The sequence below is a fragment of the Eucalyptus grandis genome, chromosome 10 (genome assembly GCF_016545825.1).
Source record: "Eucalyptus grandis isolate ANBG69807.140 chromosome 10, ASM1654582v1, whole genome shotgun sequence".
NCBI classification, from domain to species: domain Eukaryota; kingdom Viridiplantae; phylum Streptophyta; class Magnoliopsida; order Myrtales; family Myrtaceae; genus Eucalyptus; species Eucalyptus grandis.
This window is the reverse complement of record NC_052621.1, coordinates 28,999,443-29,068,254: the sequence shown is the minus strand read 5'-3', so window position 1 is coordinate 29,068,254 and position 68,812 is coordinate 28,999,443. Positions and strand designations below refer to the sequence as shown.

Sequence of the window (68,812 nt, the reverse complement as noted above, 5' to 3'; positions counted from 1 at the left end):
GTGATGCTAGTTGGGATGCGAGATGCCCGGAATGTGGGGAGCCGGATGCCCGGTTATATTTTGAATACATGCCCGGAGGTTCCTCGCGATGCCTGGTTGGATGCGAGCGATAAATTGTGGGATACAAACATTGATCCCTGGAAAGAAAAACTGATGAGATCCTTGTGAAAGATAATAATTGAAAGTGAATCATGTGCATAGGTGTATGCATATGGCATGATGCATGATCGGCTTATGAAAATAAATTGATGCTATTTATTATTAAAAATGCGATCATGAAGGCATGGATGGATCTCATGGCGATGTATGCTTGATAGCATGGATGTATGTGCACATATGGCATGATGGCATATGTGACATGATGATGATGAGTGCATGGATGTATGTGCACCTATGGCATGATGGTATGTGTGTGATGATGATGAGTGATGGATGTATATGCACCTATGGCATGATGGTATGTGTGACATGATGATGGTAAGTGCATGGATGTATGTGCATCTATGGCATGATGGCATATGTGACATGATGATGATGAGTGCATAGATGCATAGTAATGATGATGATACATATGATATGATGATGATATGTGCATGGATGCATGGTAATGATGATGGTACATGTGATATGATGATGATGAGTGCATAGATGCATGGTAATGATGATGGTAAGTGTATGACTGATGGTAATGACTATATGATGATGTATGTACATGAGGTATGATGATATGTGCATGATATCAAGGTAAATTATGCATGGATGCTTAAATGTCATGTGATGTTATGATTGTGATGATTGTGTGGCATGATGCATTGAGTGGTTTATTGGTTCTTTACCTGCTGAGTGGTTGTACTCACCCCTTCGAGGGCCAACATTTTAGATTAGTAGATGGATCAAGTGGTTGGATATGACCGCAAGGAGGAGGATAGCAAAGGAATGAACTTTTGAATGTCGACACTGATCGATGGACTTTAAGTATACGACTATTGGAGGAGATGTCGGTCATCTTTTGAAGTATAGCCAAGTATAGAAAACCATGGCATTTCGATGTACCGACTAAAGATGTCCATCTGTTTTATGTAAATAAAAGTGTTCGGCTTTAACTCATATAAGATGTTTAGTTGGTGTGCATCGTTTTCTGAATATAAGGAAGGGAGTTGTTGGATATGCTTCCGTTACATGAATTGCGCAAGGGACCAATCTAAAAGATGTAAACCCCCGGGTTGTATGGACCAACTGCAAACAAAATGGTATCAGAGTGTCATGTTATTAGGGAAAGTGAAAGGTAAGCGAACCGTGGCAACCCTAACGGATCGGGGGCCGTCGAGGGGGTGCCACAGTTAATCATTGCTTTTAATTACCAACAGCTCAGACGATTTGAGTGTGTTTTGGAGTTTTGTTTGTTGGAGGTCAAAGAAGATGGGGTTTTTTTAGCGGACTTTAGGGACATGCGATTGAAAGCTATAATGCGCAATCGACCAGGTAAATGGAAAAATTTGATTTCGGAGTTGAAGAGTCAGGGCCACTGCTTTTTTATGGGAACTGGATCGACAATATAGTTGGGGAGTGGATCGACAAAATAGATCCTCAACATAGGCCTCTTGAGTCCGCTTATGGATCTGTTAGAACTTTAATCCGCTTTGTTCGAAATTGGTGGCGCCATACGGACAAATTTCAGGTACTATTTTTATGGTATTGTGATGATTTCTGCAGCGGAATGCGTGCATGAACTTATGACTCAACTCTTCTTGTTCCCGCAGGGAACCAACATATTGCGCAATGTGAAATCCTTCTGCAATTACTTAGATTTACCTTTCCCGAGTCTCTTATGGGTGTCGTACAAAGTGGCACGCAAGTTCTGCGGAAGAGAGCCCTAATTCAAGGGAGTACCATTGAAGTGAAACCTTTGCAGGAGTACTTTGGAAGTGATGCGCTTTGACCCTTCAGCCGGCCACTTTCCATGATTCCTTCTTCAATCCAGTCAGTTGGACATTCCACCGCATTTTTGGTTAGTGGTGTGTAAAAGAATCGAGAACTATTCGGATCAGTAGTTCTAAGGCTAAGTGTAACTATGCTGTTTCTTAAGTCGTGAGGCACTTTCTAGTTTTCCTTTATATTTACACTAAACCCTTGTTGAATCATAACAGTGACCATAGGCAAATTTTTGTCTATAGGAGAAAATTTTATCCTCTTTTGTGTCAATTAGATGTCTTGAGGATTCGTATTCATCTCTCAGATGATCAGTTGCAAAACTTTTGTGTACACGTGTTGCTCTTGATTATTTATGTTGTTTATACTAGGCAGATGGTCCTTAACCTGGCCAATCGCACTGCACTTGTTCAGTTGCTTCTCTGATTTGATTTGATTGTGTATATTTACATGGTTGCAGCGTGATGAAGAGGACATGAGTGAACTCGTTAGAAATTGCCCAGCAGAGTTTAAAGAATACTACATCCAAATGCAAGCTGCAAAGAGAAGCCAGGCACCTCTTCCTTCACAGGTAGATGGAGCTTGCTTTTTGTAAGGATTCATTGTGATGATATTACAAGTCAAAGGTTAGATTTGTTGGAATTTTTTGTAAATTGGTGCCAGTGCTATAGCTTGTTCAAACCTTGACTGGATTTCTTCCAGAAAGCATATTGTTGGGTAGAAGTGCACTTGGTGTCTTCTAATGTGACTTTCACGTTTAGTTCTTTACCTTTATACTAATAATATCCTGGTTGATCATCTTCATTTTTGCATTACAACCGTAATGAAGTTATGGAAACTGGTCGAAGGAAAAAGACTTGATGGTTGCTGCTTTAGTGGCTCTTATTTGTAAATGCTTTTTTACTTGAGATTTAATCCTGACTAGCATTACTACACTATTATTTTATTCTTGACCTAGCAATTATGATCAACATGCTTTACTAGAGTTACTTTCCTTGAAATATTCCAAGTGGTACCACATATGTTTCCGGTTTGCTCAAGGACTCGTGGGTTCATCCTTTTAATTTCACATGCATGTTTGCTTCTGAAGGTGAATGATGATCGGATAATTCTTGACAGGACAGTTGCTGATCAAGTGTCTGTGGAAAAGCATCAAAGGGTTCACTGATGCGTTGGTTATGGACCATGTTTGTTCAGGAGAAACGTGTTCTTATCATCAAATTGGCGATGTCTTCATTTGTAGAAGACTGGAAATGTTCATGATAAAATACTTTAATTGCTAACAATGACAAGTCTCTTTAGTATATCCAATTTATATGTGTCGTGCAGGAATGTCTTTCCTAATGAGGTTTCCTTCATCATCGTCTAGCACGGAAAAAGTATCTCGAATGCTTGGTGGCTCCCATTTTCCAAGCAAGGGGTCTTTGAGTGGAGGGAATTCTGTTGTAACACCTGAAGTTCAGCCATTGGAAGGTAAGCCAGATCTGTCCCTAGGAGAGGACCCATGCACCATCAAGCCCGGTTGCCCATCCCTAGGTGGTTCTACGGATGGAACCTCTTCCTCTCAGAAAAATGATGATGAACAGAAGGTAGATGTACCTCCAGCAAAAGCACCTTCAACCAGAAGGTTAGCTTCTTTTTATGTGCACGCTTCATCTCATTCTCAATCGGTGAGTTCAGAACAATATGATGAAGCATCAGAGAAAAATTCTCAATGTTCTGATGGATTCAATAGTCCAGATGGTCATGCTGCTCTTGGAATTGGTGCTAGTAAAGAGAGAGCTAAGAAGAGAAAGCTTGTGCAGAAAAATGACATTCAAAAGAAATGCATGACTGACAATGGAAAGCAAATTATTGCTACTTCTAAGAGCAGGAATGATGATGGCAAGCAAATTATTTCTGCTTCTAACAGCAGGAATGACGATGGCAAGCAAATTATTGCTACTTTTAAGAGACATGGGTCGAAGAAAAAAGCTACATTACCTGAAACAAGTAATTCACAATTAAGAAAGAGAACAATTGTAAACAAGGGTTCACGGTCTGCCATGGAAGAAATGGAACAAAAGAAGGTTCAAATGGTCCAAATAAACAAAAGGTAGATACTTTTACATTGGCCTTTTCATTACTGACATATTATGTATAGACATATATAAGATACTTCCTCACATTCAGTTACATTTAGCAAATCTATAGGACTTACAATTTTTTTTCCTTTGCTTCCTAAGATATGAACCTCTACAATCTATTGAGTGGACACAATTTGGTGTTTGGTCCTCTTGCATGGCGTGTTTGTTTTCTAAAGATATCTAGAAGCCCTGGATTTCTTTTGGTTGCTAGTTCTAAGTTGATGGTTTCCACGTGCAAAGGCACAGGGAAAGTCCTTGTTATTGAAGCTTGATGATATATTAAAAATTGATTTTGTGGTGTAGAAGGTTTCTGGAGAGTTGAAAAGCCCACCAGTAAAGCCAAAGAAAAGAGACTGTCATGTGAATGATACACCAGTGTGCATAAGCGGTACTGCCAGAGTGAATTTCAGCAGGTAAATCTACTTATGACCAACTTTGTTGTTTGATTCTGGTGATTGATCTTAGAATCATATCTATTCATTTGACACTTTTATGCTTTTAAGGTTGATTGCGTTTTGGGCTGTCGTGTTAGAGGTAATGATGCAAGTTCATTGTTTTATGTTTCTGTAAGTATTGTAGACATCCTTAATTCTATTAGTTTACTTGTTCTAGAGAAGCAGGACAGACATCAACATAGTACTTCCGGCAAAATCAACTTAGATGCAGGAGACGAGTGAACTTGCTTATGACAAACAAGCTGATATAAGCATTGACAGTGATATCAAGCTGCACAATCTGAACGTTTTTTAGTGGTTATTCTCTTATCGGCTGGAATTTTAATGGTAAAGCTGGAGGAAGAGTCAAAAACTGTAAAACTTGGTTGACGACATTTCATCTTTCTTCTATTGAGGTTGAAAGATGTGTTTTGAGCAGGTTCGTCAATGTAGACCTGCTGTGTATAAAGATTACTTACCAGGTTTAGCTCAAATGCTTTACTGTTGTTCCTTTTCAAGTGTTGAACATGTTCTTCTATGTTTTTATCCTTTAATTTTGCAGGAGGAGCCCCATATCTATTGCAACAGCTATTATTTACATTATCACTTAGCTCTCTAATGAGAAGAAGTCTCCCAAGGTTTTAGTTTCCCCAATCCTATTCAATTTAAACAACTAAAGACATATTGGTGCATATGTAAATGGCATTTGAGACAGCACGTGCATATAAATAATTGAATGTTTGTGCAGATATATCACTTGCTACTGGAGTCACTGAGGGGATGATTATGAACTCCTCCAAGGATCTGTATCCTCACATTTCGAAGATAAATACCAAGCTAGTATGCCAAGAAAGAGGATCTAAAGAATTTTGTGTAGATATATAAACAAAATCCACATTAGTTAACTTTCAGTTAGTTTTGGAAATCAGAGCAATCTTGAATTTTTAATTATTGTTATAAAGAATATGGTGGTCTTAATTCTCACTCTTTGTATTGTCATAAGATATCTTGAAAACTTTGTTATTTAAACATCGAAATGTTGTGTTCGAGTTCTTTTTGGCCCTAGACTACAGAATACCAGTGTCATACAAAATACACTCCTTCGATTTTGCATGATAATGTGAGCAAGAAGACGCAGCATTGTTCAACTTCGACAGGATGTTGGTTTAATAAGTTATAAGTCCGTTCACTTTGGTCCTTTAAGCTCTCAATTCAGCAGGTTAAATCTCATTAGTAGTCTCCATATCCGTTCCTTTCTTTGATTTGGTCATCATAGTAAAACTCAATTTCACCAGGTATGTTTATGTGCTTGAAGAGATAAAACTCTACACTTTGCAGTCTCATAGTCCCAATTTCGATTAATATGAATCTATAAGAAATTATGCACAAATCAGGTAAACTATATGCGCTTTTCTCCTTTGTCCTTTTGAAAGTTTGGCAGAGTTTTAACAATGGCTTTTCATGGTTGCTAATACTGCTCATTATGCAAAAAATTCATCACACTACAACTAGCAAATGAACCCTTATTGACATAGAAAAATTGTGATATTTTGACGATACAATATATATCATATAAGCTTTTAGTCTCATACAAAAGAACCTTCTAAAAGCTTCTAAAAGCTTGGAGAGATAGAACAAGGCAAGCGAAGAAAAGGAAGGTAAATGCACCAGTTGACTTGATCTAAGGGTGATGTATTGGACAGAGCCACTCAGCAACCTCACTTTGGTTAAATGCCCGCACTAACTCATCTTTATGCTAATCTAGCACCTACAACATTTGAGTAAGACGAATGTACATCAACTAACACTATAATCTCATTTTCTATAACAAAAGCTTTACACAGAGGTGTCCTAATTTGTCTAATCGTCCCTATCTTTGTGTTTCCATTGCTCACTGTCAATGCTCAAAGTCTACAAGAAAAGAATTTATGCCGCCATCTGCAAAGCACTCTAACGCTTCCAGTCCCATGAAAGAATTGTGATTTCCATAGATTGTCACTCCCCTGCCTTGAATTTACGGATCAGTGTCACTCTCGGGATGACCCGAAACAGTCTCCTCAGACGAGACTTCCTCTGCATCAAGATGAAGGGTCATGTCCTCATGTATTCTACAATAAAAACCATCCTCAACCACTGAACATGGTATCATTGCTTTTTGGAATGGACAGAAACACAAATTAATTCTCATCTCTAGAGGTGAACATAGGTACTGCAGATCAACTTTCATCAAGCTTAACTACACGACTCACCCATGGTCACATAATACCACATTTGTCGAGTGAAAGTGCCATTCAATCGTCCATGAAATAAATTTCTTCCTGAAACATTTAAAAAAGCACAATTTATAGATGAGAAACTACAAAACTATTCCAAAATCACATTCTGACTATAAATCTTCTTAAGCAAAAACATATTCAAAGAAGAGGGCTGATAAAGGCGGAAAGTATTAGCCAAAAGCATGGGAATGCCAAGGTCAAGTAGACCGAAAAACTACTTACAAAATTCAATGAGAATCATTTCTAGAAAAAACTGACATTTACGGACACCTTTAATCTGTATATCCAAAGCATGACCAAAGAGTCAACACCTGACAAGTCCTGCACTTCCTAATCTCATGGCAAGAAAATAAATTGCAAATGAGATTAAAACCTAAATAAGCAAGTTAGATAAGTTCAACCATGCTTGTTTAAGAAATGTTCCTGATCGATGAATGTAATTGCTTTAAAGGAATCACTTCTTGATAGCATTTTCTCAGTTAAATGATTGATTCCAAATATTCTTAGGAGCTGCAACTGTGATCCATACATAAACCCATATAATGAAGATTCAGAGACATAGAGATAGAAGAGCTGATCTTAACCTTCGATAATACATCTTTTATCATCAGATGGCTTGATTATTGACTTAAGGAGAAAAAAGATGAGAAGGAGATCACATCATCACAGGTAGAGTAAATACTGACATTGTTATCACTAAATCCCTAGAGCAAGATCAGGTTTTAAAGATAAATATTTAATGCCTTCAGAAGGACCCAGCAGAGCTAATGTTGTATACCCCTGCCAAGAGAATGACCCCAACCAAAAAAAAAGAAGTAACTGATAAACAGAAGAAGAAGAATGCATAAAACCTACCACAAAAATCATCTACACCTATTGTGCAGAACTTGTAGTCATCTTACAAAATCGATAGCATAGTATATATAGTCCACTCTAAGGTGAAGATTCTGATATCACACCTTTGCTCATATCGAGACTGATTTCGGCCCCTTTTTAACAGTCCACTTGGAAGGAACAAGAGTTTCGTTCTCCTACTAGCAGCTGCACGCCGGAGGTTTTGGAGGGGAAACGGCAACTTAAAATAAGGATGCACACTTAATTTAGTTCTTGTTCTGTGAGCTGCTTCAGTCACCCTCTTCGCTTCCTCGAGCAAATTATAGTCTGTCCATCATGAATTTCAAAGAATTATGAACATAAAAAACTCAAGAATAAATGAAAGATTCTTAAAAAGTAAATATGAAAACAGAAGTCTTGACCACCTACAAACACGTGTCGATATCTGAGTGGTAGATGCGCACCCCGTCAGCAGATGACGCGCTCATACTACTGAATATTTTCTTGATTTAAAATAGGATATTCAAATTCACAGGAAGCCGTAAAAGCGAACCTTCAGAGTCTAATTCATCGTCTGAGTCACTATCTGATCCATCTTTGTAATGAGAACTGAAATCATAATGATCGTTCACTGCAGAATCTTCATCAAACGCATCTTCCACGTTATCATACTCATTCTTTTCGCTGTCAGCAGTTTCTAACGCATATATATCATCAATACCATCACGCATGTCTTTTGGGATCTCCCTACTTTGTTCCTCATTATTATTATCTCTTGCAAAGTCTTCCCCGCTTTCCTTCTCTGTCTTCTCCCCTGTCCGACGAGAAGCAACATGTTGACCCAACTCTTCCTTTGACAGTTCCTCAGCATTCTCAGATGCGTCATCTCCCTACAAGTAATAAAACAATCATTCACGAGTTCTGGAAAAGCTAGCTAAAGTGAGATATCTGAGATCATTTCAAAATTCAAAACCACAAGAACTTCAGAAACTCCATAAAAATAAAATGCTCTCCATTGGGCAAGAGGAAGAAAAGTAACATGCAGTCATGTAGACACCTCGAGTAACGATATTCATTCTCAAACCTATGATATCTACTTGATGGAAATTACACTGAGAAATCAGATTGTTCTTGCCAAATTTTGAAAAAAAAAAAAAGCTGCATTTTCTATTAGAAGTCAAAAGTGTAATCAGAATATATTTTTTCATGTTGAGTTAAATCTAACAGAATTTTCCATGACATGTGAATTATGTTTCATACACTGCCAATGGCAGAAAAGGAGTATGCTTAACCAATTCATCTGCGAGGAATGATGTCAGAGAAAGCAGAGATACCCAAAGCATCGAATGGGATCATATTACATAAAAACACGAGACAAGAGGAGTCCATTAATGAAGGTGATCAGGACAACTATAATTTCTATGGCCAACATGATTTCTATCAGACATTCACTTCCGCCAAGCCATAACATTTTCTGCTATGATTGACTGAAATCAAAGTTTGGTATGAGAATATAAAATTTCATGCATATCGCTGCATTGCAAAGGCAGTACTTGTGGTAAGCAAAAAGCATCTACGACATAATACTTGCTTATGATTGCACCAGATTTAACCAGAGAAATCTAAGGGTTTGCAGTCACATTAAAGCAATAAAATCAAAAGAGTTGAGAAAAAGTACTTCTGCATCTATATAACCACTAGCCACCTTGCTTTCAGCATCAACAATAGGTTCAGATGATACATTTGACTTTTCCTCATTTGCCGGTGTTAAAAACTCATCTTTCTCTTCCACAGCATGCTCTACAGAACAACAAATGTCCAGATTGTTGGAATCATGTTGACTACAGAGAATCAATTGCGTGTACTGCATGATTAAACTTTTGATGACTTGCCATAATTCCCTTATCTTGGACTCCAGTCGATAGATGATCATGTTCTGCTGCCAAATCTTCTTCCAAATCCTATCGAAAGTGGACGCATGTAAAGAACTGGGAGGAAGTTTATTGCATAGGAAGTTAACATACTAATATTTAATAAATTGAAAGCAGAAGTACATGAAAGGACATGACAACACTCCAATATTCAAATACAGAAAACAGCATAACACTGCAAAATCTTTACTAGCTTATTAATGTGAAGAGTTCCCTTTCACCGTAGCTTCCAATCCGGGATCAGCGCAAGGTCCTGCGGAAGACTTTCAATGACGGCGATCTCGCAGCCGCCCGGGCCGGGTCGGCCTGGGTTTAAAACTGAGCATGCGTGGACCGGTAATTTCCTCCCGGGCCCGCCTTAATCCGGTCTGATTTACTTACCCTTTCTTTTGACGTGAAGTGAGTCGGGTATAAAAATTTTAAGCACGACATCCTCGGCCAGTCGGAACCGGTTTATTGACCAAGTCAGTGGCGGATTTAGGAAGGACCGGTGATAATCCGGCTCCCTAAGGTTAGGAAATTTCTCTTATAATACCGGGAAGACTCTTTGAAGAGAATTTATATACAATATTTTATTCAAAAAATTATTATCTCTATCTCTATCTCGGATTTTAGGACTACGGTCGGCTCAAGTCTCTTGGAAAATAGCTGGGAAAATTTCATTTGATTTAACAGGAATCGACCCGTCAACTGTACCTTTTTCTTTTATCTGACCAAAAAAACCTTTTATTTATTTATTTATAAATCTTGTTCTAATTTTTCTTCCGATTTTCCATAATTTCCCGGAGAAGAGTATATTTCCATTTTTTCCACCAGCCAATCTCCTCAGTTCAGTCCGTAGTCCTCACTGCAGCGGATCCGTCGTCTCTCCCCCCCTCGCAGCACGCGTTTCAGGCCGCCGCCGTCCTCTACGGAGGAGGTTCTTCTGGCGCATCGCCGTGTCAAGTGTGCCTCCACCCCGCATTCTCCGAGCTCCGCACCGTCTTCCTCCGCTTCTCACCGCTCAGTCGCGTCGATTCGGCCTCAGTTCCGACTTGAAACTCGCGAGACATGTTTGCCATTCCGATATCTTCGTTCCTCCGGAACTTCGGATCTCGATTTTTTATTTTTCTTTTTTGTTCTTTAATTTTCCTTTCCCTTCTTCCTTTTGTTAGCTAGTCATCGAGCCTTGGCAATCAACTAGAGGTAAAGGCCTACGAGGTCGACCAAAGGCAAGGGTTGACTAGGTCGACCTTTTTGGCCTCTGGTGAAGCTTGCCCCGTCGACCATTGGCAAGGGTAAGCCCACCTCTAATGAGTTCAACCTCCCCCTAGGATTGGTGAGGCCGACCTTGACTAGCAACGGTGAGGTCGAGCTTCGCCCGAAGTCAACGATTGGTTAAAAGAGGAAGAAGGAAAGGTTAAAAAATAAAAGAAAAAATTTAATTCAAACAAATTAAAAATATTATTAAAAATTATCAATGCCGGTGCCAACAGTACCACGTAGGACAATCAGTATTTACATCAACAATTTTGAGTCAACATTGGTCAAATATATTCAATTGGCAAAATGTGAATAGATTCATAACTCAATTGGCAAAGTTAATATGTTTAAGACTTAATTGACAAAAAATGTAATAAGTTTAGGATTTTTTGGACAATTTTTCCATATCTAAGATTACAAGATCTTTTAAGAACGATTGATTATTTTTTTGTTTATATTTTACTAAATATTATGTCCATTGTTTAATAACACATATTTATTTAGCTATGATGGGTATTTTGTGGAAAGATTAGAAAAGATTCTCTTATTCAAATCCGCCATAAGAATAGTATTTATAAAGATGTTTTGAATCATTTGTTCGCATTCAACCTCTCACACCCTTTTTGTTTAGTTCTTTCGATACTTAATGTTAATTTCAGTACGTATCTGTCTTAGGGATTTGCTTACAAGGTCTTGTAAGCAAATATAAAGGGTGGCCACCGGGATTCGCCCTTGATGGCCACCCTTCCAACATGGAAGGGGAGGTGAGGGGTTCAAATCCCCACCTTCTCGGGGGGATAGGGTGACGAGTAAGTTTCGGGAGTGGGTTTCTGACTCCCACGCCCCCGCAAAGAAGCGCAAAAAGTCCGAGAGTGAGTGTAGAGTAGGCATAGAGTAGAGGACCGACAAAAAAATGTACTTTTTCAAAATTCCGAATTATTTTCAAGAACTCCGATTATTTTAGACTTTTTATTCCCAAATCCCCAAAATGAGTACACGTTGAGGAGTTGAGCCAATCTTTGCCTAACCTAATAATGGAAAAAGTTTCATAAAAGTTCTAAACCTATTGCATTTGTATCAATTTAATTCTAAACATTTTTTGTCTATGCTATTTTAGTCCATAGCCTTTTAATGGTGCCAATTTAATCCAAACATTTTTACCTAGTGCCAATTCAGTTATCTTGACTAATTTTGATTAGATATTATTGACGCGAACACTGAGTGACTTATGTGGTACCGTTAGCGTTAACGTGGACAATTTTTAATAATATTATAATAATTTTTTGATTTTTTCTTTGGTCTTTTTCTCTCATTCCTCTCTTCTTCCTTACCTAAATGAAGAAGAAAAGAAAGGAAAGGAAAAAAAAAACAAAAGAAATCGGAAAAAGTAAACATCTAAAATTTCTGAAAATATTATTAAAATTGTCCATTTTAGCACGGCAGTGCCATGTAAGTTGACCATCATGCACGTTAGTAAAATCCGATAAAAAAAAATAGGTGGAATGACTGTATTGGCATCAAGTCAAAAGGTTTGGGACTAAATTAACACTAGTTCAAAAGTTTAAGACTAAATCGACATTATTAAAAGGTTTATGACTAAATTAGTATAAAGTCAAATGGTTTAAAATTAAATTGGTACAAATGCAATAAATTTATGACTTTTTTTTTTATACTTTTCCCACCTAATAATAGCTTAATCAAATACATCGCATTTATTTATATGTCACGATGTGAAGATCAATAATCTTTGCACAACCAAATTATTTATTCAATTCCGTGGTCTAATTCTTATCCTTACTATTGCTAAGAATTCATTGGCTTAATGGATATACTCTCACATAAATTTGTCCGGAACATTGGAAGTGGGGAATCGGCGTCGGGTAGGACCAAAGCTCGGATTTCTAGTTTCGCTAAGTATAGTTGGATGGATTAGATTCTAGAACTCATTAAGGCATGATGTAACCATGTCGTTTGATTAGTTGACAAGCATAAACACTCCAAAATCATCCAAATTGTTTTAATCAAACTTTTGTCTTGATGTAGCTTTCATTGTAGGTTTGCCTTGCTCTCTATGTTGCTACGAGGAGGGACACCCACTTCCATGTGTGAGTACGCTGAAAGATCTCTTGAGGTGTATATATACCCATCGGTGGGATTTCAAGCTTCATCACTCTCAAGATGGAACCAGAACATAGGAAGAGGGTGAAGGAGAGATACAGGTGGAAATCTTGATGGATTTCCATTGGGAATGGCCCTCTTTATAGGGCCAATTACATGGTATGCAAAGGCCGCAAGGATCTTTTCGGTCCGTGTGACTGCGGCATGCCTCAATATTGGAAGCTTTTGAGGGAGCAAAGTTCATGATATTGGACTGGTGGCAGAGTTCAAGAGGTTGACATTGCATGTGTACTTTTAACTTTTCACCTTTAGTTGGCTGCTCTTTGTTTGCTCCGATGTTTATCTACCTACAAGTTGGTTTTACGTTTTGTGGGCTTGTTTTATGACATATATGATAGATAAAGTCAATCTCGTTAATAAGAATAACACGGGAGTTTTTGTACTCTGTTGTTATTTTTTTTTATGGCATTCTCGATTTCCCATGAGTATTGACAAAATCTTTGGTATTGCCAAATAAATTGAGTTATCGTGTCAATAAATTAATCTACTCCAATTTTTAAAATAGAATCAAGTGATCTATGTGAATTTAACAACGCGTTCTTTTCACCGAATATTAGAAGAATCAAGAAGTAGACTCATGACACATGTTGAGCATATGCCTTGGCATCCTTGTCACATGAATGAGGAGTTTCATAAAGAAGATCGAAAATATGGATGTAATCACGTATCGTATGAAAAATAAAGTTACGAGTAACAAACATATGTTGAGAAAGCACAAAATGTAACAAAAAGCAAACAACATATCTACATTTGAACTTTTCATTTGTGATCTAATACCATGTTTTAGATAACCAATTTCCCATCGAAAGAATAAACTAGACACATTAATTCATGCCAACAACACATCTTAACAGCATAATCGAGAAGATTGAGAAAGCATTCGACAATTAAACACAGATCGCATGTTGCAATCACATTGAATCTCGCCTTATCACGGTGGATTAATCTCTCGAGAGATTATAACAATCTCTCGAACGATGATTTGCGCTTCAACAAAAGTGTCTTGGCATCATCATAGTACAATGATCCATAGAGAGAGAGAGAGAGCAGCTGAACCAAATTATTGAGCTCAATGGCATCTTGAGTTTACGAAGCCAACCAACGACAAGACGTGCAAGCGACCATCATGGCAACCGCCGATCGACCCCAGGTACGAGATTCATCTATCCGCCCGTAGGTTTCGGTAGCCGTACGGACAGCGATGGACGAAAGCTGATGACGGAACCATTTCAACACCATCGATCGCCGTCGATTGCCTTTCACCGTAGTTTTCAATCCGGGATGAGCGCAAGGTCCTGCGGAAGACTTCCAATGACGGGAATCTCGCAGCCGCCCGGGCCAGGTCGGCTGGGTTTAAAACTGAGCATGCGTGGACCGGTAATTTCCTCTCGGGCCGCCTTAACCCGGTCTGATTTATTTGCTCTTTCTTTTGACGTAAAAAAAAAAAAAAAAAAAAACTGAGTCGGGTACAAAAATTTTAAGCACGACGTCCTCGGCCAGTCGGAACCGGTTTATTGACCAAGTCCGTGGCGGATTTAGGAAGGACCGGTGATAATCCGGCTCCCTAAGGTTAGGAAATTACCCTTATAATACCCGGAAGACTCTTTGAAGAGAATTTATATGGAATGTTTTATTTTAAAAAAGTATTATCTCTATCTCTATCTCGGATTTTAGGACTACGGTCGGCTCAAGTCTCTTGGAAAATAGCTAGGAAAATTTCATTTGATTTAACGGGAATCGACCCGTCAACTATAGTTTTTTTTTTTTTTTTTTATCTGACCAAAAAAACATTTTATTTATTTATTTATTTATAAATTTTGTTTTATTTTTCCTCCCGATTATCCATATTTTTTCCCGGAGAAGAGTACATTTCCATTTTTTCACCAGCCAATCTTCTCAGTTCAGGCCGTAGTCCTCACTGCAGCGGATCCGTCGTCTCTCCCCCCCTCGCAGCACGCGTTTCCGGCCGCCGCCGTCCTCCACGGAGGAAGTTCTTCCGGCGCATCGCCGCGTCAGGTGCGCCTCCGCCCCGCATTCTCCGAGCTCCGCGCCGTCTTCCTCCGCTTCTCGCCGCTCGGTCGCGTCGATTCGGCCTCAGTTCCGGCTCGAAACTCGTGAGGCGTGTCTGCCGTTCAGATCTCTTCGTTCCTCCGGAACTTCGGATCTCGAACGCCGCCCTGCTTTTTGAGCTCTCGTGCTTCGGGCGCGAGCTTGCTCAGCTGCGCGCTCGTGCACATGCATGTAGATTTAGCGCTGCGCTTCGGCGGCTTCGTTCTTGTGTAGATTGTTGCGATGGCTTGCTTGCTGCTTTGATCGCTATCGTACTCTAACTCGATTGCCGACGGTAGAGTATTGAGCTATTCTGTGGCGTTTTTCGGTCCGATGTTTCCGATTTTGCGAAAATCAGGAGTGATCTGCTCGTGTTTTAGGTGGATTGCGGCTTTTAAAATTGCCGGTTTCGTCAGTGATTTAACTTCGTTTCGGTGATTATTGTTTTGTGAAGGGTTGGTTTTTATGGTGGAGCTGGAAGGATAATGCCAGGAGAGAAGCGATGAAGAACCTGAGAGACAGGTGCAGGGTGGTGACTCTGGTCATTTTGGCCATACTGGTCGGGCTTTTAGGTTTTTACGGTTTGGTGAAGCCCGTTTCTAATGGATGCGATATGACGTATATGTACCCGACGTATATCCCGATATCGGCGCCGCAAAATGTCTCATCGGGGAAGTATGGGTTGTATCTGTATCACGAAGGGTGGAAGAAGATCGATTTCGCAGATCACCTCAAGAAGCTTAATGGCATGCCGGTTCTTTTCATTCCAGGCAATGGCGGCAGCTACAAACAGGCAAGCCGTTTCTGAGTATTGTTCAGCTTGAGTTTACTAGTATCTTGCTCCCCTCCCCAAATGCTGCCACTGCCGCATGCATTCATTATTTACGGTTATCTTTTTGATAAATGTTTAAGGTAGCAATAAGGTAATGTGGGCCTAGTGTATGCTTCTAGCAGCTATAGCTGAGAGTGAAGCTATGAGTTGCTGGTCTAAAGAATTCGTTAGCTAGTTGATTGGCAAGATCAAATTCTCGACAGAGGGAAGAATAGGCAATTCAGGCTCTTACATGCGATTCAGTTGTTCCTTCCTGTGAACATGATATAGCATTGATTTAGGGTTTGCCAGTTTATAATTAGCAAATGATCCAACGACATCCTCCATCCCATAGCAAGTGCACATACTACGACCGTTCTAATGCTTTCAGTGAGTTGTCACAATATACAGTCCTATGTTGCAGAGTCTTTTTTATACAGGATCCCTTGTGTGCATGACTCCCTCCTTGACTTCATATGTCGGGCATGTTTGTCAGTTTGCTTCTGATTATTCTTTGGCGATATTATGCCTAGACTTGAGTATATTGTTCATTTCCTATAAATTAGGTCTGGATATGCCTTCACATTTTGACAGGAGTATCTGGAAGGTGATTTATTAATTCTAACTACTTTTTACATTGTAGTTTTTGCCCTGGTTTCAAGCCGTTCCAAATTAATACCCCCTCATAGTACAGGATTGTTGGCGATATTCGTCCTGTTTTCTTAGAAGTCCCTGCACATACCATCTAGAAGGAAAATGTTGCACTTTCCATATCTAAAAAGAGGCACACATTCAAATTTTCTGAAGTGGAAGTATTTTGAGATGTTACAGTTTCCTGAAATTGTAACTTTCTGAGTTGTTTAGGTTTGGGACCAGGATTAAAAAACAAATTGTGGAGCCAAGTTTTATGCAATTCAATTGGAGTTAATTTGCTTGAAACAGTTAAGTTAGGAAGCTAATTTAAATTTTTTTCTCTTCTCTGATTATTTTGCCAATGTAGGAATATGGATACCTGTCCATATCTGCTGGGTGAGTGTGTATTGGCTCTTGAGCACTCTCAATTAATGTTGCATGCTATTTTAAGGTTGTTATCCGCTACAAAGAGGTCCCCAGCGTTGGGGGGAAAATGGGACTTGGCTTTTACCAGTTAACATAGATTTGATTTTCTTCTTTGCTCAAATTGATTGTGATTCAGTAATCACAGGTGACTCAATCTTTTGGATACTCTGAGAGTTTGAATCTAATTTCTATTTACCCTCCTTTGCAGGTGCGATCCCTGGGAGCAGAATCTGATAGGGCATATCAAGGAGGCCCTCTTGAGCGTACCTTTTACCAGGAAGCTTCCCTAACTCCTGAAGAAGGAGGACTGGACATGGATGTAGCAGGCCTGCAGTTACCCAGTCAATATTCGCGTCGGTTGGATTGGTTTGCTGTGGATCTCGAAGGTGAACATTCTGCAATGGATGGTCAAATACTTGAAGAACACACTGAATATGTTGTGTATGCCATTCACAGGGTATCTAGTTTTCTACTTTTCCATCTTTTTTTGTAATATGAAAGGGTTGAGTACACAGGAATGATGGCATTTAAGTTGCTATTTACGGTGCAGAAGAATAGGGTGTCTTGAAATTGCATGAGAAATGTTGTCATGCGCTTCTGTTAAAGTGTAGATTTGTCAGTTAGGTCTTTTACTTTTCTTTTGACACCAATCCTCTATGCATATCACGAAGTTCATCAGTACCTCAACTAGCTTTGAAACTATATCATGCTACTTTTAATAATGCAAACATTTAAACTTAAAATGTTTTTATTGCCTTGTCATCCTGGTACAATGTCAACACCAAAATAGAAATTTGCTTAAACACATAGCAGGAATTGCGGTTCTGTTCAGAAGCTTTTATTGGCAGCTCTCCCTCTGCTTGACTTGATTCTGACTTGATGCATTTGCTGAAGAATTTCTTGTTCTAAGTCAATTGTGTTCTGGCACTATTGCTCTTATTAAAATATTGGGCTATTGTGTCGTCTTTGCTGGCCTTATAGTTGACCTTTGGATGCTCTCTTATCCTAGCAAGATGCATGTTGACATTGATGACACTGCTGCCATAGGAGTAAAAATAGAAGCTAGAGCATAATAAGTGGGAGGATAAGGAGGAGGAGGAGGAGCAGCAAGCAACAACAGGATCATAGGAGGATGAGTAGTAGTAGCTGGAGCCACTGGAGGATGTCTAACAATTAGTTAGGTTATTAGATGTTTTCGTTTGGGAATAGTGGTCACACGGAGAGGAGGATGTCGGATAGCTTTTTAAGTTAAGATCACGATTAATTGATAGTAGAATGGTATAAATAGTCTCAAGATGGCAAATTTGGTTCTTACTTTTATGTCGGTGCCAATTCTTTACATGCCTTATGAAGCTGGATCACTATCTTGTCTAGCTTTGAAACGTTTGTGCTACGTGATCTTCTGTTGGTGTTTAGGGCTGCTACTTTATATAGTTGGTAAGCATTGCTTTGGATGGAAGCAGTTGATTCAATTCTAGAACTTCATAGGAGAATATACATTTCGCAAAGATTCCATTTTATATCTGTCTCTCCATCTTTCTCTGCCTCTTACTAAATATGATTAACCCAACATCACACCTTCAAAGTTTGCAAAGCCAATTTTCAGTACCTTGCTCGAATTGGAGGTTTTAACTTCAAGATAAGCTTCTGAGAAAGCAATCACAATGAAGTCTCAACACTGAAGAGAGTGCTCCAAAAGGAAAGCTTAAATACACGTGTCGTCATTATTCCAGAGCCATATTAGCTGCTCATATCTCTACTCTACTTAAGCCAACTTAATGAGCTTGCTGTAGAATCTCCTGTTTAAAAGTGTTCATTTTCTGAATTCAATGCTATTTGTCATATTAGTCTATGGGGCTGACATCGGATTTTAATAGCCTTACAGTCCTCAGATGGCTCTCTTGTACTACTGACATGCATTTTTTTTCCTCTCCCTACCGACTTTAGAACCCCAGAGATGGGTTTTGAGAAAGTGCTCACAAGGCCATCAGACCATAGGGAAATTGAGTAATGGTGTGCATGTTGATTGTGCAAGAGTTTTCTAATAGTTGTATTAGTTGTTGGGGTGGCAATTAATGTGAAAATAATAGTAGCAGTGACTGGAGGATGAGGAGGAGGAAGAGTCATACATAATGATTTTATGGCTTAAAAAAGTTGATGCATCATTGTTAATTTTTCAACCTTTAATGTTGCAGATATTGGATCTATACAAAGAGTCTTGGGATGCTCGTGCAAGGGAACATGCTGCAATCTCTGGGATTTTGCCAAAAAGTGTCATATTGGTTGGCCATTCCATGGGTGGTTTTGTAGCTAGAGCAGCCATTGTTCACCCACATCTTAGGAAATCGGCTGTTGAAACTATTTTAACGCTTTCCAGTCCGCATCAGTGAGCTCTGTTGCCTTTAACATGCTAGCTAAGTTGTACATTTCTTTGTATCTATTGTCCTTGATGAAATGCATCGTGTAGGTCTCCTCCATTAGCACTGCAGCCATCACTGGGGCACTATTTTGCACGAGTAAATGAAGAGTGGAGAAAAGGTTATGAGGTGCAAACCAATCAAGCCGGGCGTCAGGTGTCTGGTCCTGCACTATCTAAAGTTGTCATAGTCTCTATTACTGGTGGAATTAATGATTATCAGGTATTTCTTCATCACAGATCTGCTGTTGCTTGCTTAGGTTTCAATTTCTTTGGTCGATATTTTAATTACATGAGGAGCTTAAGAAATATAAGATTGGTCTTGTATTCAGTAGAAATATGCTGTAAGTATAGAATAAGTATGTATTGTTCATGCATGTTATTTCCTTGTAAACAATGTTGACTACTTGCTTGGGAGAACTAGGGCATCCCTTCTTCAATGCATGCTAGGATATATATTGGATGCAATATGAATATAATTTACAATTTATATGGACGTGATGTCTGGGAAGCGAAATATAATCTTCATAGGAATAGAAACTTCTTGCCTGGACTGTGGTGTGGCACTTTTTTCAGGGCTGTTTGTAACTTCGGCATGAGGCAGTTAAACTGTCTTCAGGCATTTTATAATAGTAGGTTTCCAAGGGGAGGGGAAGATATAAGGGTTTTAATATTTTCCCGAAATGTCAAAGATATGGGGAAAGATTAAAAATTTCATTGATATATTGCTTAGGACATCATTATAAGAATACAAAGAGCGGCTTAAGGGTATCCTTGCCTTCATCTTGCTTGGTTGCAGACAATAAGAGCCTGTTTGATAAATTTCTATTTCTCAAAATTTCTGTTCTTTTGTTCCCCAGAACAGAAAGAACAGAAATCTGTTTGTTAATGTCAACTAATTTTTCTATTCCCCGGAATAGATCAATGGCTAGAGAATAGATTTGGAACATAAACAAGAAGTAAAAAAATTTTACTTATTTGTTCCTGGAACAGTGTTTCAAACAAGTCATTTTCTTTTCTTTTTCTATTTTCTTCTTTTTCATCCTCTAGCCAGTCACCTGACCTCAGTGATGGCTGGTCGCTGAGATCCGGCTACCAGCCAGAGATGAGGTCGGCCTTGCTTTGCTAGGTGAGGCTCGACTGTTGAGGTCAAGATCATGCCTTGCCATGGCCCAGTGGAGCCAACTTTGCAGTGGCTGGGCGATGTCAGCCTCACTGGTGGCTACATGAGGCTTGGTGAGCCTTGCCAGATCTTGCATGTGTGACCTTGTGCTCCATGACCATGTGCACAAATATGTACATCACAACAAAACACACTTTTTACGAACAGAAATATAGAAAAACACATAGTAGACCATCAGACGACCAAAGACCAGAAGAATTCTAGAAGTACATCAGCATTCATCAATTTTTACTGATCATCACCCCTAAGCCATGCAACCACCGACTATGAAAGCCAAAACAAGGAGAGAACCAGAGAATTAACGTGTAAAGTGATAGCCTGTCTGGGGGCCTTTTCGTCCACTAGCTCTCAAGCCAAGTTGTTGTTTTGTATTAAAAGCCAGTGGCCCAGAAGCAGAAGCTGATCCTCCCACAGCATTTTAGCTGAGCTTCTGTCCTATGAGCGGACTTAAACATGAAAGATTGTGAATTGCTCTTTAAAGTGGAAAATATAAAACAATAATGGAGTTTTGTCTAAGTTTTTACTTTTTTGGAGTGAACTCATAAATATGATAGCTTTACGCCTTACAACTTCTCAACCATTAGCTTATACTCATTTTTGCTTTTCCAGGTTCGCTCAAAGTTAGAATCACTTGAAGGTATTGTTCCAAGCGCTCATGGCTTTATGATCACTAGTACAAGCATGAAAAATGTGTGGCTGTCAATGGAACATCAAGTTATTCTGTGGTGCAATCAATTAGTTGTGCAAGTGAGTGCAATTTTTCTAAGCAAAATTGGAAATCCATTTTGGTCTGTAACATACACTTCTGAGGACATCTGCTGCTATTTAGGTATCACACACCCTCCTCAGCTTGATTGACTCAAAAACGGGTCAGCCTTATGATGATACTCGTAAACGACTAGCAATATTCTCGAAAATGCTGCGGAGTGGTGTAGCGCAAAGTTTTGATCAGATGAAGCAATCACAAACATCTATGCAGTCAAGTCTGTTTCCCACTATAGGTGAAAGAGGTCAGGCTGCTAAAGTCCCCTATCTTAAGTTACTCCTCTTTCTTAATTTTTGTATAAATTTTCTGTATGTTTCAGGTTTAATTGTCTAGAGAAACTGGGGAGATGATTAGACTATAAAAGCAAAGTCCTAAGAAGAATTGATTCTGTTTGTAATCCAATAATTGTTTCAAAGAGCTACATTACTCTTGAGCTTGATTTAATCTTGCAAAGGACATGTTATTAGAAAATATTAAAATATCCAGAAGTGTAACACCCTGTGCACATTTACCTTTGCTTTTGTTTCTTCTTATATAGAAGAACCGAAAATAGAACATTTAAAGAGAAATCTGGTTTCGACTGTGCATCCTTGGCTATTCTTAATTTGTTTGTGTATGTTCGAATAGTTTTTGGCACGTTGCAATTAATTGGAGATTTGTTGGAGCCATCTAATTTTGACTTTGTATACTTGAATAATTTTTTTTTTTTTTTTTTTTTTTTTGGGGTATGTAAAGTATGTTTGATTACTATTTGGCACATTGGCATTAATTATGGGATCTATTATACTTTAGCTGTGAAATGTTCTCAAAGAAACTGGTGAGTTTATGTGGTCTCTTATTTCTGTATTATCTCACCACAGTTAGTAAGTCAAGAAGTCTACAGCCCTTTTTTTGGAGTGCCATGTCTTCATCTCCTTGTGTTAGTTTTATTTTGGATTTGTATGAACACGTTGTCTTGATACAGCTTTATCGATTTATATGTCTTCATTGCAGGATCTCAAGTTCACACGTTACCTGAATGTCCAGCCAATGTTCAATGGAGTAATGATGGCCTTGAAAGGGATCTGTACATTCAAACAAAGACAGTTACAGTTTTGGCAATGGATGGGAGAAGACGATGGTTAGACATTCAAAAACTGGTTAGCTTAACCCTTGTTTACCTACAGTTTGCATTGTCATCTTTGAATTTTAACATGAATAAAAATCTGGGAAGATAACAATGATAGCCATTTAGCTTTGAGGTCACTTTCAGTTCTACTGGATTGATGCTAATTTCAGTAGTGTGTGTCACTTCCCAGAATCAGTAACTTGTTTACATTGGACCCATGGTATGTCAAAGTTTTGACAGAAAGTTATGTCTGTCCAGGTGGATGGTTTATAATGACATGACATGCACGTAGCAATGCCATGACATCTGGCGTTGAGCTCTTTTTATTTTTTGGCTCCTTTCGTACATGGGTTGGCAACCCTTAGTGCCTTGTAGTGAATTTCTCTACTAATAAATAAATAAATAAATAAAGATGGAAGAACAGTGTGGCATGCCAAAGTGACCTTCCACATTGGTTCTTGCCACTTCTTGAGCTTTACTGAGTTGGATTACTGTTAGATTTATCACATGTCGGATGACTGTAATAGGGCTGCAGTCTAATGATTTGTTGGTTTAGCATGGTGTTATGGACTGTGATAAGTTAGCTTTTTCTGAAAGCTATCTCCAAAGAAAAGATTCTACCTTGGGTATTTGGTTGGGAAGCTTATTGGAATGTATTCTTACTTTGGGCAATTTGAGAAGATCGAAGTGTTGGTCAGTAGGTGCTTCCTATGCAAAAAGAAGTAAAGGATGAAGAAGCCGCCATACATCTTCTTTCACACTATCCAGGGATGAGAACTTTGAGGTTCCTCTTATGCTTCTCTAGGGCTATGCTGGGTCTAATAATTCAAGACTTGTGGGCATGACAACATTTTCAAATCTCTGGTATTAAATAAGCTTCCTCGGTCTGGAAAAAAATGGAATGAGAAAGCTTTTGAATGACAAGACTGCAATACCCAAGAACTTACTGAAAATTAATTTGAATTTTCTTTTGGTGCAGTGGGAGTTTGCTCTTGGATTTAGATGCTTTATTTCAGACTGTCGATCTCTTGTTTTGTAGATATGCTCTCTTTGGTTTTGAGCTCCTTTCTTAAATGCTTTGGCATTCCCTTGTTGCTTCGCAGTGAATATCTCCAATTAAAAATTATGACATGTGGATACGATATGTCACTTTTCCATCAGGACATTGGAAAGAATGTCAATATAATGTGGACAATTGAATGATCTAGTCCAGTGCAATGCTAAATAGAAATTGAACTTGAGTGATAAGAAAAACAAATGTCCAACTTGACTGACCTATGAGATTAATCCAATATAGTTTGAGGCTCCTACTTCTAAGAGCTTCATGGTGTCTCAAGTTTGCAGTTCATTGCTGGATGACAATCTATCTTCTGCATCTTCCATTGTATGATATAGATCCTGCATCATGATGGTTACACCTTGCTTTTAGAAAGAAAGGGAACATGATTATGACACCTTGTCCAGTGAGTTGCCATTCAGTGTGTTGAAGTCTTCCACATCGCTTGTCCATGGGATTTCAATGGACCTTATATTCATCCAGTTTCTCTTCACCTATAGGCTTAAGCTTTTAGGTTGGACATTTTAACATGGTAATGAAACCAAGTTTTGCCCACAATATATTTCACGTGTGAGGCTCCTGTTTGTCAATTTCATGTGCCACTTTCAATCCCATTTGTCCAAATGTTCTTGTCCCTGTTCTTAGGTTACATCTTCTTTTATTGAGAGTTTTTAAATGCCAAGTATCACTATTCTTAGATTATGTGCAATTTCAGAATTGTTCTATGTGACATTCTTCAGCATGACTGAAATAGGTCTATCTTGTCCCTTTGACTTCCAATTTCATTTTATTTTTCAAAATCTTGGCTGCAATGATGTGGTGAGCCTATATATGAAATTTTCTGAAGTTCATCAAAGCCAATTTAAATATTCTATAAGAAGAAGGTGAATTTTATTTGGCAGATCCTCTATCTTTGTTGGTTTTGCTATTCAGAGAGTGTTTCAATTCGATATTATAATTTATGACACTGTGTGGTGCACTAGCTCTTGACATCCTCATTACAAATTTCATGACTAGATTAGCACTTTTCAGATAAAGCAGCTTAAAGTTTTTTCATCTGTAGGGATCTGATGGGAGAAACCATTTCGTACTAGTCACAAACCTTGCTCCCTGTTCTGGCGTTAGACTTCATCTTTGGCCTGAAAGGGGAAAGTTACCATTGGACTTCCCAGTGGATAAACGAGTACAAGAGGTGACTTCAAAAATGGGGCATATTCCATCAGGGCCTGCACCAAGGCAGGTAATCATCTGCATCTATTCATGTCAGATTACGCGTTGGAATATACACTGTTATATTGTTCTTCTCCCTCCCAGTCAAAACTGAGCCTTATGTTATTAATAGGAAGAATGGGATCCTTAGATGATAAATCGAGAGGTAAAGTTAGAAATTGATCTACATAGAGGTCAAAGATGCTAGATGTTTCGAGCTTTAACTCTGGTATGAATTGTTTCTTCTATCAGATTGAACCAGGTAGTCAGACTGAGCAACCACCTCCATCTGCTGTCTTTATGTTGGGTCCCGAGGATATGCGCGGTTTCAGATTTCTAACTATTTCTGTTGCACCCCGTCCGGTATTGCTTCTCTTCTATCCTATAGAATCTTCCTTCAAATGCATCGATGCCTTAGTAGATTAATGGCTTAACGTTATTCCTTATCATCTCTGTCTTCTCAAGTTTTCTTCATATGGATACTGGTTGGACTGCAAATTGTTTTATCACATGGAATATGTCTTAGAATACAAAGCACCATAGTTTTGTCACCATTTTTTTTTTTAATATATATTTAGAACTTGTAGGGAAGATTTTCTAATATAAGTTTGGACAAAAGGAGCTAGAAATCGTTACTTCTAAGTTGTCATGGAAGAATTTTTTTTCATTTTAAAGTAAATTATAGCTCAATTATTCATCTCAGTAATAAGCTTCTTGGGAACTGTAATTCCAATTAGAGTATTTCCAGATACTGCGTTGCTTTTGTGGACCAGTAACTACCTTTATCAATGACATTATTAAAAATAAGGTTTGCACTCTCTTCTTCATTAAACTTCATCCAAAAAACTCATTAAATGAAGGGAAAGACACATTCAAGTGCAAGCTTCCTCCAAGGAAAAAAAAATTGTCGTTTCTTTTATTCTTATTGGAATTATAACCTGCACTAGGGTAGAAATGTAGAACTTTGGAGGATTTTATCATCTGTAAGCGAGTGCATGCTTGTCTGCAGGGACTGAGTATTTCTCACCATATGAATGCTTTTTCGCTTTATGCTGTAATAGTTTTTTGAAAAATTGAGATTCATGCATGACTTCCTCTATTCAGAGCATCTCAGGAAGACCTCCACCAGCAGCTTCCATGGCAGTTGGGCAGTTCTTTGATCCAGAGGAAGGGCAAAAGGAGTTATCTCCTCTCACGTTGTTGTCCTCTAGCTATTCTCAAAAGGTTGGTTCTTTTAGTGATAGAAAATGCTAAGAACTTTTTAAATGGGTTTGATTTGTTCATTCTGATGACTGACCTTTGACTGGTGGACTTGTTAAGCAGGAAATATTTTTGAAGGAGGATCATCCTATTGCTTTTAATCTGTCCTTTGGAATTAGCTTAGGCATTTTGCCTGTTACATTGTCTTTGAAAACTGCGGGTTGTGGCATAAAAGATTCCGGGCTGCCAGTTGAAGAGGCTGGCGATACTGAAAATAGCAGTATGTTTCCTTTGCTTTAAATTCCTAATACCATTTTACTATGTTACCATCTGCATGGTAGTGAACTAAATTACTTCAGCAACCTCATGACCACCTATTCTGGTGGCCATGCAGTGCCAGAAATCTTGAGCTGAGCCACTTTATTTAATAAGTGAAGGTTTCCAAACAATATTCTACTTTACCATGTCAATAAACGTGATGTTCAAATATCTTTCAGTTACTGTACCGATTGATTTTACTGGCAAAATACAAGTCAAGTTTGGATTGCCTCTTTGATTTTTATTTTTTTTTAACAAACGAATAAACAAAGAACCAAATTTTTGTCTTAATATAGAATGATAGACTAAAGCCAGCTCAAATACTGACTTTTGTCTTTTTGGGAGGGGGTTGTATTGATGTTGCATCAGTTGATGTTATCGTGACATCCTAATGATGTCTACTCTGGTTTGGAGCCTTAGTTCTCTCTTTCATCAACTTAGAGCTTTGTAAGTTTTAGGTTTCTGGAGTAGATTTCATTGTGTCTCTGTTTTGGAATTTTCAGCCTTCAATAACAAAACACATTAGGACAATTGGAAAATGGTATAGTATTTACATCGAGATACCGCCATAAAAATCATATTTCCCTTTCATGAATCTCTGCGAACTTTTAAATGCTCCATAGATTTTTTGGGAAGATTACTTTAGATTGCATTCATCAGTCTAAATTTATCCAATTGTACCCATATGTTCTTAGCAATTCCTTACGTCACAACTGATATTTTACTTTCAAACTATGAATCAGCAAGAGGGCAGATTCTATAATAAGGTCCAGCAATTTGTTGTCGAGCATTTGTGTTTACAAGGGAGTCATACTTTATATTAGCTGTAGAGTATATACTCTTCCAATGCATCTTGAAATTCTCCAAAGTATCTGGTCTTTTCTAGTACAGAAATATCACTAGATTCCCAGATATTCATGGGAGTCGGGCCATCATGATTCTGCCTGCTTCCTTGGTGAAATATGGTTGGTATGAGTCATGAAACTGTTGATGTCATCCAAGGACTATTATCCGCAGCCTCCAGATGCTTCCTTTTGGGCTTAGATGGTAAAATTGTAAAACTGCATATAACCTTTTTGGTGTGAATGATGGTAGCTGTTGAGTTCATGGTACTTTAATTCTGTTAATGTTGATTTAGCACTTAGAGTTTTTCCTTTTGCAGCTGGGTTATTTGTTTCCTGCTATTGCAGGACTCTGCAAATTGCGCTGCTTCCCACCTGTGGCGCTTGCTTGGGATGTTACGGCGGGACTTCATGTCATTCCAAATTTTTACACCGAGACAATTGCTGTAGATTCCGCACCAGCACTTTGGAGTTCAACTCAAGAGTCTGATAAAAGCACTATTCTGCTACTGGTATGTTGGAAGTCTCGTACTAATGTGCTGCAATTGCTTGAGAGTTACTTCAAAATGTAACTAGCTACACTACAGAAAGTACTATTCTTTGTTTTTTGTGCACTGAAGGTTTTCTGGGGATTCATTACTCATATTTGTTGCAGGTGGATCCTCACTGTTCATACAAAAGCAGCATTACCATCTCATTTACTGCAGCTGCCAGCAGATTTTTACTTCTGAATAGTTCACAGGTGATGATTCTAGTGTAGTCAATTTATATAAGCGTCAATCAGATCAATGTTTCCGAAACCCTTTTGGATTTTCTAGGGTATATGTAGGGCAGCGATGTTACTTTCTGCCTTTTGTCCTTGCTTGAGTCACACTAAAAATGCTCTTCTGATTTTAATTTTATAAGGAATATGGCAAAACATTTTGCTTTTGATGGACTTGTTCTTTAGCTGCAGTCAGGTTCTCTCCGTTTGTTGGTTGATAAATGGTGACTATAGTTCATGAGAATATGCATTGATATATATGTGCTTTTTTATGTGGACTGGCAGTCTGGCCACTACCTAGGATTAGGAAGTACTTGTATTTTGAGATGAAATGTTGTTTCTGAGCGTGTTTTTAATTTTAATTTTAATTTTATTTTTTGTTTCCATGAAATTTCTATTATAACAGTCAAATGAGCCCCCAAGATGAATCACCTTGCCCTTGATGTGAAGCCGGTGAATTTTCATGCTAAGATTACCTAACCGTGAATGCAATAACCAGTATTTACTTGTAAAGTAGGTTTTCCAGGTTATAGCGCAATTCATATTAGACATGAGTTATCCTGTCCCAGTTTCTATTTGAACTCTCTTTTTCCCTGAACTGCTGACTTAAAGATCTATAGTTTCCTGTCAATTATATAAGCCTGTGATAAATTTTGATCAAAGTTGGTTCTTTTAATGCAGATAATTGCTTTATGTTTTGCTGTCATCTTTTTTGCCTTAATGTGTCAAGCACATGCTTGGGATCTCGGTTCACCTATACCTTCAATGCTGAGAGCAGTTCAATCAAATTTGAGGATGCCCTTTCCGGCTTTGCTCCTGATTGTTGTGCCAATCTCAGTTGCCTTGCTACTCTCCCTGCTAATTGACCAATCAGTTCCTCCACTCAGCTTTATTGTCATCTCAACTCTTTGCTATTTACTTGCAAATGGTTTCATGATAATCTTTGTATCAATCTCCCAATTGGTCTTCTATGTGGCTGCTGTCGTGCAGATTTTCGTCAAGACGAGGTTCGTAATCATCTAGTTCATTTGATGGGATGGAATTTATTTCGGAATCTTTGAGAGTGAGTACCTATACATATCATGTTAAATGAAGAAGGAAAAGCCATCAAGTGCTCCAGCTCATCCTATTGAGTTGTGGCTCGCAAGTTGGGATGCCTTGTCTGAACCATAGGATGATAGAGCCCCTGAAATAGCAATTAGCTGTGATTTGTTCTCAGGTCTCCAGATTTTCTTATGAATTTAGAATGAACATAATGTATGTGACGTTCAGTGTTGCATGTGTCATTAGAGGCTCTTGTTAATTTGGAGATTTTGTAGATGTTGAATGAAGGTAAAACTGCAGGTGGCAATTGGGGGAGCGGGTCGAGCTGTTCCGTCAATTTACTAGTCTTTCTTCTGGTTTCTTCTCATTAAAGGTAATAGTAGCTTTCCTTAAATGAAATACCACTTTGTGTATTAAATGTCAAACAATTCTTATAAAGAGTTCTGCAGATTGTAATTTGCTTTCATTCCATAATTTTGTACCTTCAGCATTCCTTCTCTTGCCTGGTTCCTACTTTTCCTTGAACTCCTTGTGGGTATTTTGTCACTCCACTGGTTCACTTACTTCCATGTACTTGTTAAACAGGTGGTTCGGTTTGTTGCAGCAAATTCATCCCTGGTTATAGCAATGGTTGCAAGCACCTTGGTGTGCCTCGTCCATCCAGCATTGGGCTTGTTCATACTTGTTTTGCGTCATGCTTTCTGCTGTCATAGTGCTCTATGCAGGTGTGTAAATCATTGACACATTCTTCACATGTTGGGTTTAATAATTAATTATAATGAAATATTTGTTGCATATGTTGCAATGTATCATTTTCACGTAGTTATGAACACAAATGAGCATGTCCAAAGCAAAAGCAAAGAGACTTGACTGTTAAGATATTCATGGAAATTGTGGAATGTTTTCCATTGGTATTACTGCACTTAAGAGCAATTATCATTGCAAAAATTCCCTTCTCTGTACACGTGGTAGAACTTACCGTGGGTCCTTGTATATTGACATTTCATGAACAGCTAGTTTCAATTACCCAAGTAGAGCTATGTATGAAACATTTACCAATGTCATCTGTAATTTTTCAGCGTTGTCTTTGTTGAACACCAGTGTGCAGAGTGATATAATTACACTGCATTTAGGTCTCCTCTGAAAGACCTGTCACTGTTCAATTCATGAAGTAATATAATGTGTAGTGTGCGAGTAGATAACATTGACTAAGTGTAATGAACAAGGGTCTTGTGTACCTTGTGTACTTCAATATGGGGCTAGCTTGAGAACAATTCCATGGAATTTATGTAATCCAAAAAATAAGACGCAACATTTTTTTGATGAAGACAGCCCATTGTTGCATGATTGCATGATACTTTTGTCCTTGAACATGCCTGTTTTCTTTTCAATTATTTAAAGAGGTCAAAAGCAGTTGTTCTGCTTGCTATTCCATGTATAGAAGTGCAGCAGTGCCTGTCGAGTTGTCACCGAGGAAAGTAAGTATGGTCCCATAATTGGCTTTTTGGTCGCCTACAGCTCTGAGGAGTGCATAATGCCGATTATGATTGCTTACAGTTCACGTACATGGTCTACAAGGAAATGTAGCATTATATTCATTTTCTTTGTCTCATCGTGGCAAGTCTAAGAGTTGCTCCATTGTTTCTGTAACAGTTCTTTTACGGCTTCATTTCGCAGTCGTACACAAAGGATGGACTTTTCAGAATATGAAAAGGATGTCAGTGACAGGCCTACCCAATTTTCTGTTGATTCTGATCATAAATCCAGGGATTCCTTTTTGGGAGACAACTACTCTAGTAGTCCGGAATCAGCTGGAAGTTTTGTAGACACGCAGTTAGACTTCTTCCATCACCGGCATGGCTTGCTGACGTTACATCTTTTGGCAGCACTCATGTTTGTCCCATCACTTGCGGCTTGGTGGCAGGTATATACCCTATGCCTTCGAAGATTTTAAAAACACCATAATGCTCCCGTATCTAGTTTCATGCTTTGACCTTCGAATGCAGAGGGTTGGGACGGGTCAGAGCTTCCCATGGTTGCTTGATTCAGTTCTTTGCATCTGCGTCATCCTTCATGGTACTTGCAATCCAAAGCCTGACTCGACTTTCTTCTCTTTTCCCTCATCAAGCATCCTTGGTGGGGAATTGAGAATGTATTACATCTACCAATTCGCTGGGTGCTATTCTTTTCTCTCTGGTCTGGCCTTGGCTCCTTACAGAGTTTTCTACGCTATGGCCATGGTCGGGTTATTTTCATTGGTGTTGAATGTCTTACAGAAGAGAAGCAGGGAAAAAGGAGAAGCGCATGTAAAAAGGAGGAAGCATTCTCACAGACACTAAGATAATGTCAACTAAAACTGTAAGCTTCGCAATTTCTCGCGGTATGTGAATTACATTGATTTTTGCAAGGCAAGGCTTAATTTGCCAGATTCTTGTTGAGTGTAATATCTTTGTGTGAGGAAGAGGTAGGAGATGGAATTCAGATTGTAGGAAAAATTTTGTACTCTTGGGGCTTCAGCCCCATTCAACTGTGAAAGCGCCTTTGTGAGGGATATTGGCGAACTCTGTTGGTGTCAATAGAAAGAAGTCAATCTGCAGCCTTTGCCCAGTGGCAATCTTCTAAATGTTGGGTGTATGTATTGCCTATATAACACTTCTGAAGAGGTCAACAAAGATGGGATCTCTGCTAGCTTTTTGTTGACAAAATTGTTGAAATACTGTCTCCTGGGAATCTTCAACATAGAAAGAGACTTCAAGGCTTATAGCACGTGGTGCGCGGGTTAGGTGATACTAATCTGAGTCCTGATTTCAAGAACACAAAACCCTCCACCAGGAATGCCTCAATCTATTGATTTTCTTGTTCCCGCGTCAGAAACTCAAGACACCTGTCTGATGAGTGTCTAGTATCAGCCTCCACCAGCTTCTCTCGAGTGCCTATTTACTCTGTGTGCTATCTCTCTCTCTCTCTCCATATATATATATATGTAGAGTAACATGGCTCTCTTGGTAATAGCGAGAGATGGTTATCGGTTGGTTGAATAGTCAAAACGAAGCTCCTCCCCAGGATGAAGACCATCCCTGATGATGACAAACCGATAACCATCTCTCGCTATTACCAAGAGAGCCATGATATATATATATATATATATATTATATATATATATGGAGAGAGAGAGAGCTTCCTCGATGGGCTCGTGTCTACCCGACAAGCTTCTGGCTTCCACTTCAAGAAATCTTTTTTCAAGACTAATTGAATTGGAGATGACAGGAGGCATTCAAACTTTAGTTAATACCCTTGACGGGGAAAAATTTACTCAGCCTCGAAATCGAAGTCCAGATTAGAAAAAAGGGGAAGTAAATCAAGTCGTCTGCTGGTTCTATCAAAGAGAAACAATAAGTACAAAGAGAACATAGCATTGAATGGTCCACCAAGTTCGCCCGTAAATTCTTCGAATTCGGCTCCTTTCCGGTCCCCTATTATAAACCTCAACTGAAATCCATCCCTTTTGGCACGTTTCGTCAATCATCCGAAACAAGTACCGAATCACTCCATCCTTTCCACTCTGACAAAACCTCTCAGCCCATGCACACATTGGTCTCTAATACTGGTAAAATCATCGACTATCTTGTCTTCTATCTTACAAGAAACCATACATGTTAAATGGCCTCAGAAGGAATGATCTCCAACAAATTTCAGTACTAGTTCACGACTTCACGTTGTCGTTTAACTTATTTTGCCTCGGTCGGATATAAAACAACATGGCACTCGCTTCCTCCTATAGGAGCCATGAGTCAATTTTCATTAAAGAAAGAAAAGTTGCAGCAAATCTTGTCTGTTCCCCTTTTTTTTTCTGTACTCAAGACTGTTTCATTTCGACAACAGCTACAATGTGCAAATTGTATGATCATTGTGTAGTGTCAAAACCCAACACTTCACACTTCTTGAAACCCTTTTTTTTTTGTCAGCTCCCTGCTCAGGCGTAACATTATTATTCCCCTTGTTTTTTTTTTTTATTACAATCTCTTTGAATCAAATAGTCGTAGCTCATTACATTTAATGCAGTGCATTGCGCTGATTTGAGAATACTTAGTTCATTCGTGAGCTTAACATCCCAGGTTTTCGTTGGTTCATTTTCCCTCTCAACTGGTGTAGCATAACCGACAGCGAAAAAGCCTCAGCATTTTCCACAAAAACAAGTTAGACCCTTGCAAAATGATCTCCTCGTCATGAAATACCATGACCAAAGTAAACAGAAAATGGGACTCTATATGAGATATTATAATAGGATTCAAGAAGCACCAGAAACAAATCCAACATATGTAATGGACACGGAGGAAGCACCGAACACCATCGTCAATTCCCTGATTTTACACGTAATAATGGACCACAACAACAACAATGCCAAATCTGAAGAAACGTACATGCCGAGGAAAAATTTAGTAGCGGTAAGAAGAGAGCAGGATCGGTAGGAGTGCAGCCAAGCAGGTGAATGACGCGGTGCCAAAGAGGGAAGGAGCGAATGCAGCAGCAGAACTGCCCCCTGGAGCTGGTGCTGGCACGTGGGGGGCTGGCGCTGGTGAGTGGATGACGGGCGAGGGCGCTGGCGAGCCCTCATGGCCGTGCTTGTGAGGTGACGGTGCAGGGCCCTCGTGGGAATCTGCTCGAGCACTGCTCACCAATGCCATCACCAGGAGGATCATGCAAAGTGAAGCATACCTTAGAGCCATTGGTGAGAGAGAGAGCAGACAAACTTGCACACAAACTTCCTCTCTTGTCTGGTCTTGTGGAACTTGATAGCTTTTTAAAGGCTTGCGAGTGCTAGTTGAGGCCTTAACTTGGGTAGTTCTATTTGTAGCTGGTCCAGCTGTCCAGGTTGTGGTCTCAATAGGCGACCCAGGAAGTCTGCTACGCTAAAGAAAAAAGCTCTCTGATAAATAGTCACATGAAGAATATTGGAAAATCCCCCTTGTTTTTACCACGGGCTTCATCTAGGCTTAGTCTGATGGACCAACTCAATCATATGTTCTAAATCAACTAGTGCTTACATCGCAGCACATCAAGAGTACATGACACATCACATGAGCCTGGTAATTTTTGTCATTTCGATTGACTTGGTTCACTACATTAACTGTAAACTATTTCTATACTGAAAGTCTCTGTTTACCCCCATTAATACTCATTCTAAATGGCACTTGTAGACACGTTGAATTGAACAGGCCATAATGGGTAGTTGGGCTCAAACTGTCGAGTATACTACTCGAGTTCGAAAGGGTGCAGTTCTAAACCAAGGAAGGAGGCATTAGTCTGTCACAGGTGTCTCTGTCGAGAAAAATTTAATGAACAAAAGTTGCAGCATAGAGAAATGATATCTCAGGCTGTATCTTGTACCAGGACATATAGAACCTGAAAGAGGAGTTGGTACTTTGACAAAACACAAGTTGGATCAGAACAAGGGCTTGAACAACTGTACTCATGCCAGATAATGGCTTGAATAGTAGGTAAAGGCGATAAACTTTACGATTTATATTATAAGAGTTAAGGCAAGCTCATTGACATTGCAAAAAGTCTACTTAGTGTATCATGACTTTGGTACTCTGCACATAATGTAATGAGACTTTGTTTGGTACTGAGAGATCGCTCGGAAGTTTCCATTTCAAGCAATTTGCCACTGACGTAATGTGACTATCATGGAAGCCAACATGACAGTAAGAGTTATAAAAAGAAGAAAGAAAAATTAATAAGACTATTCGATTAGTGTGATCTGCGCCTTGTGATCTATAAGATCATCCTGAAACTAACTCACAGATTGTGTACTTGTCTGATTAATTTCACTTTCCCCAAAGTTGAGTTCAGCTAAAAAAATTAGAAGCATGGTCAGGTTAATTATGGTCAAAGTGTTCAAATATGCCTGTGTCTATGTGAACTCGGACGACACATTGTCACTAAAAAGGAAGTAATCTCAAGTCCAAACGTAGTAGTTCTATAAGATGGAAGCACGGTTCATGTTAACAGTCTTCTGAAGTATGTCTCGTTTGGGGAATTTTGAAGGACTAATGAGTGCAGATGAGACTGAAGACCAGCAGATGAATGAGAGTTGTTCGGAATATACTCTAACAGTGTCTCTCTTGAGACATCCTATATGATCTGTCCGGTATTCCACTCGCGTCGGTTTTTTCTATGCCTTTCGAGCCGAGAACATATAGCACCGTACTATTTTATTGGGTCGTGAAATTCCTGACATCCTTCTCCAACTGGTTCATTTATATTGAGATTGTGAACAACCTTGGCCAACACGTTGGACTGTTTAAATTTGCCAATTGAGATGGCTTGGAGTGCACTCTAGTGACAGACTTCTGTTTTCTCATGGAGCTGATGGAAATAGAATGGAAGACAAATTTCCCAAGATGGACTGGGCTTGAACTCTTGGGCTTACGTTGTGTCTTGAATCGACAGCATCTCATTATGTGCTTATCGGGTTGTCTCTCAATCAGCTTCAGTTCGATACCGAGGTTCATTAAACTTCATACAAATTTAGACGACACCGTATGACGATAATGCTATTCACATCTATACCGATTTACAAACTTGATTTGAAACATATTACCTTCTTTCGCGTAAATCTCGTCACCATGCTTGTACTCCTTGATAATCTGTCTTCGACCTATGGATTGATATCTCTTCTGCGCTTTGTGTTAGTGATCATGTTCATTGTTCTCTAATTGCGAGCTTAAATTGTTAGGACAAACGGCTTGCGATCTATTTCAACCTGATATCCCAGAGCTTGGCATCTCTACGTGTCCACATTAAAATGTTAACCATTCTTTCATCCGTAAAAATCGCAGTATAAATTTGAAGCTCTGATATAAGATATGGTCCATCCGGTCCTCTAATGCCTAATACCTTTACAACAAACAGATGGTCATGCGACTTTAACGATTCGACGATTTGAATTCGACAACTAAGAAGATGCTCTTCCAACATATTCCAAGGATCGGTTAACTTATGCGGGACTTAGCTCTATGTTTTCATGCAGTCAAACGAATGATTCTTATTCCATCATGTCTCTTACACTTTTTTTGGTTTTAATTGCAGTCCGTTTATGTTAGAATGAACTTGTTCTTTCCTCTTTTCTCGGTTGTCTTTGTGCAGTCTTTAGACAAAACCGTCCCTCCAAAATTGATGTTTTATCCTTTTGTCCAACACGCAATACGTCCAACACGCAATACAATATGCCGAGTTGCTGTCAAAAGACATTGAAGGTATGATCAATATACAGGAACTTGATTGGATTCTAATCGTGGAGAAGACGTGGATTCTTGATCAAAACATCGCTGTCCCCACGAGTTCGAAAATGTCCTCTATGTTCCCAAGTATTCGAGTTAGTTCTTGCAGGTGGAGAGAGTGCAGATGACGATGATGTTTTTGTTTCCAAGCATGTCACAGCTTCCTGTGCATCACTTTCAGCATCTTCAAAAAGTTTCCCAGATTTTATGCTTTTTTTTTTTGTTGGTAAAAGGTAATCATATTAAGCTAATAAATATTTACAACAAAAAGGGCACCAAAACATACACTTATAATGAACAGGGGCATAATGAGTGGAAGGATGCCGAAGGAAGAAGAAAAGGGAAGCCAACAAGGCACAAAATGCGGTTAAGCCGCACAACTATGGCCACATCCAAAAGACGGACCAAACAAAAGAAGGCGACCAGCCGACCAAACAATGGCAACCCAAGCTAAAACCAAACAAAATGTCATCGCCCAAACGGAAAGGACGAGACAACTGGCAGGAATCAAGGCCAACACCGAACAACAAGCACGGCAGCGGACCCTCCTGCACCACCACTCCAATCTGGAAATATTACGGATGTGTCGGAGTAGAAGAGAAGATGCAGGGGTCTATCCTCCAGATACGTTGAAGTCTCCAGTTTCTTGGGTTATCTTCAACATTCAAGAAGGTTAGAGTCTTATCCTTAACCATTTTAATAAGGTGGTTCTTCACGGCCGGAAGCATGAAGATATAGTTCCTAAAGAGAATCTCATTCCTATATTTCCAAATAAAGTGGCAAAGAGCCCCAAAAGAGAACCCGGCGATAGAGTGATAAAAGTCTTTACCGGATAGGAACTTAATTGCCCAACAAAGGTTGTCAGCCCAAGTCCCATTCCTCCAAGGGAGGTTGCATCTGGCGGCCCAAGAGAAGGCACAGCTAGCCATAATGCTACAATGAAAAAATAGATGATCAATAGAATCAAGAGTTACTTTGCAAAAGGAGCACACTGCATCCCCAATCCTACCATGCGATAAGAATAAGGCCTGCATAGGAAGACAGTTCTTGATTATAAGCCAAAGAATGAACTGATATCTTGGAGCTATATCATTGTTCCAAATCAAAGAAGCCCAATTGACCCGAGGCTTCTTTTTCCTGATGAGGTGCCAAGCCAAAGTAACCAAGAATAAACCAGACATGTTTCCTTGCCAAGTAAGACAATCCGGAGCCTGCACTAGAAAGGGAAGGGGATGTTCCCAAGACTGTAAAGCTTCTCGTATGGTTTGACCAGCAGGCGAAAAAAGATCAGCCACCATCGCATACTTGGGAAGACCAAATCTGTAAATGAAAGAGTCAGAAAACATCAAGTTGAGGGAGCCTCTTAGGTGCCAGTGGTCGAACCAAAAGAAAACATAGCAGCCATCTCCTAACTTCCATAGATTTTAAACTTGGTTTAGTGGACCGGCCAAATTTTGTACGGCTTCAGGTGTTCAGTCCTTTGTCGTAGCTCCAAGATCTCACCCGCTGTTACTGGGTAAACACTAAAGATTTCGATAATATCACAACTTGTTCGGCAAATCAAATCAGCATTTGATAAAGGGCTCCGCTGGATTGTACATCTAGCTCTTCAGAGAGAGAATCTATGCAGCTACGTAATAAACTGAATGCAGCATTTGAATCTTAGTGAGACTTCGAGGCTTAAGATCTCATGTGCTGTTGCGGGATGAATGCTAACAGTTTCAATAATATTACAACTTGTTTGGCAAATCCAATCAGCATTATATGAAGAGCTTCGCCGGATTGTACATCTAGCTCTCCAGGACACCAATATTTACAGCTACGTAATAAACTGAATGTAGCATTTAATCTTAGTGAGACTTGGACGCTTAAGGTCAGGGGGCGACCAAATAATTTCGAATCTTGGATCTTGATTTGTCTATTTCTTTTGGATCTTGCAACACATGCACGCAATGAGTATAGCAAAAGTACAAGGCTCGGGATAGATGCCACGGCTTCTTGAGTAGATATTATTAGGACAATGAATCCAAATTAACTATGCTGAGACCTAAGGAAAATAGGATATATCTCTCGGCGGCTTCTTCGAAGGTTCACTAACTAACTTCTATCCAAGTAGTCGACGTCACTGTCATTTGATTGTGATTGGTCCAATGCTCGAGGAGTAAGAAACAAGAAACATGTGATTTATTTAAAAGGGATACCAATGATTGTCCAACGCTGGCATACAATGGTCTACCGGATATGATTGTGCAAGGTTTATCTCTATGAAACTGAAAGAAGTCACTTATATAATGATTTGTGATAGGAAATGATACCTCAGACGTCTCAAACTGCAGAGGTGTTAACCGAGGGAGGTTTGGCTTCCCACAGATTTGGTCCTGCTGAGTTGAATTTTTAATCAGGGGGTTTGCGTGAAGTGGCCAATTTGAAACACTAGCAATACTAAAATAGATTAAAGATCTTCATTTGCCTTGATCATTAGGAGGAAAGAGAATTCAACCTTTGTGTGCTGATACAGAGTTTTCCAAGGAAGAAATTAGAAAGGAACGTCAGACATGGAAAATCTTATCGTAAGTTCCATCTGTGCAGTTACCCGATACACATAACGCATGATATTGCCACGCACATCGGTGAGGACAGCTTGATGCTTGGAGAGAACCGGACACTTCATCATATTAGCTAAAAAAATAAAAAAAAAATAAAAACCCTCGAGAGTACAATTAGGTTTCCAAAAATATTTTCTAATCATTCATACACGCATATTTGAACCGAGATGACTATCTAACAATTGAAATATTCAAACACCATCAAGTGTTCGATTCGCTTGTGGGGATTTTTTTCCCGTCGGTCCCTGTGTGTTATAGAAGTCCAAGAAGATAACCCTTCGGGTTTATCCCGACGGTTCTCATCTTTTGAGAAAGTAGAGGAAGAGAGTGTGAAAACGGTGCCTCAAAACACGGAAGAATCTGAGGCAGGTTCTTTGACGTTTTTTTTGGGTCGAATCAGGTTCTTTCACTTGGAGATACTCATTTTTGTCGGCGGTTGTGCCATCTAATTAATTAATAATCAGAGAGTGCATACGCAGGGAAGTCCCTTGAATGTAAGGTAGTTATCTTTGTTTCGTTGCATTTTCTCATCTGTTTTGATTCCCAGAACACTCACTGTGATTTGTACAATCTTATATTTTGACAAATGAGAATGAGCCAAAAAGGCTAAAGAGATTGGCATGAGGTTTGTTTGTGGGTATATACCTCATAATCAGCCTGGATTTTAGCTCACATATGTTTCTTGATATCGGCCAAGTGGTGCAAATTAGATTCTAGCATTCTCCTTACTACCTGAGTTATGAGCTAAGCATGTGATTTATTTATAAAGTCAACTTCTTTCAGCGAATTAAGGCAGAGAAAGAGGGTGGATCAGCAATACTAGGGTGTCAAGCATTACATAGGAGTGGTAGATACCGTATCCATTGCGAATCATTCGAGGTCAGAACACAAGGGGTTAGCCGAGCCAATAGGATGTCCAAAATCTCAACTTGATTCCTGCTTGATACGTCGAGAGTCCGCTGATTGAGCAGAACCAGTTCATAGCCAATCCTTAAGTCGTGGCATGGATAACGACAGCAATTGCTTTCTAATTGGATGTCATGAAAGGGGACCCTTAACGCAAACAAATATCATCAAATCATGATGAAAAGAACAATTATTAGGCGACCGTTGATGGACACGGCACTTTGATTATGAGGTGATGATCCACAGGTTTCTCCTAATTCACTCCTGTACTCTCTGTGTCGATTTAAGCGAAGTTGTTCCATTTAGAAAACAAAGCTAGCTTTCGTGGAATACATATCGTTTAGCAGTTGAGCCAATTCTGTCAATTTTCTCATCAAGTATATTTCAAAGTGGACCAACGCCAAGTTGATTCCATGGCTGGAACTTGCAGAAAGTCCATGAATTTGGTGAGGGCAGCTCTCCTCATTATATTGAAGATAATAAGAAGCTGATGAGAATTTGCCTCCTAAGACAAAAGCTGGCCAGCATTTTGGGGTCAAAATCGCATCAATCTAAAAGATATTTAAATTCCTAATACGCCTCTCTAAATTAAATATAAACCCAATAAGAGCGAAAGAATTTGGCTAACAAAAACTAAGAATAAGATTTTGTCAACGAGAGTGACCCACGTTCAGTTCTTTTAACAATGAGGACATCCTACCTTGTCTCAATTAAGAGCAGTCGGCATTTGTCTAACATCTTCTCATTATTATAACTTCTCTCCGACAAAACGAATTCAAAAATGCATCCCATTATTGAATCATGCCTTCCTCTTTAAAAAACAAGGCCAATTTGCTTTGTTTTCTACCATATGGTCCGGCCTAACTGGCAGAATCTTTGCTGGTTTATAAGCTTCGATGCGAGCACCCTCTAGGCTTTATTGCATCAGCATTTCAGTCTCGGATTGGGGTCGGAGAAAGGGAAAGAAATTTTCCTGCACTTTCTTGGGAAGATTGAACTGGAAAATGGGAAGGCAACCTTGTTGTGATAAGGTGGGATTGAAGCGTGGTCCATGGACTATAGAGGAAGACCACAAGCTCGTGAACTTCATCCTCAATAATGGCATTCATTGTTGGAGGACAGTGCCTAAACTTGCAGGTAATTTATTTTATTTTTCGTTCTCAGGCATTGCTATTTTGTTTTCCTTTCTTTTAGCAATTTAAATGGATCAAACTGTTGAGTGGTTTTGGCAATGAATCAGGCCTGCTGAGGTGTGGAAAGAGTTGCAGATTAAGGTGGATCAATTACCTGAGGCCAGATCTCAAGAGAGGCGCTTTCACTGAGATGGAAGAGAACCAAATAATTCAGCTTCATTCGCGTCTCGGCAACAGGTACGTGTGACATTTTGACTTAGCACGCCTCAGTTTTGCACAAGTAAATTACTGTTTGGGGGGCGGCCAAACAACTAGAGAAACCTTGTAACTCAGGCAACTGTCAAGTGCCATGATCATTTGGGCATTGAATGTCAGGAAATACGATTTAAAAGCCATGAAACTTAACCACCAATCCAGAGAGATATGTGATGATAACTCGAGACACGGAAAGAGATGCGATGTATGAATTGTCGATAATAGTTGCGTAGCTAAGTTGTCAGGCCACGGCATTGATATATAACGAGTGTCTCTCAATGGTTGTGATGCAGGTGGTCTAAGATCGCTTCCCATTTCCCTGGTCGCACAGACAACGAGATCAAGAACCATTGGAACACGAGGATCAAGAAGAAGCTGAAGCAACTTGGACTAGACCCCATCAATCACCAGCCAATTACAGAGGAAGATCACAGCAAAAATGGTGATGAAGAGGGCCAAACCAATTCATCTAAAGAAGAAGAGGGAGTGCTCTCAAAAGTAAAGTCCATGGACACCCAAGAACAGCAAGAGCAACCCCACTTGAAATTGGATGAAGCAACTGACTTTCTGTTGAACAACTATGAATTGCTGCTGTGTGGCAGTCTTGATGAAGGAGTTCAGGGGCTAAATCAAGAATCGAACAGGTCAATCTCACAGAGCTCCAATTCAATTTGCAGGGAGGATTCTTCACAGAACCAGTCTAATTCCAATGGAGAGTCTAATTGCTCATCATCATCACTCCAAGAACACCACAATGGTGGTGGTGTCCAACAATGGGTTGATAGTGTGGACTCTATGCTTTCCTGGGATGGCTTTGATTTCTTAGAACAAGAGCTCTTCTACTTTGAAGACAGATTTTGAAATTTAATTTGCAAGTTTTTTTTTTGTCGTTTCCCTCCTTTTCTTTGTTTCATGATAAGCGTTCTTAGTTAGCCAAGCAATAAAGTATGGGTTCCTTTTCTCTTTCTTTTATCGAAGAAAGATTATGGTGATCAAGATCGTGATGTACCATTCATGAATGTAAAAAACTTGTTTGCTCCGATTTTCATCTTAATCAATAATAGATGCTCCATTTATCACAAATTTGTTTGTACTTCGTAACACCGGTTAAAGTATATTGAATTTGCTATTTATATATATGCCATCTCCCTTCACTTATAAGTTTTGGTTCTATAACACTTACATATCTTATCGCGAAAGATAAGTTCTTCTATAACCGTCAGTGTCCATTTCTTTGTGAAATAACGACATGAGGGCACTATGTAATTTGCAAGATGCCCTCGACTTGCTATAACAAATAAGGATATTGCTGAAATATCAGCCGTTGTGAAACCTTAGTAACACACGGTATTACCCATCTTACCTTGCTGTAAAATGTCAAATTTTTCTTTAACTTTCTTGGGCAACGAGTCATCAAACGTAGTAGATCTATCTCAAAAACCTATCCAACAAAAGCAACGCAATCCCAATTGATTTCCCGTATCTCGTGTATCGATTTCTGGGTTGTCCTTCAATGGTTTTGTTTACTTCAAACATGCTTTATGAGGCTTGCCTCTTCAATTTCCACTTTATGTTACGCGTTATTGTCGGGAGGCCAAACCTACAATTTCTCGAACTCTACGAATACGTGCCGAGCACTTAAGGAGGAGTGCGTCCTCGGATCTCAGCTCCTTCTACGGACGTGCATGAAACACAAACGCCGAAATCAGAACGTATCTCTCACCAGATCAAAAAAAAAAATACATTGAAAACAAAAGGTCTGACTTCGTCTATACAATTAGTCTTATTCTCGGTTGACTCCATGATCATCTCAATGCATACAACTTGAGCTAGATGCGTGCTTCGGTATGATTCGCGACCATCTAAACCATGGTTTTTCAATAAATAATCAAGACTTTGGAACATACATAATAAAACCAGGAATTGGTGAGTCTTCGTAGACCCGTGAGCTTGGGTAGTTGCTTGGAAAGAGGGCTTTGTTCAAATCCAGGGGACTCCTTCAAAGGGAACCTTCCGCGAAACAGCTGAGATGGAATCGCCCACGAACAGCTCAAGGTCGCCCCATATGAGCACATCGGTTATTTGAATATTTAGAATAATCAATTATTTAGCAGAGTCAAGTTAACTTCAAGATAATGGGATAAATATACGTCGACAATATTTTTCAATGCATACTTTAATTGTTCCGCGTTAGAAAATATGGATTTGCCGATGCTGATAAGTTTCAATAAGCATTGGTAACCGTAAAAAAAAGATGCCAGTAAAAGAAATCGATTGGGTACAAGTTGTCAGGATTTATTAACACTTCTACCAGAGAAAAGCTGGTACGTCATGGAAAGGAAGGGTGGCAAATTGATATAAAAGTTGAATAAATGTGTGTATGTGACCTAAATGAGAGTTGGTAATTTCCGATCATAAAAAGTTGGCATATTACTCAAATATAGACTGGTAAATTTATAAGAGAGTTGGTAAGAAAGATAAACATAAATTGGTAAAAATTGAACAAAAATGATAATTTGCAAATTGTAAAAGACAATACTGGTAATTTTATGAATATGTTAATAAATTAACTAGAAGTTATCGAAACATTAGGTGACCGAAAATTTCTTTTACCAATGTGTTTTATGAATATGTTAATACTTACCGGCGCTTCTTGAAATCTATTGGCATGGAGAAAAACACATATTTTTAGAGGAAATAAATCGCCTTATTTTGACTCGCAAATCCCCACTATTGAGAAAATTAAAAGTATCCGTTGATTAATTTTCAGGTTAAACCCAAAGGAAAAAGTGAAAAACAATAAAATAGAAAGCTTGGGTATAATGTCCTACCTATCGTTGAAATCCGAATTCTAAACTAAACTGTACCTTATTTTTAGAGAAAATAATGCGAATAATTTCTGAATTTTAACCTTATGTGTAATATCATTCATTAGCTTTTAGTTTATTTAATTTGGTTCCCAAAGTTTTGATAAATGTTTAATGTTGTCTTTCTATATGCTCGAATGACAAATTAGACGTTATTTGATGGCGTGAATTATTATATGCTAAGTTTAGTGTTAAAAGTGGTGAGTCAATATGTGCATCTTTTTATCTATTTACTTTGGAAAGGAAAAAAATTAGGGCGTTCATGTGTTGATTATAATTTGATAGCGTGAATTATTATATTTTTATTTGAGATGAATATGATGCTTGAATAATCCAAGTATGACTTTTGTTTGTCACCCACCATTCAAACACAACGTGTTGGAAACCACATCAACAAACTCCATTAACTTGTATTATGATATTGAATATTTTCATATGATTTAGGGATTAGATCAAATATATATTAATAATTTAGAGATTATATTGAGCAAATTAAAAGTCTACGGATGATAATGCACTTTGAGTCAAAGTTCAAGAATCATTTGAATAATTGATTAATCAACTCTCCTAGTTAGTACTTACTCGAATTTCAACCTACAAGTTAAACAATCATGTGTACACAAATATTTTTTTGGCTGTTGTGGCCCCTAAGGAGCTCGAGAGGACACCACAGGCAGCACCAACCCCATAACCCCATATATATTCAAAGCCACCTCTCATGAACCAGAGAGAGAGAGAGAGAGAGAGAGAGAAGAATATTGCTTCCTTTTATTAACTACATTCCTCTAAAGTCTACTCCAATTATGAAAATGTGTGGAAAATTTACAAAAATATAGAAATAATATAATTATTAACTACATTCCTCTAAAGTCTACTCCAATTATGAAAATGTGTGGAAAATTTACAAAAATATAGAAATAATATAACAACTCTTTGCTCTGTCTAATGCCATGGTTAAGTTGGGCTTTTCCAGGAGGATTCCAGCGACACAATCACGTACCACGTAAACATCAAGTTGGAGATTTTTTTTGTTTATTTACCTAATTATTAGATTAATTAAGATAAAATGAGGGGAATAAGATGGTGCAAAGCATGTGGTTGTCGTCATCAATGTAATTATAGAGGGCGTCATCATTTGTACGGGAATATAGAATTGGGGAAGGATAAGTTTTCGAGAGGATTTGAGAAGGACCATGTTTTTAAAGAAGACAGGAATATGAGAGCCTAATTTATGTTCCTATCATGGTTGCTCTAGTCAGAAAGTTTGACTTTTGAGAGCAATGATATGGGTGTCTCCTTTTTTTTCCTTTCTTTTCTTTCCCTTTTTTTCCTTTCTTTGGGGTTGAGGATAGGTACATTGAAGAAGCATCATGAAGTCATTAAAGAAGGTTATGGATAGAATAGTTTTTAAGTGTCCATCTTTTGAAGGAGCTAAGGATTTGTATGTTTTTGTTATCTTCGTTGTATTGTTATCGTTGTTCCATTCATGCATCTCTTATTTTAACTATAGCAAATTGATGATGGGCTCGAGCTTGATAGCATCGAAAGTATTGTCCATGTAAGCGAGGTCGTGGCAAGTTGGTGGTAAGACTCATGCCTTTTGGTGGTGGTAGGTCTTCACGATCCCTTGTCCTTGTTGAGGTGTGCACAACCATCATTAGTGTTTTGCTAATGGTGGGGGAGTTTATGAATCTTCGGACTTATATTAACAGGACCGCAATAGGCTGGCTTAAATCAGATTCCCAACCCGACCAAATCATGTAAGATTATAATCAGATTGTCCGTTTCGAGTAACTACATCGAATCATCCAAAATAATGTTACACTAATTAAATTTCATGGGAGTTCGACCCCATTGAATAACCCGACTCAAGTTTGAGTCTTATTCGGGACCTAATTGAATCAAGTGAAATTTGAGACAAGGTAAATCTTCCCAATATGGCTATGCCGCCAGCCCTACCAAGCTTAGGATCACTAATTGTGACAGGCCATCCATCTCACGCCCCTAGAATAATACGGGAGCATACAAGTCTGTCATCTTCAAGGTGACCTCGAGAAAATGTATAAATATAGTTAATCGTACTCAGCCTTGAACACTGGAGATGAACGCGCTTACGACTTCGACGGCTTCTAAAATATTGTTGTCAATTGCAACTATGCTTCTATGGACCACATTTCTTTTTTTCTTTTTCTTTTTTTAGGTCAGTTCTATGGACCATATTGACCAATATAATATCAGAAAGAATAAGTCAACTTGATATTTCAAAGTAGTGAGAGGACACAAGAGGCAATTTGTTCTTCACTTAAGAAGTGTCACGTACCGAATTAGTTTTCCAATCAACTTTCCCAAGTTCAAGTTTGCTTCGATTATTCTGCTGCTCTTGATTTAGGTGATAAACTTTTTGGCTGCTCAGACATGTTATATGGGATAAGCACACTAGAAGTACCAAAAGTTGTATATAACACTCATTTTGATGTCAAAAAATTATTTTGAAATAACGATCATTTTAATGCCAAAGTCGATTTGATTAGCCGGAAATTTGACGTGGCTCACCGGATAATACAATCGGCATTCAAACAACAAAACAATGTCATTTGGATTTTTCCTTCAAGTAAGAACCATAAATCCTCAAAATCAATCAAGAGAGAGGGTGTAGAAGGCGAGCAAATGAGCTTACTAATGATGAGTAAGGGCAAGAGCAGCAACTAGAATTTGTAGGGCATGCTTCCTCCTCGTCTTCCTCCTCGAAGAACAATACCAACACCAACACCAGCATCAACACCGCTCCGCCTCTAGTTCGTCCAACATTGTCAACAAGCCCAGGCTCTCCTCCTCCTTTTCCCCCTCCAAAAGACCCACTCCGGCCACCTCCTAAACAGAGCCCAATCCACCATCTCCATCTACGCGCTCCTCATCTCCCTCACCTTCCTTATCTTCACTGTCTCCACCTTCGACCCCCTTCTTCCTCTTCCTCCTCCTCCTCCTCCTCCTCCGTCTTCGTTTCTTATTCTTCCCATCACTTATTGCCCGAGCAACAACCTCAACCTCTTCTCGCTCCCACACCCCAAAATGACCGCATGCCTCCATCGTTCTAGTTGTTCCCCACCTTCTCCTGGCGGGCTAAGCCCAAAAACGACTCCTCCAAGCATCAATTCACATAGTAGGGGATGGGCACCCAATACGAGAGGGCACGCACGCCATGAATGACCTTGTTGTCGCTCACTAGGTCGAGCAACTATGACGATGGCTGAGTGAAGGTGGGCGAGCGAACTATGGTCAACGTCGGGCAAAGATCGTAGACAAAGAACCCTAATTCAATTCACGTATAATGGTAAAACGACGTCATTTCTTAAGAAGAAAAGAAAAACCACTTCGTCCACGTCGTTCCTTTGCCACATCAACTTTTTTCTTTATAATATAAAAGCCATGTAATCAATTTTGCTAGAATCTCTCGCTGATGACACCAAAGTGATCATTTCTTTTTTTTTTTTCTAATTTGGCACTTAAGTTATCCGACGGAAACTTTTGGCATCGGAGTGAATGTCATCCACAACTTTTGACACTTCTAGTGTACTTTCCCCCATGTTATATATTAGACAAAATTTCTTGGCTGCTCATACATGTTATATTCAACAATGAGACAAGACTGATTAGTCATTCCCAGCGAATTCGAATCAAACAAAATTACCGGTTGGGAATGCAATGTCATGAAAGTAATGTAAAGAAAAAGGAAAAAAAAAAATACATAGGTCCTTCCTGCTCTCTGAGCTTTTCGTTTTTTTATCACGACCTACTGACGGACAAATGGGAGTCAAAACACACCTAATGTGGGCGTTGATTAATCCAAACTATGTTGGTTCTAATGCTAAATTCAACGATACAGAAAAAAGGGAAGAAAAGGACACAATCAAGCTTAAGAGTTTGTGAACCCACAAACTCAAGACGGTTTTTTCTTCCGTGTACTTTCTGTGACGCGCCTCAAATCTTGTGTACCTCTTCTTATTCCCCTATGTATAGAACGACAGGATATTGTAAAAACTACACAAATATTCAGTAAGCTCTAAAACAGGAGAATATCAGGTACCGACGAGACATACCTTTGATACAAGTAAACAAAGAGATAGAACAGTGGCAACAGCAAGAGAACCAGAATAGACATGGCGATGAAGAATATGCTTCTTCTCTTCTGCATGGTAACGATGAAAGATTGTAGTAAAGGAGAACAGGGGGAGGAAGGAAAAAATGAGCAACGCTACATATGAGCTTACAGTATGTAATGCTGACAGCAACAATTTGCAGTTACATAATTACATTAAATAGCTTGACCTGGATGCTACAGGTAATGGACACTAGAAAAACCTATTTTAAGTGTCCCTCACACCTCTGTCAGAGCTTCTACATTACCATGGGAAAATCAAAACTACGAAAACAAGCCAGCCTATAGATCCTAATGAACTATTGACGCTCTAGTCAACCTTATATTAGTCAGGCAAAGTGAATGTCCAAGAACATTGAGCAATAGAGACTATAGCAAAGTCAAATACTGGAACTTACTCTGCGACCCTTGGAGAAGGGCTTTTGACGTCCATTGCAAGTGTGGGCATCACAAAATTGGCGCAAGAAGAATTCTGTTGAGAAAGTGGCAAATACAGGGAATACTAGTTAAATAAAGCAGCCAAGTAGTGCGACACACAGCAAGAGATGCCCCAGAATTGTAAAAGTACCGTGTAATCGGCTCGATGAAGGACCTTCTTTGACTGGAAAGCAGCTATCTGCTAAGCTCTGCAACAATCGCCAATATGCAAATTTAAATGATTCCCATTTGAAGACTATATGTAACCGCAAGTAAGCAAGCGAAACCATAATTCACTTCATTTCACATAATTCTTGATCACCTCGCACAAATGTTTATTTCTCACTGCAGCGGCAGGATTACACTTAGTCTTCTTCTGCACGGAATCCATCACAAGGTCACAATGAAGTGCTCCACATAAATCTGCCAAGCATTTTCCTTGACTCTGTCAGTAGGACAAGTTTGTCATGTTTCACAGAACTTAGGCTCTAAAAAATATCGATAGACAAATGCCTATATCAGCTTAAAGCTCAAAGAGTATGGTATATAACTTTAAGATGAGGGCCATTAGCTGGAATGGTGTAGCATCACCATTCCTCAAAACTATAATCAAGCAAAAACATCCAGTAGTACCTGAAGGCAAATTTCACTTGAAAGTTGATAAGAATTAGGCAACAAATTATGCAAGTAAATGAATAGAATTCTTATTTGCCTAATAAAAGCGAAACCAAGGGCCTTTCATCATCCCTTCCAGAAACCTCTAACATTGTCAACTCAGGTCTTGATTAATGCTACACCTAGTACAGCTGCAACCTTAGAATCCAATAAACCATATGATGCATAAGGAGGCTTTCAAACTGGCAGATACTTTATGATAGCGATGGCATGGAACAAATTCTTATCATCTTTATAGAATGCAACAGAATTAATCTGGCTCTGGAAAACTCTGGAATTCCTTACAGTGTATAAATCTCGAGTATTGAGAAAATACCATCGTATTGCTCTAGTTTCAACTCAAATGAACAATGGATTATGATAAGCAGGGTCACCAATTTCATTCTAGATTCAGAGATGACTAGATCACTACATCCACCCACATTCACAATGTCCCTTCCACAAAGTTATTCAAAGTTTAAACTGCCTTTGGAAATCCCATTTCATGTCAAATGAATTGACCACAAGCAATCAAAAGAAGTTGCCCAAGAGAATAGATGCAGTTTCCAGCTTCTAATTTGTACACAACTGTAAATATATCTGCAATAGCAAGTCACACCACATCGAGTTACATAGGTATATACATATATAAATACATGAACAACACCAATACCTTTTGTACAATGGCCCAACAGTTCAATACAAGCAAAAATGGAACAACGCACTAACTTCAATAGGTTATTCAGCAAGGTTGAGCCCTAGCATTTTCATGTTTTACTTCCAGACAAATCCCTGACATGTATAATAAGATAAATGTGGTCTTCATTAATTTTGATTAGGTCTTACTCAGCTGGAATAGACTTATCCAAAGCTTGAAAGGAACTGATTTTTTGTATTAGAGTAATATAAATGTCAGGGTGAGGCAAAATAGATAATGCTATTGATTGATTGAAAGATATCACAAACATGGGGCCACTTACCACATTTAGTAAATCATAGTGCCTGTTATCAAAATGCCGATCAAGATATTTTTCTTCATAGAAGCTCTTCCGACAATACCCACATCGCCATTCATTTATATCCACGTGGATCTTATGTTGCTCCTGATCTCCGTACAAGTTATAATCGGGGTGAAGTCTACACTTATTTGGAAGCTGGTACCTCTCTTTTTCTATAAAGGGCATGAGATACTACAAGAACCATGGAAAGGGTATGTATTTTGGTCAAAAGAAAATCAAAGGAACGTCCATAGAGTGGAATGTTGTTATTAATGATTACCTCCTCAATTATTTTTGAAGCAGATCTGCTCCTCTCTCTCGAACAGTGTACTTCATGCTCATGGATATTCCCTTGATCTTGCTTTAAGCCTCTGAATAGACATCCAAAGTCTAGATCATCAGACAGATGAACAGGTAAAGCAGGAGCAAAGATGGTATATGCACGTTTCAAGTGGACCGAACACTAAGATATCGGGTGCTGAAGTGTCAACTTTCAAGTTGCTTAATCTTTTTTCACCGAACATGTATCCAACGTCTCAAGTTCCAGATGGGCGAGCAACATTACCTTGCAGCTGCAGACCCTTGAAAACCCTGGAGCATCACAACGAATTTTCAGGTTCCTCGCGGCATAAAGATGATCAATCAATAGAAAACATGCAAATGCCACCAAACAAACAAGATCAAGGACCGGAACACATCGCCAGCAAAAACTCCAGAGAAAACCACAACAAGTCAACAAGAACACCCGAGGAATTACCCAATGCAGTAACCAGACTGGAAGCAATACTAAGATCGACAGAAACGAAAAATAATCAATCACTCGATGCCAAAAATGATCCAGGAGGTAGACATAAACAACCAATCCAGCGAACACCAACTCAACTCTCATCGACCTCGTCACGCTTAGCACTAACCGAAAAACTGCTCCCGAGACCTCGAATCAACAATCGACGAAAACCCAGTCGACATAAGTCAAATCAGAATTTCGCCACGAATCGCTAGATCCCCCGCTCCCTCAGCTCGAATTTCGCGTTTCGACGCAACCCCACTCCATCGATCCCCCACCAGAGCGACCTCTCAAAAACACCCTCGACCCCATGAACCGCCGGGGCCCCGCTCGGCCCGTGACGTTTCGGCTAAAACAGAGCAGCGGAAGTACAGTAAAAGGAAGAAACGCGCCCGTCGCCGAGGACGATCGACGAGCGGCGATTCCGCAGGGCACTCGGTTCACCTGCGGAGAAGAAGAGGCTGGGCTGAATCGGAGGCAGAGCGAGAGAGAGACGACGAAGAGCGCGGCGAGAGGGCTGGGCTTCCGGCATCGCTCCGTGTTCGCCATCGCCGATCTCCCTCCATGCGCGACGAGCTCGTCGATGCGCACGCCGCGAAATGGAGAGAGCGCTCGAGAGGAAAAAAAAAAAAAAAAAAAGGAAAAAAGGAAAATTGAGCTTCTTGCTGCTTACGTTCTGGGCGACCCGCTTGCCCAATCAGGGCTTGCCACGTCGCGCGCCGCCCGGTTCCCTTGACCGTTGATCGACCGTGTGGTGAGACGGGCCTACGCTGAACGATCCATGGGCCCCTAACGGGCCGGATCAGGCTCAGTTGGTGCTGGCCCAAATTTTCTAATTTATATATAAAGACTAGTTTATAAAATTGAGGAAAAATTCCAAATAAAAACCCGAAATATTATTATTTTTTCAAATAATGATTCAAAGTGCCATCATTTCTCAAATTAAGGTTTGAACTCATTTGATATTATATAGACACTTCAAACTCTTATTTGAAATAATATCCACTTCAAATTCTTATTTAAGAAAATAAACTACTTTAGTCCCTTATTTAAAATTTTCCCTAAAATTGAATATGCAAAGTGAAAGGCTGATATGTAAAATTGAGCAAACTTTTCACGTCAACTGTTATTATTTCATATTTTGTGTGGAAAGAGAGATTAAAGAAATAAAGATACTTTAAAGTTTTTTTCTTTTTTTTTTGCCCTATGCTTGTGACCTTGAGTAAACTCACAAGCATAGGTTATTCCAAAAAAATAGCAAAATTGCACACAACTTCCATCTATGTAAAAAGTCAACATTTAGAAGATTTTTAAAAACCTTCTTATTGCGTATTCTTTGAATTATTAAATAGTAGAAAGAGATTGACAAAAATGAAGAAATTGTGCACACGTGTGAAAGAAGAATTGTATTTCAAGATTCGAAATTTTTTTCTAATAAAGTCAATTTTAAAATATAATGATTATTTCTTTACACGTTTGTGGGGTGATAGAATATTTATAGAATAATGGATTCAGAAAATTTGGAAGAATGAGGGAAAAAAAAAACAATCCCTTAAAAGTAAGAAACCATCTTTACTTAATATCATAAAATTGATAATTCCTTCGCAACTTACAATTGTCCAATGAAATCTACACTTTAGTAAATTTTCACATGAAATCTTTCAACAACAAATTGGCCAAATCCAGTTTATCTTGATAAAATTCTTTTAATATGGACATAGGCGTTAGTATTTACAATGGGTAAATTTTACGAAAATCCAAATTCCATGCGGTTTATTTTAGTTAGTTTTCTCCACTCTTATTCATATGGGTATCCTTGTATTTATCCGTATCATATATATGTATATATATATATATATATATATATATATTTGGATCATACTTCAATTCAATTGAGTTTTGTCGGATTAGAAAATTGAGTAGTAAATTTGCGAAAATATCAATTTAATTTGGTCGGATTTAGAAAAATAATTTGTGAAAATATAACCAATTTAAAATAAAATACTCGGCTAGGAAAAGAGGTCCGGAGAAAGAGATTCAGCAAGCTTGCTAGGTCGAACTTAGAAGCACAGAGCCGCGGAAGGGATAAAGCGGAAAGGCGATCCGGCGGAGCCCCAGTCGATCAGCGATTCCTCGAGGGCGACCAGTCACCGGAGTCCTCCGCCGCCGCCAGACGCCGTCGACGGCGCTGTTTGACAGCACCTTCAGCGCCGTCCGCATCCGATAGCCCCAGCCGAGGCGAGGTTCGTGGAGAAAGGTGAAGCCTTTTTCGGCTTCGTGCGGAAGCGGGCCTGATTCGTCGACTGCCGACTTACCTGTTTTCCAGAGGTAGTTGGCTTCAGATTCTTGTTACTTCTGCTTCCCTTGACGCCTCTCTTGCTCTCTCTCTCTCTCTCTCACAAAGCTTTGAGCTTTCACTTTCAGATAGAGCTTGCCGGCGCGAAGCTGCAGAGGAAAATGGCGAAGAAGAAACAACCGAACAGCGGGAAGGGGGAGACGGGTCCTGAATTGGACATCAGGACGATCAGGAGGGATGTCGAGTTCCTGGGTATGTCGCGCGCCGCCCTCCTCTCTTTCGTGTCCTTGTCCTTTTTTTCCCAGTTTGAATTGAAGATGCGGGCTTAGGGTTTCCGAAGGTGTGTTCGCGACGTCTATACGTTCGGTTATAATAGAGTTTCAATCCGTTTCGGCATGAGCTGCGTTTCCGACACTTTGAAAGCTATTAGGCTATCGGTTAGTTGAATGCCTATGGATGTTTATGAGGATTGTGGTTTGGTGGTGGGTCTGTTGGAATTTCTGATGCTCCAATGGGAAGTAGAGACGAAATATAGATAAGCTAACTGAGGCAAGCTTCAACTGGATGAGCTTATTGATACCCGCGGCAGCAAATGGACGGGACGTTGTGTAACACTGTAGTTGTAATTTGATGGTTTTGTGAAGATTGCCTGTGCTGAAGTTTCCTGATGTGTAATGGGCCATCTTTGGGTTTGGTGTCGCTATGATAATGGAGGAGGTAGAGATTCTTTAGAAAATCCTCAGGAGTGACTTGGCTCGTTTATTTCAGCTCGAGGTTGGCTGAGTTTATATAGGGGAATTTTGCTCCTTTTGTATATATCTGTGGTCTGCAGTGAGGACCTTAATCAAAGCCGGCACAGTGGAAGATTAGTGTTGTTATTTCTGGGTTGCGGGGTATGTCTAAGGTGAATGTCTGGTTTAAGTTTTGGTGTCTTTTGTGCCCATGTGCTTTGAGGTCGCAAGGCTTCATCATGTTTCTCTGCACTTATGAATCCCCTATTTTTCGAGAGACAGACTTCCTTTGCATCAATTTTTTTTTTCTTCAAAAATCTCTGCTCATCCCTTAAATTGCTGGAATTTTCCTTCAGGATCATCTCGTATGACATGGAAAGAGAGGAAGGAGCTAGAGAATAAAAAGGTGGTTTCCTTAGGTGGTAAGGTGAGCACATTAGCCTGCATTACTATCAAGTAAAAGGAGCTTGTATTTCATTCATCTCATCTGGGCTTATCTTGAACACAGGCACCTAAGAAGCAGCGACTGCCTCTGAGTGTGGCTCGACCCATGATGAAGAACCAGAAGAAAAGAGAAGAGAAAATGTGGCAAGAGGTGATTTCAAAACACTGCAATTCTGATAATCTGTACGTAACAGTTCATGCCTAACAATATGTTTGCGTGCTCTAGAATATGATCCTTCAACGATTTGGGGGGAAGTCTAGTAGTTGGAGCAGCGCAGGGAGGCCGGAGGATAGGCGCAAGCCCGAGGACAGAGTATTGAAGTCGATTGATGGTCATTTCAAGAAAGGGGTCCTCAATGTGAAGCATTTACTACAACCGACCCCATCCGGAGACGGTGAGAACAATAAGAGGAAGAGTTTCGGCGGGAAAGGCAAGAAGAAAGCTGGGAAGAAGTCCGGAGGAAAGAAGCGCGGCGGTAAGAAGCGCCACTAATCGGCAGCCTGCTGAATTTTCCGTTCCTTGTGCAACAGAACACATGGATGCTGACCAATTTTGCTCTGGATGATATACTGATGTATCAAGTTTTTATATATATATTTTGTAGTTGTGTTCCTTGGAACTTCTTTCCCTTCGGGTTAGGTCCTATCCTTCCTCAAACCAGGAAAAGAATTGAGACGACTTAGGCCTGTTTATTAATTGGCTAGGTAGTAATCGATTTTATTTTTATTTTTTTGGAAAAAAATAATAAAATTCATTTGATAATTTTTTCGTTTTAGGAATAGATTTGGAATAGATTTAAGAAGTAGAAGAAAGTTGATTTTTATTTTTAAAAATAATTTGAGAATCAAGTCAATTTTTTTTTTTCTATTCTTTTTTTTTTTTCCTTTTTTTCATTTATTTTTCTTCTTTTTTCTCATTGCCGGTAACCGATCACGATGATGGCCCGGTGGCCACATGAGCTTGCCCAACTCGTCATTGGTCATTGCCAAAGAAGAAGAAGGGGATGGAAAAAGAAAAAAAAAAAACATAAATGAAAGTAATAAAAATTTAAAAAAAAATTTTAATTTATAAAAAAATTTAAGATTTTATTAGATGTATTTTTATTTTAAGAATATAAATTTTAGATAATTATCAAATGTCTTCATGCACATAAACTCATTGAGGGAATAGAATAAATTTTTATTTTAAGAATAGAAATTTTAGATAATTATCAAATGTTCTTTTCTTCATGAACACATAAACTTATCTAGGGAACAGAAAAAAAAAATTTGTTTTTTTAAGTATAAATTATTCATGAAAATAAAATGATTATCAAATGCAAATTTTACTTCCACAGGTCTACGTGCTAATTATTGTCAAGGGGCACTGACCATGTTTAGCCTATTGGAAATGAAGATTTCCCACCAGCGACAGGCCAAAAGGAAAAAAATAAAAAATAAAAAATTCAAAAAAATTAATGCCCTACAAATTTACACGTGGCCCCGCAAATAATTACCTAAAGCAAAGTAGGTTATTAAGAATTTAATCCCTTTGTTTCAATGAAATTAATGATTTCAAAAATATTTATTTGAAAACACTTCTTATATTACCCAAAAAAAATGGATGAAAAATATTTCTTTCTCCGTGAAAATATTATACATTACTATTAATAATGAAAATATTTATATTAATTATTTCACACTATATAAATAATTATTTTTTAAAAAATATTTTTAAATTATTCATTTTTCGAAATAAAAAAACTTAAAATTATTTGTACAAAATATTTTCAACCTCGAGATGTCCTTTTAACATAGGGAGAAAGGGCATGGGAAAAAGAAAATGAAAGAAGATGCTTCATTAGGCAATGATTTGTGCAAGAGACTCCTCGGCGGCTTTTGCGATTCTTCTGACGACTAATTCACGTCTAATTTGTCGTGCTCGAACGCATTTCGTCGCGATTCCCATATGACATGCCATAATGCACAAACGTTACCCAAAAAAGGTTCAATCCATGATCAAGAACCAGTCAATTTGGAACGTGATTAATCGTTCCTTCTTGCCAAACTTTTCGCCCCTTCGCAGGACCACCGCATCCGACCACCTGCGTACCTCCTCGGAGGAAGACTTTCCGACAGCATCGAAGAGGAGATCGGCAAAGCTATCCAATGCTCTTTATTATAAGCATTCCGATCTCATCGTCAACTGCTCTGCACGTGTCTGATTCCGTCTTCCATTAACGCCGGCGAATTTTTTATTGGGTCCCGCTCGCGTCCGTCCCTCCTCTCCTCGTCACGTTGCTGCTGATGATGAGAACGAGGGAAAAATAATAAAAATCCCACTTTGACTTCCGCCCGCTGCTTCTTCTTCGGCTGATCTCTCGACCCAGATGAGGCCTTCGGATCGCTGAAGGGATACCCATTTGGAAAAGGGTCTTGAACTGAGCTGCGGATGGCGAAAGTCTTGATCTTGGCGATCGTGCTGGCGGTGGCGGCGGCGGCGGAGGCGGCGCTGCCGGGGCGGGGGTCCTCGGATCGGGCCAGGAGGCGCCGTACAGGATCCACACGCTGTTCTCGGTGGAGTGCCAGAATTACTTCGACTGGCAGACGGTGGGCCTCGTCCACAGCTTCAAGAAGGCCCGGCAGCCCGGCCCGATTACCCGGCTGCTCAGCTGTACCGACGACGAGCTCAGGAGCTACCGAGGGATGGACTTGGCTCCGACCATGGTGGTGCCTTCCATGAGCCGACATCCCAAGACTGGTGATTGGTAAGATTCTTACGGTGCCTTGGTCTTTCTCCAATGTTACTGAGTTGGTCTTGGTTGCGTTTCTTTCCTTTCCATGCTTTGATCAGCTTTGTGTCCTTGTTCAGTTGACTATTACTCCTGGATGGATAAATGCTAATGGAATGGTCTGAGTGAGTTTGTCTATGTTTATAAGCTTGGCCAGTCAGTGTTACTATCTGTTTCCAGGTTTTCCTTTTGTTCGTTCTTTATTTTTCCCCCTTAAAAGAACGTCCTAGAATTCGCATCTGTTAAAGGCTATATCTAGCACAGACTTGCATTTGGCAACATCTTTTGACATCTTTCCAGTTGCTACTGGTCCTGCTGATATGCGGCATTAGAGTTCATTGTCTGGTCAATGCTTGACCACATGAACCTTCGCTCTGATGTAGTTTTGCGCGTTTGTCTTGCTTCTGCTCATTTCTCCTCTTCATCATGCCGAAAAGAATGGTGCTGGAGTGTGGAACAAAAGATAAATTTTTCATGCTGAGAAAGCAACAATAAAGAGAAGCATACATGTGAAGAGAAATGAAGATTAATAGTATACATCGACCCAGAGATTGCAGTCTTTTTATTTTAACTAATTAATGAAAAATCCCACCTAGTGGTGACATACTTGAGATGATCTCTCTAATGGTTTGTTGTCCCGCTTTTGAGTCAAATAGAATCTATGTGAAAGGAGTGAATGCCTGAACAGGCTTTGCAACAGTGAGATGTTCAGAACAATTAAACATCTCCTTTCTAAGACAAGGGCCAGTATTTGACCATTTTTCCCTTTACCAATTTCATCGACGACAGTTCTCAGCTATCCTGTAAACAAGGTCTGGTCTGACCACGCATGTTCTCTATCTTTCCTTTCAATTAGTTATAAATTATATGACAACTGCCCGCCCATTGCCTTTCGACTATTACTATGGTCTTTTCTTTCTTTCTAGAAAATCTGCTAAGTCTTTTCTGAGAATTTGTAGGTACCCTGCAATCAATAAGCCTGCCGGCATTGTCCACTGGCTTAAGCATAGCAAAGATGCAGAAAAGGTGGATTGGGTTGTGATTCTAGATGCTGACATGATCATCAGAGGTCCAATTATACCCTGGGAACTTGGTGCAGAGAAAGGCAGACCAGTGTCTGCGTATTATGGGTAATCTTCCTTTTCTTTTCCATGATGGACTCATATGGTTCTTACCAGTAATGTTCTTCTGCGTCAACTTTTAGATACTGTTTCCAACTAGCGTATTCTAAGAGAGGAGTGAAAAGCAAAATACTGAAGGCAATAGAAACAGAGACCTTGGGCCGGAAGGAATTAGACGAAAATGTGAAGGCAGTGATGTAGATGTGATATTGTCTTTCTTTGCAATTTAAGGTGAGAGAGCTAACTAGCGAGACACTGACCTTGGCAAAGTGTCTAGGGAATGATAGTCTCTACAGCTTTGCCAACAAGAAGGAAGATGTGACCTAACGATAGGGTCATAAGCCAAGAAGGGTGATAGGGGCGTAAGAAGACATGGACAAAAGCTTTACCAAAGATTATATATATTCAAAGCTCGAGGGGAAGAGAGGGAGGGAGCGAGATGGCTCTTATTTTAGTCCATCCGGAAGAATTGTTCTATTTGTGGGACCATTTTATTGCTGTGTTCTGAAAATTAGGCGGAGCAATTAAAATAGGGATAACTTCCTGCTGATGATTTCATACATCATGTATTGCATTTAACTCCGCTCCTGCTTTTTTGGAGCTATATTTATCAATGATAATTTGTTCTTTCAGTTACTTGGTAGGATGTGACAATATTCTATCTAAATTACACACGAAGCACCCAGAACTTTGTGATAAGGTTGGAGGGCTTTTGGCCATGCATATGGATGATCTTCGGAAATTGGCACCCATGTGGCTTTCTAAAACAGAAGAAGTGAGGGAAGATAGAGCTCATTGGGCCACCAATATAACTGGGGACATCTATGGAAAAGGGTGGATCAGTGAGATGTATGGATACTCATTTGGTGCAGCAGAGGTGACTTTTCTTTCACAAGATCAAGATTCTTATGACTGGATAATTCGGATTGATGAGTTTGAGTCTGTTTCACCTTTTCAGGTTGGTCTCAAGCACAAAATTGACGACAATCTAATGATTTATCCTGGATATACTCCACGACAAGGATTTGAACCCATTCTTATGCATTATGGTTTACCATTTAAAGTTGGGAATTGGTCATTTAGTAAGTTGGATAACCATGAAGATGATATTGTCTATGACTGTGGCCGGCTTTTCCCAGAACCTCCTTATCCCAGAGAGGTAATGTTGAAGTAAAACATTTCAGATAGGAGATGATTATTTCACTGTATGGAAACTGTGGTTGGACTTCATGGTGTGCTGTTATCAATGTTGCATTTTCATTCTCCTGCCTCACAAGTATAGATTCGGTCTAAGCAAATGGTGTAGAATGTGGACAGTTCATATCTGACTAGCCAATGTAGTTCTATTCCATGCACCGGGACAACATTTGATGTCGAAAGTCTTATATTTTACCTTTTGCATACTTGACAGTAGATTATGAGTGAGAATATGCAGTTGACATCTTTTCGGTCCTTTCTTTTGACCATCAGCATCTTTTTCGTTGAAAATGTAAAAGAAAAACTGTTTGACATGTAGGTAAAAATGATGGAGCCCGATCCCAATAAAAGGCAAGCCCTCTTTTTGAGTATTGAATGTATCAATACTTTAAATGAGGGTCTTTTAATGCATCATGCAGCTAGAGGGTGTGCAAAAGAAAAATGGTCAAAGTACCTTAGCTTCCTCAAAAGCAAAACCTTTGCAGAACTCACTAAACCAAAACTCTTGAAACCAAAAAGCCTACAAACTGAGGAAATGGTCAAGGAGAAACTGACTGATGAAGCTGCAAGGACGTATCCAAAAATCCACACCATCTTTTCAACGGAATGTACTCCTTACTTTGATTGGCAAACTGTAGGACTCATTCATAGTTTTCACTTGAGTGGCCAGCCAGGAAATATTACGAGGCTCCTTAGTTGTACAGATGAAGACTTGAAGAAGTATACAGGCCATGACCTGGCTCCCACGCATTACGTCCCTTCCATGAGCCGCCATCCTTTGACTGGAGATTGGTAATTCTCTTTTCCCATGCTCTGCCTCTTCTAGATAGGTGCCTATATGATCCTTAAATATTTTGGGCCGGTATAGCTGGACTCACATTCTTTTTCAGTATCGCTACATACACCAATTGGAAATTATTGTGACCACCCATTTTACTTATAATTCAACTTTGTTGAAGCCTCATTTATTTGTTTCTGTTTTATCTACCCCCCGATTTTTCTTCCTCAACAATTTCAAGTGGATATGAGACTCGATTCCATGTGCTGTTGAATTGACCCTGTCTTGTCTGGTGTGCATTTCGGGGAATTTCATTGGACTATTGATGCATCTGTGATGTGTAATGTGTCGATCCACTTTCTGTGTTAAAAAACAGATGCTGACATCTGAAGTATGTGTTGATATATAAAGAATGTCCTTGTGGATATGAATGCTACTAGAAGTTATTGAACAGTGCTACAGAACCAAAATGATCAAATTGGCTGCCAAGCCACATAAGCAACATAAAAAAAAAAAAAAAGGGCTTTCCTGTCAGTTTGCCTGTGGTGAGCTATTTTTTGATGACTTTACATTCCCTGAGGGAAGATACTTAAGATTCTGACATAGTTCAACAACTGCACCAGATTTAGGAAGTATTTCTTGTCAATAATCTATGATAGATGTCCCGTGGAATGCATATAATCTTAGTGCTAACCACCCACTTGCCCCTCCGTGTTTTTAATTAGTATCTAATGAGCTAGAATTGCTTGTGTAATGCTTCAGACTTCCACATCTCAAATTGTTTACGCCATGGAACTTGACAAACCACTTAAAGACTCCTAAGAGTGTAATGATGCTTATGTCTTGGCAGGTATCCAGCAATTAATAAACCTGCTGCCGTCTTCCATTGGCTTAATCACGTAAATATCGATGCTGAGTTTATTGTAATTCTGGATGCTGATATGATCTTGAGAGGGCCAATTACTCCATGGGAATTTAATGCCGCACGTGGCAGACCAGTTTCAACACCTTACGAGTAAGATAACCAAATTGCTTTGTTTCTACATGGTTATTTTTAAAAAACCTAATTGTCTATTGAAACTACGGTGGAATGACTCTTGTCTCAAATGCCAGATACCTCATTGGCTGTGACAATGTGCTTGCGAAACTCCACACTAGCCATCCTGATGCTTGTGACAAGGTTGGTGGTGTAATAGTCATGCACATAGATGATCTCCGGCAATTTGCAATGCTATGGTTGCATAAAACAGAGGAGGTTAGGGCTGATAAAGCTCATTATGCCACAAACATCACAGGAGATATATTTGAATCTGGATGGATCAGTGAGATGTATGGTTACTCTTTCGGCGCAGCAGAGGTATTTTTCTGACCTTTTATTTTGTTTTATCTACACCAAGCTCTCCACCTCTATAAGCAACTTCTTGATGACGTGCTACCAAAAATTTAGATTGTTTTTTTTTGCTCTCTGCTCTCTGCACAAGTCATTAATATAGCCAAATGCTGAAGAGGAAGTTCCATAGTACTGTTCTTTTTTTTTTTTTTGGCTCTTTTTTTTCCTGATAACTACATTTCACTAATTTTGCGTGCAGTTGCAATTGCGGCATCTCATAAGTAGCGAGATTCTAATTTACCCAGGATATATTCCTGAACCTGGGGTCAAGTATAGAGTTTTTCACTATGGCTTAGAATTCAAGGTAGGGAACTGGAGCTTCGACAAGGCTAACTATAGAGACTCAGATGTGGTCAATAAATGCTGGGCCAAGTTTCCAGACCCACCTGATCCTTCAACGCTTGATCAGACTGATGAAAACCTGCTCCAGCGGGACCTTCTTAGCATAGAATGTGCAAGGACACTGAACGAAGCATTGCGCTTGCATCATGTGAGGAGGAATTGCCCTGACCCAAATTCTATGGAGGAAGCTGCAATTTCGCGAAAGCTGGGGAGGTACGATCGGAGCTATGCTGCAAAAAGCAATCCCATACCAACGAGTGTCTCTAAAGAATCCTCTAAAGAGGCCACGGGGGATGCCAAGTTTAGTACCTTTGGACTTTGGATGGTTGCTTTGTGGATATTCTTAGGTCTAGGTTTCTTAACTGTTGCATCGGTGCTGCTATCTGGTCGTAAAGCAAAGAAGACAAAGGGGAAAAGCTATAGAAGTAAGAGGAGATTGTCGCACTCAGGGTTTATGGATGAGAAGTATTGAAGCATTATCGAATCCTCAAATCATTGGAATATCATGTTTGCTAATGCAAAACCTATCCGAACCAATTGAAAGTCTTGACGATGCGAGAGTGAGATATTGGCAGGCGGTGAAGCATCGACATTTCCTGGCAAAGTAGGCATTTTTTCAATAAGCCTGTCTCGAGAAAACTTCCAGACTCATTGCTGTTCGAAGAGGCACTACGTTGGCCCCCCCATTTTTGGTGACTGCAATTGCTTACCGGAATACGTCAGTAGAACTTGGACACATTGACAGTGTCGTGACGATCATGAGAAGGCTTTTCTCCCTGTACCTTTTCTTTTGCTAAATGATCGTAACGATGTAACAGATTGAATGATGAAAGCTCAAATTATACTGTACTGTATATTCTGCCATGTTTGAATCATTTTGATTAGGATGAATCTTACATCATTGCTTCCTACCAAGACGGGTCTTTTTCTGCTCCTCTCGAGCTTGAGGTTCTTTGATGGGAGATGCCATCGCACCCGCGAGTTGCGGACCACCACTTCTGTCAAGAGCTAAAGTGCGAGGTCCGGAGTCGCCGTCTACAACTATCACGAGACAGACCTCCGAGGTATGATTGTAACTCGAAAGGCATGTTAAAACTTACAAAAAGGCCACGACACCTGCTTTGTTAAAGAGTGATGCAGCAGCAACTGCTGGTGGTTCAACCAGTGGCATCATCTCCATCTAGGAAAAGCCACAACGCTATGCAAGACTTGATCTTGCTTAATAAGTCTGCTCTGTTTAGCCTTTTAGCTGCAGTTGTCATTAGATGCAGTTTGAAATTGTGAATCACATGGGTCACGCAATAAGCAAACGATACATTGAAGGGTTAGTTTGAGTCTCGAACGGTGTTAAGTTTTTCGCTCAACTCTAATCTCTTGGGTCCATGTTCAAAAATCATGACCGGAAGCCAACTCTGAGCTTTAATTTAACGAACATATAAATAGAAAGAAAGGAGCTTTCCCTAATTATCTTGTTCTAAAGAAAGGAAATTTCAGGTCCAAGAACGTTGAGAAGCCATCGGTGGGCCTCTGCCGCTGGAAATCTCCCAGAATATGACCGTTAAACGGCCGACACCCGATTTTCAAAACGTGGGACCCGCGACTAGCTGAAAAGGAAAGAAGATCGAGGCCCCCTCTCTCTCTCTCTCTCTCTCTTCCTCCGACAATTCTTTATTCTAAGTTTTTTTTTTTTTTAAAAAAAAAAAAAGGTCGCAGTGCAAAATGCGCTTCCCTTTCTCTCATCTCCATGGATGTTTATATAATGCAGCACGGCCGTTTTCCGCACTATTGAGGAAGTCAGCAGCAGCAGCCTTTTCGCTTTTTCATTTCAAATTTCAAATTTTAAATCTTTTCTTCTTCGCAGTTGACGACGAGACGACCGCATAATCCCGGCGAGAGAGAAACCGGACGAGGAGAGATTCCTAGGATTTCGTGGGTTCCGCTGGTCTGCAAGAGATCGCCAGGCCATGGGGGAGTCGACTTGTTTCATGCAACCCTTCTCGTACGCTTCGGGCCTTCCCAGCGAGCAAAGCGAGGTCAGCTCAAAGAAACTCTCCTTTCTTTCTTCGGTTCTTGTCAGTGAGTCGCTTCCGCTGAGTGTTTGACTCGTGAAAGTGATGTGGTTCGTTGAAGTTCTTGATGGGTTTGTGACATTTCTCTTGAATTTCCGTTCTTGAAAGTTGCCGCTTCTGTTCTCCGCTGTTTGATAGTTGAGAAGATGGAAATGAGAAGTGAAAAAAACAGAGCGACCAGGCGCGGAAGTTCTTACCTTTCCAGTGGCGTTCTTGATTCTTGAGTCTTCACCCTTGATTGCGCATGCCTTCACTTTGCTTACGGCGAAAAACCCATCTTTTTTCTTGGCCAAAGATTTTGTCTTTTTTGGGTTTTTATGGAGTATGACTTGAGGGGCCAATCTACTTTATAGGGGAACCCCATTCATGCCCTCGGGCAATCGATCTCGTTCGGGAGGTTTTTGACGGATTCGGTCTCATGGGACAAGTGGTCGGTTTCCTCTCACAACCGCTATGTCGAAGAGGCAGAGAAATTCTCTCGGCCCGGATCAGTCGCGCAGAAGAAGGCCTTCTTCGAAGCTCACTACAAGTCAATCGCCGCCAGAAAAGCCGCGGCCTTGCTTGAGCAGCAAGCAAATGATGCCTCGGCCAACACTGCAAAGCCGAGCTGCGAAGTCGAATTGCGTAATCCCACTGGCTATAAGTTAGCTGCAGATGTTTCCAGTTCTCAGACTACTCTAGGTGAATCGCAAGAGGCCCGGGAAGCTAATAATGAGGTTGGATCGGCTATTGAGGGAAATGAAAAATTCTGGAATGCCGAAGTCAAAGAAATTGTAGAGGAAATTAAAGAAGTTAATAGCCGCAAGGAGGATGATGGGCTTGATCTGGTGACTGAAGTACGGGTTCATGCTAATGATTGTGTAACGGAGGAACCGTTGGGGCAGTTAGAGGATGTTGATAACCACGACGAAATTGAGCGAAGTGGGACACCTGAAATGGAGAAACCTTTCTTGAAGGACAATGGGGCTGATCTAGTAAATGAACCACAGGTTCATACTAATGATTATGTAGTAGAGGATATTGATAACGACGAGGAAGTCATTGAAGTTGAGCAAAGTGGGACACCCGAAATGGAGAAACCTCTTTTGAAGGTAATGGTTGAGTGTAATTTGCATCTAGAACCTTTTTTACTAGAATGCTATTGTCGTTTTCTTTGTTTTGGTAAATTCTTAAGTGCCATTTCAGCAGAATTCGGCTGATCAAGATGTTCGAGTGTCCACAAGCAAGAAGAAATCAGCATGCTTCTCATTAAAGTCAGTGGCGTGCCTGCAAGCATCTAGTGTTCCATCGTCACCTGTTAAATCCACAACAGCAGTAGTTAGCTGGAAAGAGAGGTGTGCTACCCCAACCAGCAGTAAGTCTAAACAAGATCTTATGAACAGAACAAGACCGACCCCGAAGCAGCTTCTTCCTGTCAATTTGACACCAGTTCGAGAGCTGAGAAGGACAACTCCTATGTTCACTGGGAAGACTGGAAGTTCGAAAATAGGCATCAATTCCTGTAAGCCAAGCAAAGAATGCCATACTCCCCTGAAGACTCCTACCATGGTGCAGCTTTATTTTTGCCCCATCATCTTGGGAACATAAGTAGTTTTTTATAATGGATAAGTGAATAATTTTATCTCCATTCATAGGTACGCGCGAATAGGACACCGAAGCATTCCTTGGTCACCCCTCAGTCAGCTAACACAAGGTATCAGACAGTCTGTTCCAATTAGCAGATGGAAACCAATTTGGGTTTTAGTGGATTTGCTTTGACTAAACTATTCTCATTACTTGAGTGTCTTGCAGAACGCCATGTGATGGCTCAGCTGTTGAAAGCTTGAATACTGGCCCTAAGAGGCGTTCTCTTGCCAGAGAGTATGACATCTTATCTCATAGATCATAAAAAGCACTGTCCTAAATAAGCTAAATTACAGTTATCCTCTGATTAATGCTGTGAAAAAGAAATGCCATTTGCAACTGCAGTTGAGGTCTTGGTACTTAATGAATGAGGATATCATGCCAACCTCAAGCTGACTGGTTTCTGCAGTGACATACTACTACTATACTAGTTGGCTAATGAATGATCATAACATAAAGTCCGGATGAATATCCATTTGCAACTTTGTGTAACCTGATAAAATGCTCTTTATTTGTTGACAATTCCCGAGGAAATTAAGTGTCCTCTGATTTTTTGCATTCCCAAATCTTATGATTTTTAAACCATGGTTTTTCCAAATTATATCTTGTACCTTAACAAATCATTGTCCTGCAAATCCTGTTCAGATCAGGCAACAGCGACTTAAAAGAGAATCCCTAGTTTCTACTGATTTTTTTTACTCGTGGCAGTTGTTCAAAGTTCTTGAGCGCCTGCAAGAACAAATTACAGTCACCCAGCTTATCTTCCCCCTTTAGATTGAGGACTGAGGAAAGGGCCACAAGGAGAAAAGAGGCAAGACAGCGTTACTCTGTTGTATACTTGTTTCGTTTCCTATTTAATGTTGCAGTCTCTCAAAGTCTGACTTTGCATGTGTCTCAAAACATTTTGCAGAAGCTAGAGGAGAAATTCAATGCTGATGAAAAAGAGAAAGTCCAGCCACAAAAAAAAGTAAAGGTGTACTAATTTGCACAGCTTGAGAGTTTCTCTTGAATTACATGCATCAGATTCAGTTATAAATAGGATTGAACTTCTTTAATTTTGACACTAAAACAACAGTGCAAGCTGCTTTTAAATTATGTTAGGAATAATAGGATCAAAACTGAGGATCAAGATCGACATTTGGAGCTTCATTTTGTTCAGTTTGAAGATATTTACTCTGTTCCAACTTTCAACAGGAGAAAGCAGAATCAGAAATGAGGAAATTCCGTCAAAACTTTTGCTTCAAGGCCAGGCCACTTCCTGATTTCTACAAAGAAAAAACGATGCCACTGGCGGATGGTCATATGAAAAAGGTACTGCTTTCTTTCTATAACCCAGGCAGGTCACTTGCGATGCCGTGGAATTTGATTAGTCTAACATGCCACTAGGATTTGAATCAATAAAAGAATGAAACAAGTTTTTCTCTCCTTTATGCAGCCACCAGGGGCTTGTCCTCAAACACCAAAGACAGGAAAAAAGCCAACGACAACCACGCCAGTAAAGAGCACGTCCTTCCTACCACGTCAAAAGCCTTTATCCAACAACAACATTTCCAAGCAGGTTCACGGAAAAAATCATCGGATATTATTTCCTCATTCATCGCAATCTGCATTACTTGCTCACGAGAACAGATCACCGAACATTCAACTAGGATAAGAGGAACTTTGTGGTACTGTGTTAATCTTGAGAGAGCTTGTCTGGTTGCAAATTCGAGCAACTTATTCCACTGTATTTCATTGGAGTCGAGCTTCATAATTGCATTGCAAAAGTAGATAGATGTTAGCTTAAAATGAGAGAGGCCCGAAATCATGCTGAGCTTTTCTGTAAGCTCTAGTTAAATTATTCATAAACCTGCGCGATTACTAGTAGCTCCTTATCTTTACCAGAGCATGTTAATGAACTTCTCAAGAAAAATTTGGTGTGTGAAAGACGGAGCAGCATAACATCACCAAGCATTTTTTAAAATAGATGCTGATTTTACATAATACGAGTGGCACAGGTTAATCAGCTTCATATCATAAAAGCAGGGTCCATATATGGACTGCACGAACTATGAATAATACACATATTGGCTTTCATAACCGAGAAACGACATTGGCACTACCTCACGGATTATCTATTTCTCTAACCATACACCAACCATCTTCGACTTGATTCAATTCAAACCCAACTTCATAAAAACTTGTCTTATCATCATTGTCTTCTTCACCGTCATTGTCGATGACTTCAGGATTTTCATATTTTGATCCGTCCGCAGCTGGGCTAATGAAGTGATCGCCATTGTCATGAACATGGGTTTCACGTTCATGATCACTTCCAGTTTCGCATTCGTCGTCATCGTAATCCTCATGAGCATGTGCCAAATGATTCGCTAACCCCGTGGCAGAGATCCCGGAATAGTTCAAACAGGACCGCCCATCCACAACCCGCCAAGAGATCAAGCGGGGACTCGAGACGACGTCGAATGACTTGTTTTTGTTGTTCCCTTTGGTCTTGTCCTTGGACTTACAGGCCGGGTGCAAGTGGCAATCGGCACACCGTGGCCTAGTGCACTTGCCCGTGAACTTGGAGTGATTGGTCGGCCTCGACGGTGCTTTCATGAACAGCCCGGCTGCTGGGGGCGAATCAAACCTGTTGACGAGCCTGGAATTGGGTCTCGGGTTCCAAGGGGCCGGCAAGATCCGGTAGGATCGGACCATCCCATGTTGGCGACCCTCTCTCTTCATGTTTGTGGAGGATGAACTGTGGGCGTGAAGAAAGAAAGAATGGCTGATGACAGACAACTGGATGTGAATGTTGCTTAAATAGAGCTTGGTTGGTTGGAGAAGAGACATCGATTACTTGAGAAGCAAGGAATTTGTGCTAGGTCCAGAGTGCTTGTGGAAGAAGTTAATGGAGGAGTGACAACAAAAAATTGATAAAGAAATAATAGGAAATGGACAGAAGCATCCTTCTTTGACTTTATTAAAGTCGAAGGCAGCAGGAAGCAGCATATCCTTCCAAAATGAATTAGTTTTGAATTAGAGGAATTTCCATTATTGAATGGAGAAAATTGCTCCTAGTCATTGACAATGGAAAAAAAAATAGAAAGGAAATAGAATCGCAGAATTTTTTTAAAATAAATTGAAGATGACTTTGCAATACCAGGAAATTTTTAAATGAAATTCAGAATCCAAATACAACAGGAAAAAGAAAAATTGAAGGAAGGGCTCAGT

The 68,812-nt window shown here is 39.6% G+C and overlaps 8 protein-coding genes across 12 annotated transcripts; 5 read left to right on the top strand and 3 right to left on the bottom strand.

Moving 5' to 3' along the window:
* Positions 1-6,103: 6,103 nt before the first annotated feature.
* On the bottom strand, positions 6,104-9,566 carry LOC104423914 (glucosidase 2 subunit beta-like). Its single transcript, XM_039302964.1, has 5 exons — positions 9,305-9,566; positions 8,153-8,489; positions 7,725-7,926; positions 6,739-6,807; positions 6,104-6,597 (listed from the first exon to the last, which is right to left on the bottom strand). The coding sequence occupies exons 1-5, from the start codon at positions 9,530-9,532 to the stop codon at positions 6,504-6,506; spliced, it is 930 nt and encodes a 309-aa protein (XP_039158898.1). The 5' UTR covers positions 9,533-9,566; the 3' UTR covers positions 6,104-6,503.
* A 5,266-nt stretch (positions 9,567-14,832) lies between these two features.
* LOC104422672 (hypothetical protein) lies at positions 14,833-31,463 on the top strand. Of its 3 annotated transcripts, none has more exons than XM_039303413.1 (19): positions 14,833-14,966; positions 15,454-15,792; positions 17,078-17,326; positions 19,065-19,255; positions 19,337-19,508; positions 21,078-21,215; positions 21,298-21,478; positions 22,228-22,373; positions 24,463-24,639; positions 24,861-24,971; positions 25,713-25,832; positions 25,932-26,088; positions 27,317-27,480; positions 27,624-27,710; positions 28,413-28,738; positions 29,076-29,148; positions 29,361-29,500; positions 30,429-30,699; positions 30,782-31,463. In XM_039303413.1, exons 2-19 carry the CDS (start codon positions 15,502-15,504, stop codon positions 31,112-31,114), a joined length of 3,327 nt encoding a protein of 1,108 aa, XP_039159347.1. In that variant the 5' UTR covers positions 14,833-14,966; positions 15,454-15,501; the 3' UTR covers positions 31,115-31,463. The 3 variants fall into 3 exon arrangements, with proteins under 3 accessions (XP_039159347.1, XP_039159348.1, XP_039159349.1); XM_039303414.1 differs by having other exon boundaries at positions 25,929-26,088; positions 30,453-30,699; XM_039303415.1 differs by lacking the exons at positions 14,833-14,966; positions 15,454-15,792 and having other exon boundaries at positions 17,121-17,255; positions 25,929-26,088.
* An 8,836-nt stretch (positions 31,464-40,299) lies between these two features.
* Positions 40,300-42,025, top strand: LOC104422671 (myb-related protein 315). Its single transcript, XM_010035063.3, has 3 exons — positions 40,300-40,707; positions 40,811-40,940; positions 41,252-42,025. Exons 1-3 carry the CDS (start codon positions 40,467-40,469, stop codon positions 41,817-41,819), a joined length of 939 nt encoding a protein of 312 aa, XP_010033365.1. The 5' UTR covers positions 40,300-40,466; the 3' UTR covers positions 41,820-42,025.
* A 5,390-nt stretch (positions 42,026-47,415) lies between these two features.
* LOC104422670 (hypothetical protein) lies at positions 47,416-51,467 on the bottom strand. Its single transcript, XM_010035062.3, has 9 exons — positions 51,282-51,467; positions 50,616-50,641; positions 50,331-50,421; positions 50,033-50,242; positions 48,721-48,843; positions 48,550-48,607; positions 48,380-48,453; positions 47,923-48,011; positions 47,416-47,832 (listed from the first exon to the last, which is right to left on the bottom strand). Exons 1-9 carry the CDS (start codon positions 51,384-51,386, stop codon positions 47,763-47,765), a joined length of 846 nt encoding a protein of 281 aa, XP_010033364.2. The 5' UTR covers positions 51,387-51,467; the 3' UTR covers positions 47,416-47,762.
* A 1,404-nt stretch (positions 51,468-52,871) lies between these two features.
* LOC104422669 (hypothetical protein) lies at positions 52,872-54,987 on the top strand. The gene is made up of 5 exons (XM_010035061.3): positions 52,872-53,165; positions 53,262-53,385; positions 54,221-54,291; positions 54,373-54,459; positions 54,535-54,987. Exons 2-5 carry the CDS (start codon positions 53,295-53,297, stop codon positions 54,799-54,801), a joined length of 516 nt encoding a protein of 171 aa, XP_010033363.2. The 5' UTR covers positions 52,872-53,165; positions 53,262-53,294; the 3' UTR covers positions 54,802-54,987.
* Positions 54,988-56,244: 1,257 nt separating this feature from the next.
* LOC104422668 (peptidyl serine alpha-galactosyltransferase) lies at positions 56,245-62,822 on the top strand. The gene is made up of 8 exons (XM_010035060.3): positions 56,245-57,055; positions 58,039-58,209; positions 58,834-59,077; positions 59,159-59,359; positions 59,717-60,189; positions 61,026-61,190; positions 61,289-61,532; positions 61,765-62,822. Exons 1-8 carry the CDS (start codon positions 56,994-56,996, stop codon positions 62,377-62,379), a joined length of 2,175 nt encoding a protein of 724 aa, XP_010033362.2. The 5' UTR covers positions 56,245-56,993; the 3' UTR covers positions 62,380-62,822.
* An 852-nt stretch (positions 62,823-63,674) lies between these two features.
* Positions 63,675-67,465, top strand: LOC104422667 (protein WVD2-like 7). Of its 3 annotated transcripts, none has more exons than XM_010035059.3 (9): positions 63,675-63,940; positions 64,330-65,067; positions 65,162-65,524; positions 65,611-65,669; positions 65,768-65,836; positions 66,308-66,410; positions 66,510-66,566; positions 66,794-66,910; positions 67,035-67,465. In XM_010035059.3, the coding sequence occupies exons 1-9, from the start codon at positions 63,872-63,874 to the stop codon at positions 67,251-67,253; spliced, it is 1,794 nt and encodes a 597-aa protein (XP_010033361.2). In that variant the 5' UTR covers positions 63,675-63,871; the 3' UTR covers positions 67,254-67,465. The 3 variants fall into 3 exon arrangements, with proteins under 3 accessions (XP_010033361.2, XP_039159733.1, XP_010033360.2); XM_039303799.1 differs by having other exon boundaries at positions 66,510-66,572; XM_010035058.3 differs by having other exon boundaries at positions 63,677-63,940; positions 65,165-65,524; positions 66,510-66,572.
* Positions 67,466-67,552: 87 nt separating this feature from the next.
* On the bottom strand, positions 67,553-68,482 carry LOC104422666 (hypothetical protein). The gene has a single exon (XM_010035055.3). It carries the CDS (start codon positions 68,429-68,431, stop codon positions 67,703-67,705), a length of 729 nt encoding a protein of 242 aa, XP_010033357.2. The 5' UTR covers positions 68,432-68,482; the 3' UTR covers positions 67,553-67,702.
* Positions 68,483-68,812: the final 330 nt, after the last annotated feature.

Coding starts and splice junctions, on each gene's coding strand:
- LOC104422669 (XM_010035061.3), top strand. CDS start 53,295: ATGGCGAAGAAGAAACAACCGAACAGCGGGAAGGGGGAGACGGGTCCT. Junction 53,386..54,220: donor GAGGGATGTCGAGTTCCTGG/GTATGTCGCGCG, acceptor ATTTTCCTTCAG/GATCATCTCGTATGACATGG. Junction 54,460..54,534: donor AAGAGAAAATGTGGCAAGAG/GTGATTTCAAAA, acceptor TGCGTGCTCTAG/AATATGATCCTTCAACGATT.
- LOC104422670 (XM_010035062.3), bottom strand. CDS start 51,386: ATGGCGAACACGGAGCGATGCCGGAAGCCCAGCCCTCTCGCCGCGCTC. Junction 48,844..50,032: donor ACTATGATTTACTAAATGTG/GTAAGTGGCCCC, acceptor TCCTACTGACAG/AGTCAAGGAAAATGCTTGGC. Junction 48,454..48,549: donor TTCATCGAGCCGATTACACG/GTACTTTTACAA, acceptor CTTTCTCAACAG/AATTCTTCTTGCGCCAATTT.
- LOC104422666 (XM_010035055.3), bottom strand. CDS start 68,431: ATGTCTCTTCTCCAACCAACCAAGCTCTATTTAAGCAACATTCACATC.
- LOC104422667 (XM_039303799.1), top strand. CDS start 63,872: ATGGGGGAGTCGACTTGTTTCATGCAACCCTTCTCGTACGCTTCGGGC. Junction 65,837..66,307: donor AGGCGTTCTCTTGCCAGAGA/GTATGACATCTT, acceptor TACTCGTGGCAG/TTGTTCAAAGTTCTTGAGCG. Junction 66,411..66,509: donor GGGCCACAAGGAGAAAAGAG/GCAAGACAGCGT, acceptor AACATTTTGCAG/AAGCTAGAGGAGAAATTCAA.
- LOC104422672 (XM_039303413.1), top strand. CDS start 15,502: ATGAAGAACCTGAGAGACAGGTGCAGGGTGGTGACTCTGGTCATTTTG. Junction 21,479..22,227: donor TCCCACTATAGGTGAAAGAG/GTCAGGCTGCTA, acceptor TCTTCATTGCAG/GATCTCAAGTTCACACGTTA. Junction 24,972..25,712: donor TTTCTGTTGCACCCCGTCCG/GTATTGCTTCTC, acceptor TCCTCTATTCAG/AGCATCTCAGGAAGACCTCC.
- LOC104422671 (XM_010035063.3), top strand. CDS start 40,467: ATGCGAGCACCCTCTAGGCTTTATTGCATCAGCATTTCAGTCTCGGAT. Junction 40,708..40,810: donor GACAGTGCCTAAACTTGCAG/GTAATTTATTTT, acceptor GCAATGAATCAG/GCCTGCTGAGGTGTGGAAAG. Junction 40,941..41,251: donor CATTCGCGTCTCGGCAACAG/GTACGTGTGACA, acceptor GTTGTGATGCAG/GTGGTCTAAGATCGCTTCCC.
- LOC104423914 (XM_039302964.1), bottom strand. CDS start 9,532: ATGATCATCTATCGACTGGAGTCCAAGATAAGGGAATTATGGCAAGTC. Junction 8,490..9,304: donor TTGTTGATGCTGAAAGCAAG/GTGGCTAGTGGT, acceptor TATTACTTGTAG/GGAGATGACGCATCTGAGAA. Junction 6,598..6,738: donor GTGGTATTATGTGACCATGG/GTGAGTCGTGTA, acceptor TTTTTATTGTAG/AATACATGAGGACATGACCC.
- LOC104422668 (XM_010035060.3), top strand. CDS start 56,994: ATGGACTTGGCTCCGACCATGGTGGTGCCTTCCATGAGCCGACATCCC. Junction 60,190..61,025: donor CATCCTTTGACTGGAGATTG/GTAATTCTCTTT, acceptor ATGTCTTGGCAG/GTATCCAGCAATTAATAAAC. Junction 61,191..61,288: donor CCAGTTTCAACACCTTACGA/GTAAGATAACCA, acceptor CTCAAATGCCAG/ATACCTCATTGGCTGTGACA.